This window comes from Saccopteryx bilineata, chromosome 3 (assembly GCF_036850765.1).
Source record: "Saccopteryx bilineata isolate mSacBil1 chromosome 3, mSacBil1_pri_phased_curated, whole genome shotgun sequence".
In the NCBI taxonomy this organism is placed as follows: Eukaryota; Metazoa; Chordata; class Mammalia; order Chiroptera; family Emballonuridae; genus Saccopteryx; species Saccopteryx bilineata.
The window spans coordinates 51481257-51553345 of NC_089492.1; the positions used below are offsets into that span (position 1 = coordinate 51481257).

Here is a 72089-nt window from a genome sequence, read left to right on the forward strand (position 1 = left end):
CAAAAGCTATAGCATAGCTAAGGACACCATTAAAATATTAAAAGGACAACCTACTCTTTGAAAGAACATATTCACCAATATGTCTGATAAGGGGTTAATAACCAAAATTTATAAAGAACTTGAAAAACTTAACACAAGGAAAATAAACAATTCAATTAAAAAATGAGGAAGGATCTTGTAAAGCCAGAAGCCACAGCCAGGGTTACCATCACAGCAGCCTGGCCCATGCAGGTTCGCATTGGATTCGGACAATCGGTAAAGAAACAACAGAGCCAAAAACTGATAGGCCATTTTCTTTAATTCTAGCTTGCACCTGGCGGGCAAGTAAAAGTACACACTGGGCTCCAAAACCCACTCACATTCAGTGCTCACAAAGCCACTGACTTATCCGAGTTTCCTAGAATCAAAGGTTTCTAGCTCACCAGCCTTATTCTCCTCAGTTCCCCATCTCCTTCCTTCTCTACACAAACTACACAAACTGGCATCTCACTCAGCACTCCGCCATCTTGGCTGCTTCTCCTGGCCACATGGCCCTTTCTGCTCTCTGCTCTGCTCTCTCATGCTAATCATCCCAGGAACCAAGAGAGCAAGCTCCTATTCTGCCCCTATTTTATAGTGTAGAAATCCAAACCTTTAATCCAATATACATAATAGGGAAGTCTCTAATACAAAGTTACTTCTCTGAGGCATGATTGGATTGTACCGCTCCACATCAAAAAGGGTGGGAAAGGCTTAATCCCAAAACCAAGCCCCAGGCTACAATGATCCTGCCTGCCCCCAACACACATTAATATCACCTAGGCAATAACCTCCATGTGGGCAGCGTCATCTTTAACAAAGTGAGCATAATATATTTTATCTGCCCAACAATCCACTCCTATGCTCACTTTACTATCCACAATTTACATCACCAGCATCCCTGTGCAAGGAAATTAGGCACATTACACAAATTACAACATGAGAAATCATACAGTTTCAACAATCACAAAGGTACCCTTCACTGGTCTCTGAGCACTTTGCCCAAAGCGCAAAATGTCCTCGGCCTTCTTTCTAGCCATGGGAAAAGCTTCCCGGGGCAGGGAGTGCTTCCAGCAAAGCCACCCCCCACCTCCATCAGGGTATTTCACATTGTCCAAAATCCATAATCCGTAAGTCCATCCAACAAAGGAGCCAATGCCCACTCTGGTCGTAGTCCAGGAAATCAGTCCACGCACATGGGGCGTCAGCCAACCCCCTCATCCCTGCCGTCCTCGCAGGTCTTACACTGTCCCAAAGAGGGGCACATGGCAATGGCAGTCAGCATTTCCATCTCTGCTCTGGAGAGCATGATAACGTCTATCCTATGTCCCCAAAATCACAGACCCACCAGGGCCGTAGTAGGTGCTCCTCCTTCCAGCTGGGCTTCCATCTTCTGGAGACTGCAGATCACAACTCCAGCCCAATTCTCCTCATCCTCCAAAGAGGAACTGAAAATATCAGCTCCTGCTGCCGGGCTTGAGTCCTGGGCCACTGCCGCCTTCTGCTCCGCAGACCTTGCAACTCCAGCTCTGGCCTCAGTTCCGGCCTCCTGCCGCTGCTGGCTTTCCACAACATCCAAGGCAATCTGCAACTCACGAACCTGTGAATCCTCCTCCAGCAGCTGCTCCATTTCCAGGCGAATCTCGCAAACCTGGTCGGCCTCCTCCTCCAGCGCTTCCTCCAGCTCCAGGGTCAGCATCTGTTTCTCCCACATTTGCTCCAGCTCCTTCCACTGCTCTGTTTGCAGGTCCCAGGCAGCCTCTTCCACAGAGCTCTCAGTTTCCTCACGCATGGCTGTAAAAGTCAGCCAGCCTATGGCCCCCAAAAGGACAGCCATGGGAAACTATAACAGCAGCCAGTCCTCTACTCCACCACTCAAAGGTTCCTTGCCGATCTGTACCGAATCCTGCCACAGACTACGCCAAATGTAAAGCCAGCAGCCAGGGCCAGGGCCACCATCACAGCAGCCGCCTGGCCCATGCAGGTTCCCATTGGATTTGGGCAGATGGTAAAGAAACGGCGGAGTCGGAGGATGGTGGGCCATCCTATTTATTGGTGTCTCACCAAGACAGGCAAACCACAAAAGAAGACAAGGAAAAAGCAGAAAACCAGCTTTTCCCATGAAGGGCAAGGTCAGGGAAGCCCCTGCAATCATGATAGCAGGAACTAAGTGAGCAAGCTCCTGGTCTGTCCCACTTTATAGTGTAGAAATCCAAACCTTTAATCCAATATACATAATAGGGAAGTCTCTAATACAAAGTTACTTCTCTGAGGCATGATTGGATTGTACCTCTCCACATCAAAAAGGGTGGGAAAGGCTTAATCCCAAAACCAAGCCCCAGGCTACAACGATCCTGCCTGCCCCCAACACACATTAATATCACCTGGGCAATGGCCTCCACCTGGGCAGCGTCATCTTTAACAAAGTGAGCATAATATATTTTATCTGCCCAACAGATCTGAATAGACACTTTTAAAAAAGGACATACAGATAGCCTACCGGTATATAAAAAAATGCTCAACATCACTAATCATTAAAGAAATGCAAATTAAAACCACAAAGAGATATTATATCACAACTGCCAGAATGGCTTTCATTAACAAATCAACAAACAAGTGCAGGCCAGTGTGTGGAGAAAAGGAAACTCTCCTGCACTGCTAGTGGGAATGCAGATTCATGTAGTCACTGTGAAAAATAGTATGCCATTTCCTCAAAAAATTAAAATAAAAACTGTCTATGACCCAGATATTTCACTTCTAGCAATATATCCAAAGAAACCTGAAACAATAATTCAAAAGAATATATCCACCCTCATGTTTATTGCAGCATTGTTGGCTGTAAAGCCAGGAGCCACAGCCAGGGCCACTATTGGAGCAGCCCAGCCCTTGCAGGTTCGCATTGGATTCGGACAGTCGGCAAAGAAACAGCGGAGCCAAAAACTGGTGGGCCATAGTCTTTAATTCTAGCTTTGCACCCGGTGGACAAGTAAAAATACACACTGGGCTCCAAAACCCAGTCACATTCAGTGCTCACAAAGCTACTGACTTATCCGAGTTTCCTAGAATCAAAGGTTTCTAGCTCACCAGACTTATTCACCTCTGTTCCCCATCTCCTTTCCTTATCCCAGATACAAACTCTGCCCAAATTGGCTTCTCACTCAGCATTCCACCATCTTGGCTGCTTCTCCTGGCCTCCTCCACGTGGCCTTTCTCTGCTCTCCTCTGCTCTCTCTTCTAATGATTATCTCAGGAACCAAGAGCCAAACTCCCGCTCCGTTCCTATTTTATAGTGTAGAAATCCAAACCCTTAATCCAATATACATAATAGGGAAGTCTCTAATACAAAGTCACTTCTCTGAGGCATGATAGGATTGTACCACCTTACACCAAAAAGGGTAGGAAAGGCTTAATCCCAAAACCAAGCCTCAGGCTACAACAATTCTCAACACACATTAATATCACCTGGGCAACGGCCTCTTTAACAAAGTGAGCATAATACATTTTATCTGCCCAACATTTGCAATAGCCAAGATCTGGAAATAGCCCAAATGTCCATTAGTAGAAGAGTGGATAAAAATGGTTGTAATACATTTATACAGTGGAATACTATGTGGTCATAAAAATAAAAAAGAAAGAAAGAAGGAAATCTTACCTTTCACAACAGCATGAATGAACCTGGAGATTATTTTTCTAAGTAAAATAAACCAGGCAGAGTGTTGGGCAGATAAAATGTATTATGCTCACTTTGTTAAAGAGGCTATTGCCCAGGTGATATTAATGTGAGTTGAGAATTGTTGTAGCCTGAGGCTTGGTTTTGGGATTAAGCCTGTCCCACCCTTTTTGGTGTGAGGTGGTACAATCCTCTCATGCCTCAGAGAAGAGACTTTGTATTAAGAGACTTCCCTAGTATGTATATTGGATTAAGGGCTTGGATTTCTACACTATAAAATGGGGGTAGAATGGGAACTTGCTCTCTTGGTTCCTGAGATTAGAAGAGAGAGCAGAGGAGAGCAGAGAAAGGCCACGTGGAGGAGGCCAGGAGAAGCAGCCAAGATGGCGGAGTGCTGAGTGAGATGCCAGTTTGTGTAGAGTTTGTATCTGGGATAAGGAAAGGAGATGGGGAACAGAGGCGAATAAGTCTGGTGAGCTAGACACCTTTGATTCTAGGAAACTCGGATAAGTCAGTAGCTTTGTGAGCACTGAATGTGACTGGGTTTTGGAGCCCAGTGTGTATTTTTACTTGCCCACCGGGTGCAAAGCTAGAATTAAAGACTATGGCCCACCAGTTTTTGGCTCCGCTGTTTCTTTGCCGACTGTCCGAATCCAATGCGAACCTGCATGAGCCAGGCAGCTCTGATGCTGGCTGTGGGTCCTGACTTTACACAGAGAAAAACAAATGCCAAGTAATCTTACTTACATGTGGAATCTAATTAACAAAATAAACTAAGAAACAAAATAAAAACAGAGGCAGGGTCACAGGCAACAGACAGCTGTCAAAAGAAAGGAGGCAGAGAGGATGGGATCAAAGAAGATAAAGGAATTAGCCAAAATTATTTATACATAACATGTATATATGAACAATAGGATAGCAACAGACAGAGGGAAAGGGGGTAAAGGTAGGAGAGGGGGGACAAAGGGGAGAAACTGGGAGTGGAAAGAGGCTTTGCATGGGACATGGAGGGCAAGATGTGGGATGTAGAGGGTGTTATATTGAGTGGGACACTTGAAACCATGTTAACACAATAAATATAAAATAAAAATTAAAAAAATAGTTATAGCTTCAACAACTTGTTAATGAACACACAATTTAAAAAGATGCCAATAGTGACACCAAGCATAAAAGGGAATGAGTAAAAACATAGCATTCTGAATTGCTAAAACTTAAATTATCAACATTAAAAGCTATTATATATATAATGTAAACTTTATTATAAACAGAAAACAAAAACTTACAGTAGATTCACAGAATATAAAGTGAATAGATCAAAGCACACTACTATGAAAAACCACCCATCCACATGAAATGCAGCTAGATATCAAAACAGAAGAAGGAAACTACAAAACAGCCAAAAAAAATTAATAAGATGATAGTGTGTACTAAGTTAATAATAATTACTTTAACGGTAAACAAATTGAATTTTCAAATCAAAAGGCATAGATTGGGTGGGTGAACAACAGATAAGACCCAACTATATGCTTCCTATGAAAGACTCTGTTTTAAAGACACACTTAGGCTACAAATAAAGGGATGGTAAAAGATTTTCTGTAAGTGAAAACCAAAGAGATCAGGGTTAGCTATACTTATATTATACAAAATACACATTCAGCCAAAAATGGTAATGAGACAAAGATCATTATATTTTTTTATAATAAAGTTGTCAGTTCACCAAGAAGATGTTACAATTATAAACATATACCAGTATATGCAACATTGGAGTACTTATATATATTAAACAAATGCTAACATATTAAAGGTAGAAAAATAGATGAAAATATAATAATTTGGGACTTCAACACTTTCAACAATAGATAAGTCATAGAATCATTAAGAAAACACTGGATATAAAGCTCCAGTTAAAATGGCATCATAGAGCCCTAGCTGGTTGGCTCATTGATAGCATATCAGCCTGGCATATGGACATCCCAGGTTTGATTTCTTGGTCAGGGCACACAAGAGAAGGGACCATCTGCTTCTCTCCTCCTTCTTCTCCTTCCTCTCCCATAGCCAGTGGCTTAACTGGTTTAAGCATTGGTCCAGGGTGCTAAGGATAGCTAGGTTGGTCTGATTTCATTAGCCTCAGGTGCTAAAAATAGTTTGATTGATTTGAGCATTGGTCCCAGTCCAGGGTTGTCAAATGAGTCCCAGTCAGGGTGCACGCAGGAGTCTATCTCACTATCTCTCCTCCTGTCACTTAAAAAAAAGAAAAGAAAAGAAATATGGCAATGTAGAAAAATGCAATACTTGCATCTTCCCACAACATCAAAATTACAACTAAACGACAGAACAATAATCATTCAGAACCTCCTGAAATCAAGCTGAACAAGGAGAGCTAAAAAAGCTAAAGGAATGGTCGCACACCAACATGTAGTGGTTAAAAATCAGGAGGAATATCTTGGTTGCACTGCAGAAGTCCCCCTGGAGGAGCCAGGTGTCCCAGCCCTACATCAGAACCACCAGTCCAGGGTTCCCATAGCAGGAAAAGAAGTCCTCATAACTTTTGGTTGTAAATACCAATGGACTGTGGCTGAATGAGACAGAGGCTCCTTAAGTCTTAGGAATTTCTCTGAAATGGCCCACCATAAGTATATACTTGGATTTGTTCTGAGCTCTTGCACTGGAACAGGAGCTCAAAATTCACCAGAGAGGAACTAAATTATCTGGCTTCAGATAAGAACTGGAGGAGCAGGTTTCTCCCCAACAGAAGTGCTGGCAGAGAGCATTGTTCTTCTGGACACTTCTTCCACAGAGCTAGCAGGCAGGCATCATATCTGAATTTTCTTCAACCTGGCTCACACTGTTGGCCCAGCCCTGGTGATTTCCTTAGACACCGCCCCACTCAATTTGCAGGTCACCCAAGCCATTTTCAGTGACTTTTCCATACAATGCTCTATCTTAGCTCATGATTTGGACTTTCCTAAAATCTCTCAAAAGTTCACAAACTCCAAACAAAGCAGTATCTACCCTTAGTGTACCCTGTACCTTATGCTAAGTGGCCCCGAATTTAGCACTTGCAACAGCCAGCTTCAGTTTACAGCTTAGGCTCTCCCAGTTACTGCCCAGAACAAGTATCAGCCATTTTCAGATCACTCTGTAGTTCATACCAATAGACTCAGGAAGGGCAAAGGTAGTAGCTGATGTTGATCTACTTCTTTTGAACCTTCCCAGATCTAGTACATCCATTAGTCCATTTAAGAACACATCAAAACACCACTCAACCACCTCCACAAGTGACACACCCAAGGGATAGACTCAGAAGGTACCAGAGTCCTACTGAAAAAAAGTTCTGCTCTGTGTGGTAAGCCCCTGCAGAGCAGCTTCTCGTCTATAGTCTCAGCCAGTCCTCAAAGTCTATTGGCTTGAGGGTAAATCTTTCCCATTGATATGCCATCAGTAGCCAATGTTTAACTACAATAGGAGGGTACACAGAGCCCACATTAGGCACACCGGAGCACCCAGTTAGGGTGCCTACGAAGCCAGTCCCATGGAGACCAATAGACCACTTGCTATATAAGGCCACTCTACCAAGACTGAGAGATGTAGTATCTCTACCTAAAACATAGGAACAGCCCTGGCCAGATAGCTCAGTTGGTTATAACATCATCCCAAAGTGCAGAGGTTGCCAGTGTGATCCGCAGTCAGGGCACATAAAAGAATAGGTTTATGTTCCTGTCTTTTTCTCTCCCTCTCTCACTAAAATCAATAAATAAAAATTAAAAATAATAAATAAACTGAAACATAGGAACAATCAAAGAGAGGCACCCCAAATGAGGAGACAAAGAAATATATCCCAAGTGAAAAAAAAAAGAACAAAATTCCAGAAAAAGAACTAAACAAAATGGAGACAAGCTATCAACTAGAGCAGAGTTCAAGACACCAGTTACTAGAATGCTCAATGAACTTAGGGAGAAAGAAGATGTACTTAGTGAGAACTTTAACAAAGAAATAGAAAACATAAAATAGAGAGAGAAAACATAAAAACTAACCAGTCATAAATGAAGAATACACTAACTAGTGCAGAACACATTATAGCAACAACACTAGTAGGATCAAATCAGTGATTGGGAAGATAAGAATTCAGAAAAAGAAATCAGCACAGCAAAAATTTGAGAAAAATATAGGAGTATACAGAGTTCCTCATGCCAATATTCACATAACGAGAGTGTCAGAAGGAGAAGACAGTGAGCAAATAATTGAAAACATATGTGAAAAAATAACGATAGAAAAGTTTTTTACCTAGTAAAGAAAATAGACATACAAGTCAAGAAACAAAATGAGTCCCAAACAAGATGAACCCAAAGAGGCTTATACCTAGACACATCATAATTAAAATGGCAAAGTTTGAAGACAGATAATTCTAAAAGAACAAAATAAAAGCAATTAGTTACCTACAAGGGAGCTTTCATAAGACTGACTTCTCAACAAAAGTTTTGCAGTCCAGAAGGAACTGACATGAAATATTCAAACTGATAAAAAGCAAGGACCTACAATTAAGATTACTTTGCCCAGCAATACTATTATTTAAAATCAAAGGACAGATGAAGAGCTTCCCAGAAAAAAAAAAAAGCTAAGAGAGTTTATCACTACCAAGCCAATATAGCAACAACAACAAAAAATGTTAAAGCATAAAAATGAATAATAGAATGGCAATAAGTACATGCCTATCAACAATTACTTTAAGTGTAAATGGAAAAAATGGAAAACAAGACATTTACATATGTTGTCTACAAGAGACTCACTTTAGATCAAAAGACACACAGAGACTGAAAATAAAGGGATAAAAAGATATTTTATGAAAATAGAAACAAACAAAAGAGTTGGAATAACAATACTTACATCAGACCTTTTATATTTATTTTGTGTGTTTGTATGTATGTGTGACAGAGACAGAGAGAGAGAGACAGAGAGGGACAGATAGAAACAAACAAAAAGAAAGGGAGAGATATGAGAAGCATCAATCCTTCATTGCAGCTCCTTAGTTGTTCAATAAATGCTTTCTCACATGTGCCTTGACTGGGGGGATACAGCAGAGCAAGTGACCCGTTGCTCAAGCCAGTGACCTTGGGCTCAAGTCAGCGACCATGGGTCATGTCTATGATCCCATGCTCAAGCCAGCAACAGCACGCTCAAGCCAGATGAGCCTGTGTTCAGGCTGGCAACCTGGGGGTTTTGTCCCTGAGTCCTCTGCATCCCATTGGATGCTTTATCCACTACACCACCACCTGGTCAGGCTGCATAAACTCACCTTTTATCTATAATAAACAAACAAGGAGGTCACCCTTCTATAAGTCATGAAAGAAATCAGAATATACTTCCCCAACATGTCAAGTGAAAAGATAAAAAAAAATAGTAGAGATGACGTCAGAGTAATGGCGGGGTAGGAAGCAATACCGATAAATCTCCCCCAAAACTCAACAAGATCTTCAACCAGAAACAGAAAAACCTGTACTTGGAGCCTCCAGATGCTTTGCAATACACCCGAAGGTACGGTCGAGTGAAAAATTGGCTAAATATATAACCAAACCCCGAAGGAAATAGGGAGTAAGAAATGCTCCGCCTTCCTCACTAACCTAAACAGGGCGGCTTTCTCTGGTAACTGTGAATACAGAAACTGAGGCGGGCAAAGGGGGTGAATAGATCCAGGCTGCGGCACAAATGGCCAAACCACGGCTGTGGCACGGAGATCCAAGCCGAGGAAAAACTGATCCTGTGGCAACCCGGGCAATACAAGCTAACACTCGCGCCAAACCCAAACAAAGAAAGACAAGCGGGGCAGCCATTTTACCCGATCTCCTGGTCGGCGCACAGTTAGTGGGCGAGAGATTTCTTCCTAAGCCCCGGGAGTGGGTGCCCGTGTTACCCCACAGAGAGGCAGAGTCAGAGGCCTTTCTGTGGGCCGAAAGCAGAATCTCTGGGCAGCCCCAGCGCCCTGGGAAAGCCACGCACAGGAGGGAACGAGAACTAATTCCAACAGTGGAAATTTTCCATGCTAGTGGGGGTTTCACTCAGAGGGAAACGCGGCCGGCCTCATATCCTGGTCTGCACGCGCAGATAGTGAGTGAGAGATTCCTCTGAGTGCCTCGGCAGTGCGCGCCCGTGTTATCGCACAGAGGGGCAGAGTCAGGCGCCTTTGTGTGGGCCAAAGTGGAATCTCAGGCCGCCCCAGCGCCTTGCAAAAGCCATGCACGGGGACAGAGCGAGAGCCAATTCCAACGCTGCAACTTTTCCATGCGGTTGGGGGTTTCACTCAGAGCGTGAGACTGCTGGCCGGATATCCTGGTCTGCGCAGAGATAGTGAGCGAGAGTTTCCTCCAAGTGCTCCGAAGTGGGCGCCCGCCTGTGTTACCGGACAGAGTGGCAGAGCCAGAGGTCTTTGAGTGGGCAGAAAGCCCACCTGATTATGCTAGCAGCTCTGACTGACTGAGCCTTACCCAGAGCCCTGTGCTGAGTGGAAATAGAGTGGGGAGTTTCCAGCTCTTTGAGCCTCTTACTATCCAGGCAGAGGCAGCAGCAACCCCATAGCTGGATTATCAGGCTACTAATTGAGGAAGGAAAGACTAGGAGAAAGGCTCCAGGAACACAGACTCTCTCACTGTCGGAGCCTATAAATGCTAATGAGCCTCGACTGCCAACGAGACTAAAGCACAATACATGACATTGCCATAGAGACTTATCAACTGCAAACCTCTACCTGAGCGTGCCAAAGGGGCAGAACCTGGGGTACAGAGTCACCGACCAGGAAGAGGGAGAGAAGAGAAAAAGCAAGAAGATAACCTCTCAAAATCAAGAATAATCTGCAGACTTTATAACCTATCCCATTTTATTATATTTGTTCGTTTGTTTCTCTTATCTTCATTCTTGATTTTTTTTTTCCTCCTCCAATTTGGCCGATTAACTCTCTGCCGGTCTTACTCTCTCCTCTCCTTGAACTACACTACCCATAAGTGTTACATCTCCCATTATCTTTTCTCTCCTCTTCCTTTCTCTCTATGAGGGTTGCACTCCAAAACCCTTAACTCTCTCTCTCTCCTTTCTTTTTTCTTCTTTTAGTAGTTCCCTCTTTTTTTTCTCTCTCTCTCTTTCTTTTCTCCCTCTATATTAGTTTCTTCCTTTCTCCTTTACATCTCCTCTCATTCAAACCTCAATACCGAACAAATTATCTTATCTGGAACTCAAACTTATGTTTGTGGCATTTTGGGGTTTCTCTACTTCACCTTTTTAACTCACTAGCAGTGCTCCCATCTCTGGCTCTCCATTTTATCTAGTTCTTGTTCCACTAAATACAATAGTAATTTTTTAATTTGTCCCCCCATTTTTCTGTTTCCCTCTTATTCCTCTCATCATAACTCTTAGAAAACCAACACCTAAAAGCAAATCATTTTATTCTTGACCCAATTTTTTCCTTATTTGTTTTTGTGGGTCCATACCCCCTTTTTTTTTCTTTTCTTTTTTATCTTTTTTTTGCCTCTTTATTACTTTTCCCCAATTCAGGCCCTCTATTGGCATTGTTTGTTATAATTCACAGTTCACCACAAGATTTTCTCAAGAAAGAGGGGAGAGGAGAGGAGAGGAAAAAAGGAGGGGGGGAATAATTTCCTTTTTTTAAAATTTTTATTTTATTTTATTTTTATTTATTTCATTACTATTTTTTTTAAAAAAACAACTCTTTTTTATTTTTTATTTTTTTATTTTTTTTAACTTTTTATTCTTTACTAAATCTTATTAATACTATCAATAAACCCACCCTCAGATGCCATTAAGGAAAAGAAAATCGAATATTCTGGATACAAAAGAAAGAGAGGTAACACAGCTAGATGAGGAAAAATATATGGAGAAAAAATTTAATATATTGGAAACCTTGGAGCTAAATTACAGAGAATTCAAGATAGAAATCCTAAAAATCCTCCGAGATATACAAGAAAACACTGAAAGGCAATTTAGGGAGCTCAGAAAACAACTCAATGAATACAAAGAATATATGTCCAAGGAAATTGAAACTATAAAAACAAATCAAACAGAGATGAAAAACTCAATTCACGAGCTGAAAAACAAAGTAACAAGCTTAGCTAATAGAACAGGTCAGATAGAAGAGAGGATTAGTGAAATAGAAGACAAGCAACTTGAGGCACAACAGAGAGAAGAAGAAAGAGACTCAAAAATAAAAAAAAAATGAGATAGCCCTACAAGAATCATCTGACTCCATCAAAAAGAATAACATAAGAATAATAGGTATATCAGAGGGAGAAGAGAGAGAAAATGGAATGAAGAACATATTCAAACAAATAATAGATGAGAACTTCCCAAGCCTGTGGAAAGAACTAAAGCCTCAAGTTCAAGAAGGAAACAGAACTCCGAGTTGTCTTAACCCCAACAAACCTACTCCAAGGCATATCATAATGAAATTGACACAAACCAACAGCAAAGAAAAAATTCTCAAGGCAGCCAGGGAAAAGAAGAATACAACATATAAAGCAAGGCCCATTAGATTATCATCAGATTTCTCAGCAGAAACTCTACAAGCTAGAAGAGAGTGGACCCCAATATTTAAAGTCCTGAAAGAGAGGAACTTTCAGCCACGAATACTATACCCATCAAAGCTATCCTTCAAATATGAAGGAGAAATAAAAACATTCACAGATACAGAAAAGATGAGGGAATTTATCATCAGAAAACCCCCACTCCAGGAATTACTAAAGGGGGTTCTCCAATCAGATACAAAGAACAACAACAAAAAAAAAACAGAGCCACAAGGAAAAGCTCCAAGAAGAACACAATAAAACCAAATTTAAACTGTGACAACAACAAAAAGAAAGAGGGGAGAAGATGGAGATTAACAGTAGCAAAGGACGATGGAGTGCAAAAGTACTCACAAAATAGTTTGCTACAATGAACAGGGTAGGGACCCTTTTCATTACTCAAAAGTAACCACCATTGAAAAAACCACCACAGAAGCACATGAGATAAAAAAGATAGCAACAGAGGAAAGATGTATGGAATACAACCAAATAAAAACAAAAGATAGAAAAATGAAAGAGAAGGATCAAACAAGACACAAAACTAACAGAAAGCAATCTATAAAATGGCAATAGGGAACTCACAAGTGCCAATAATTACACTAAATGTAAACAGATTAAACTCACCAATAAAAAGGCACAGAGTAGCAGAATGGATTAAAAAAGAAAATCCAACTGTATGCTGCCTACAGGAAACTCATCTAAGTATCAAGGACAAAAACAAATTCAAAGTGAAAGCTGAAAAACAATATTCCAAGCAAATAACATCCAAAAAAAAGCAGATGTAGCAATACTCATATCGGATAATGCTGACTAAAGGCAGGAAAAATACTCAGAGACAAAAACGGCCATTTCATAATGGCTAAGGGGACACTGAATCAAGAAGACATAACAATTCTTAATATATATGCACCAAACCAAGGAGCACCAAAATATATAAGACAGCTACTTATTGATCTTAAAACAAAAACTGACAAAAATACAATCATACTTGGAGACCTCAATACACCGCTGATGGCTCTAGATCGGTCATCCAAACAGAGAATCAACAAAGACATACTGGCCTTAAACAAAACACTAGAGCACCTGGATATGATAGACTTCTACAGGACATTTCATCCCAAAGTGACTGAGTATACATTTTCCTCCAGTGTACATGGATCATTCTCAAGAATTGATCATATGTTGGGTCACAAAAACAACATCAGCAAATTCAGAAAAATTGAAGTTGTACCAAGCATATTTTCTGATCATGAAACCTTGAAACTAGAATTCAACTGCAAAAAAGAGGAAAAAATTCCCACAAAAATGTGGAAACTAAACAACATACTTTTAAAAAATGAATGGGTCAAAGAAGAAATAAATGCAGAGATCAAAAGATATATACAGACTAATGAAAATGACAATACAACATATCAGAATCTATGGGATGCAGCAAAAGCAGTGATAAGAGGAAAGTTCATATCACTTCAGGCATATATGAAAAAAGAAGAGAGAGCCCTAGTGAACCACTTAACTTCCCACCTTAAGGAACTAGAAAGAGAAGAACAAAGACAACCCAAAACCAGCCGAAGAAAGGAGATAATAAAAATCAGAGCAGAAATAAATGAATTAGAGAACAGAAAAACTATAGAAAAAATTAATAGAACAAGGAGCTGGTTCTTTGAAATGATCAACAAAATTGACAAACCCTTGGCAAGACTTACCAAGGAAAAAAGAGAAAGAACTCATATAAACAAAATCCAAAATGAAAGAGGGGAAATCACCACGGACATCGTAGATATACTAAGAATTATTGTAGAATACTATGAAAAACTTTATGCCACTAAATTCAACAACCTAGAAGAAATGGATAAATTCCTAGAACAATACAACCTTCCTAGACTGAGTCAAGAAGAAGCAGACAGCCTAAACAGAGCTATTAGTAGAGAAGAAATAGAAAAAAACATTAAAAATCTCCCCAAAAATAAAAGTCCAGGCCCTGACGGCTCTACCAGCGAATTCTATCAAACATTCAAAGAAGACTTGGTTCCTATTCTACTCAAAGTCTTCCAAAAAATTGAAGAAGAAGCAATACTTCCAAACACATTTTATGAGGCCAACATAACCCTCAACAAAACCAGGCAAGGATGGCACAAAAAAAGAAAACTACAGACCAATATCTCTAATGAATACAGATGCTAAAATACTTAACAAAATACTAGCAAATCGAATACAACAACATGTTAAAAAAATAATACATCATGATCAAGTGGGATTCATCCCAGAATCTCAAGGATGGTTCAACATATGTAAAACGGTTAACGTAATACACCATATCAACAAAACAAAGAACAAAAACCCCATGATCTTATCAATAGATGCAGAAAAGGCTTTCGATAAAATACAACACAATTTTATGTTTAAGACTCTCAACAAAATGGGTATAGAAGGAAAATATCTCAACATGATAAAGGCCATATATGATAAACCATCAGCTAACATCATATTAAGTGGCACTAAACTGAAGGCTTTCCCCCTTAAATCAGGAACAAGACAGGGTTGTCCACTCTCTCCACTGTTATTTAATGTGGTACTAGAGGTTCTAGCCAAAGCAATCAGACAAGACAAAGAAATAAAAGGCATCCATATTGGAAAAGAAGAAGTAAAGGTATCACTTTTTGCAGATGATATGATCCTATACATCGAAAACCCCAAAGAATCCACAAAAAGACTACTAGAAACAATAAGCCAATACAGTAAGGTCGCAGGATACAAAATTAACATACAGAAGTCAATAGCCTTTCTATATGCCAACAATGAAACAACTGAGAAGGAACTCAAAAGAATAATCCCCTTCACAATTGCAACAAAAAAAAATACTTAGGAATAAACATAACAAAGAATGTAAAGGACTTATATAATGAAAACTATAAACCATTGTTAAGGGAAATCGAAAAAGATATAATGAGATGGAAGAATATACCTTGTTCTTGGCTAGGAAGAATAAATATAATCAAGATGGCTATATTACCCAAAGCAATATACAAATTTAATGCAATTCCCATCAAACTTCCAATGACGTTTTTTAAAGAAATAGAGCAAAAAATCATCAGATTTATATGGAACTATAAAAAACCCCGAATAGCCAAAGCAATCCTAAAGAAAAAGAATGAAGCTGGGGGCATTACAATACCTGACTTCAAACTCTATTATAGGGCCACGACAATCAAAACAGCATGGTATTGGCAGAAAAACAGACACTCAGACCAATGGAACAGAATAGAAAGTCCAGAAATAAAACCACATATATATAGTCAAATAATTTTTGATAAAGGGGCCAACAACACACAATGGAGAAAAGAAAGCCTCTTCAATAGATGGTGCTGGGAAAACTGGAAAGCCACATGCAAAAGAATGAAACTCGACTACAGTTTGTCCCCCTGTACTAAAATTAACTCAAAATGGATGAAAGATCTAAACATAAGACCTGAAACAATTAAGTACATAGAAGAAGAGATAGGTACTCAACTCATGGACCTGGGTTTTAAAGAGCATTTTATGAATTTGACTTCACAGGCAAGAGAAGTGAAGGCAAAAATTAATGAATGGGACTACATCAGACTAAGAAGTTTTGCTCAGCAAGAGAAACTGACAACAAAATAAACAGAAAGCCAACTAAATGGGAAATGATATTTTCAAACAACAGCTCAGATAAGGGCCTAATATCCAAAATATACAAAGAACTCATAAAATTCAACAACAAACAAACAAACAATCCAATAAAAAAATGGGAAGAGGATATGAACAGACACTTCTCCCAGGAAGAAATACACATGGCCAACAGATATATGAAAAGATGCTCATCTTCTTTAGCTATTAGAGAAATGCAAATCAAAACGGCAATGAGATACCACCTCACACCTGTTCGATTAGCTATTATTAGCAAGACAGGAAATAGCAAATGTTGGAGAGGCTGTGGAGAAAAAGGAACCCTCATCCACTGTTGGTGGGAATGTAAAGTAGTACAACCATTATGGAAGAAAGTATGGTGGTTCCTCAAAAAACTGCAAATAGAACTACCTTATGACCCAGCAATCCCTCTACTGGGTATATACCCCAAAAACTCAGAAACATTGATACATAAAGACACATGCAGCCCCATGTTTATTGCAGCATTGTTCACAGTGGCCAGGACATGGAAACAATCAAAAATCCCGTCAATAGATGACTGGATAAAGAAGATGTGGCACATATACACTTATGGAATACTACTCAGCCATAAGAAATGATGACATCGGAACATTTACAGCAAAATGGTGGGATCTTGATAACATGATACAAAGCGAAATAAGTAAATCAGAAAAAACCAGGAACTGCATTATTCCATACGTAGGTGGGACATAAAAGTGAAACTAAGAGACATTGATAAGAGTGTGGTGGTTACAGGGAGAGGGGGAATGGGAGAGGGAAAGGGGGAGGGGGAGGGACACAAAGAAAACAAGATAGAAGGTGACAGAGGACAATCTGACTTTGGGTGATGGGTATGCAACATAATTGGACGACAAGATAACCTGGACTTGTTATCTTTGAATATATGTATCCTGATTTATTGATGTCACCCCATTAAAAAAAATAAAATTATTAAAAAAAATAGTAATATTATTATTGTTGTCTAACTAAGGTGAAAAGATTTTAAAACATAGTGATATTATTATTGTTGTTTCATCAATACCATAACACATATAGTATTTGATATTTTAATGAGTGCAAAATTATATTTGTGTGTTATAATGAGAGATAATACAATAACATCTAGAAGTTACTTTTATTAAAACAATAAGATATCACTCCAGAATAAAAACTTATGATTTTATTTAAACAAATTTTAGTGGCTTTTTTGTAGTAAACTTATCATCTATAAAAAAATGGCCTAATAATATATGTAGCTGAAGGGGAAAAGAATTCTCTACCTTAAATGTGACACATTGGCATGTGGATTATTTTGAGTTGAAGACAATTAGGGCCCAGCAAACTCAGAAAGAGATTTTAATCTCCCTCTTATTTGCCTAAAAGAATTTAGGTAGGAGACCCCTAACAGGAAGATAGACTATTACTAAAGATAACTTTTTATATCAGAAAGACTTATCTGCATTACCTGAAAGACATTTGTTTACCAAACACTTGCTCATCTCATTTTTTGTGAATTATATTCCTCCACTTCCAAGCCCTAGACCCTTTTGTTTTAGCCTAGCAAGCCTCAATTACTTGACTGCCAGGGAATTTCATATTATGAGGGGCTCCCAATGTATGAAATTTGTTTTTCTCCCATTAATCTATTTTATTTCAAAGTATGGCCAGTAGCCGCGGCCAACAACACAACCGCCTGGCCCATGCAGGTTCACATAGACAGTAATGAAACAATGGAGGCAAGAACTGGTGGGCCAATATCTTTAATCCTAGCTCTCACCAGGCAGACGAGTAAATACACACAGTGGGAAAACACTTCCCTTTCCATTCAGGGCTCCCAAAGCCACTGACTCATTTGAGTATTCCTAGAATCAAAGACCCCACTAGCCTTATTCACCTCTGTTCCCCATCTCCTTCTTTTTGCACTAACACTGCATAGACTGGCTTCTCCTTCAGCACTTCTCCATCTTGGCTGCCTCTCCTCTGCAATGCTAATGGCAGGAACTGAGCAAGTGTAGAAAATTAAATTTTACAGTGTAGAAAATTAAAGCCTTTAAGCCAATATACAAATAAGGAAGTCTCTGATACAAAGCCACTTATCTGAGGCATAAATGGGATTCCTCATAAGTGCACCACCCCACATCATGCAACAGTCAAAAGGATGGAATCAAAGAAAGGAAAAAGATTAGCGAAATTATATATACATAACACAGTGTTATAGAGAGCAGGAAAGCAAATCCTGTAGGGAAGGGGGGAGGTTATAGAAAGAGGGGGACAAAGGGGAGGTTGAGGGGAACACGGGGGTGGGGGATGTACTCGATGGAACACTTGAATCTATGTAAACACAATAAATTAAAATAAAAAAAATAAAAAAAGTGTGGGGAAAAGCTTAGTTTTGAGAAGATCTTAGTACTACAAGGATGTTGAAAAGGTCTTAGTATTAAAAGAGTGGCAAAGGCTTAGTCTTAAAACTAAGCCTTAGGCTATAAGAACCTTACCAGTTTACAGCCTGTCTCCTACATCCAATGCAAACTATAAGTGAGCAAACATATATATCATATTTACAAACTTATTTGACTAACAGTCAATTTAATTGTTAGTCCAGCCAAGATACTTAAAAGAGCAGAGGAAAAAGTATTTTATTTCTACATAGCAAAAGACAGTTAGTAACTAAGCTAAAATTTGTGTTGTTTGGGATTAGCCATTTTAGAAGCTAAAATTTCAAAAAACTAGTTTAGAGATTGTATTGCATTCTAGATTATTCATTCACATTTGCTCAGTGGAAAAGTAATTAATTAGGCTTATTAAGTGTTACTTATAAGATCTAGTTAAATATTTAGATAATTTTATAGTGGACACAACTAATAGCATTGCTGATTGATTTGGGGAATGTAAAGCAAGTAGTCACGACCACCATCACAGTTGCCTGGCCCATGCAGGTTCGCATTAGACTTGGACAGATGGAAATGAAACAACAGAGCCAAGAACTGGTGGGCCATTACCTATAATTCTAGCTTGCACCTGGTGGGCAAGTTAAAACACACACTGGACTCCAAAACCCACTTATTCAATGCTCACAAAGCTACTGACTTATCTGAGTTGATTAGAATCAAAGGTTTCCAGCTCACTAGCTTTATTCACCTCTGTTCCCCATCTCCTTTTCTCTGTACAAACTCTGCACAAACTGGTTTCTCCTTTAGCATTCTGCCATCTTGGCTTCTGCTCTCCTCCACGTGGCCTTACCCTGCTCTCTCCCAGCATGGGCTCCTCCCAGAACTTAATCACTCTTCTCTTTAAAACCTTTTGGCACGAAAGCCCTCCCCCAACATGTATTAATACAATCACACCCACCTTAAGCAATCACCTGGGTGATGGGCTTCCACGTGGGCAGTGCCATCTTTAACAAAGTGAGCATAATATATTTTATCTGCCCAACAATCCACCCCACTGGCATCCCTGTACAAGGAAATTAGGCACATTTCACAAATTACAACAAGATGACAAATCATACAATTTCAACAATTACAAAGGTACATTTCACCAGTCTCTGAGCACTTTGCCAAAAGCGCAAAATGTCCTCGGCCTTCTTTCTAGTTGTTTGAAAGGCTTCTCGGGGCAGGAGAAGGGCTTCCAGCAAAGCAGCCCCCCACCCCAATCAGGATATTTGGACAATCACATTGTCCAAAATCCGTAAGTCCATCCAAAAAAGGAGCCAGTGCACATTGGGCCTCAGCCACCTCCCTCATCCCTGTCGTCCTGGCAGGTATTACACTGTCCCAAAGAGGAGCAGGTGGAAATGGCAGTCAGCATTTCCATCTCTTCTCTGGAGAGCATGATGACAACCACCCCTATGTCCCAAGATCACAGACCTACCAGGGGCGTAGGCACTCTTTGCTGCTGGGCTCTTACCTTCTGGAGACTGTGGATTGCAGCTCCAGCCCGATTTTCCTCATCCTCCAAAGAGGAACTGAAAACATCAGCTCCTACTGCCGGAATCTAGCCCTGGGCCGCTGCTACCTTCTGCTCCGCAGACCTTGCAGCCCCAGATCTGGCCACTGCTGGCTCTCTACAACGTCCAGGGCATGCTGCAACTCATGAACCTGTGATTCCTTCTCCAGCGTCTGCTTCATTTTCAGGTGAATCTTCCTCCTCCAGCGCTTCCTCCAGCTTCAGGGTCAGCATCTGTTTCTCCCATGTTTCCTCCAGCACCTTCCACTGCTTGCTTTGCAGGTCCAGGGCAGCCTCTTCCACAAAGCTCTTGGTTTCCTCTCTCATGGCTATAAAAATCAGCCAGCCTACAGTCCCCAAAAGTACAGCCATAGGGAACCATATCAGCAGCCAGTCCTCTGTCTCACTGCTCAAAGGTGGTGGTGGCTCCATGCTGATCTGTATCGAATCCTGCCACAGACTACACCAAATGTTAAGCCAGTATCCATGGCCACTATCACAGCAGCCTGGCCCATGCAGGTTCACATTAGATTTGGACAGACAGTAATGAAACAACGGAGCCAAGAACTGGTGGGCCATTACCTATAATCCTAGCTTGCACCTGGCGGGCAAGTTAAAACACACACTGGGCTCTAAAACCCACTCATTCAGTGCTCACAAAGCTACAGACTTATCCGAGTTGCCTAGAATCAAAGGTTTCTAGCTCACTAGCCTTATTCACCTCTGTTTCCCATCTCCTTTTCTCTGCACAAACTCTGCACAAACTGGTTTCTCCTTTAGTATTCTGCCATCTTGGCTGCTTCTGCTCTCCTCCACGTGGCCTTACTCTGCTCCCTCCCAGCATGGGTTTCTCCTAGAATGTAATCACTCTTCTCTTTAAAACCTATTGGAGTGAAAGCCCTCCCCCAACACACATTAATACAATCACCTGGGCTACAGGCTTCCACGTGGGCAGCACCATCTTTAACAAAGTGAGCATAGTATATTTTATCTGCCAACAGACAGTAATGAAACAACAGAGCCAAGAACTGGTGGGCCATTACATTTAATCCTAGCTTGCACCTGGTGAGCAAGAAATACACACAGTGGGAAAACACTTCCCTTTCCATTCAGGGCTCCCAAAGCCACTGACTTATCCAAGTTTCCTAGAATCAAAGGTTTCTACCTCACCAGCCTTGTTCACCTCTGTTCCCCATCTCCTTCTCTCTGCACAAACTCTGCACAAACTAGCTTCTCCTTCAGCACTCTGGCATCTTGGCTGCTTCTCCTTTCCTCCACATGGCCTTTCTCTGCTCTCTTCCAGCATGGGCTCCTCTGCCCCATTTTATAGTGTAGAAATTAAAACCTTTAATTCAATATACAAACAAGGAACTCTCTGATACAAAGTCACTTATCTGAGCCATAATGGGATTCTTCATGAGAGTGCACCACTCCACAACATGCAACAGTCAAGGGTGTGAGGAAAAGCTTAGTCTTAAAACTAAGCCTTAGGCTATAATGACCCTGCCTGCTTACAGGCTGCCCCTCACACCCAATGCAAACTATAAGTGAGCAAACATATATATCATATTTACAAACTTTTTTGACCAACAGGGAATGATAAACAGAATCAGTTAGAAGCTATCATTTGGAGATACTGTAAAATGCTGAAAAATTTCTTTCCCTTGATTTGGTTTCTATCCACAATGAAGGTCACACAACTTAAGAGAGAAAATGCCAGGGCACCCTTGACTTCTGATATGCTTCCAAAGAGACACAAAGCAATGGGGCAACCAGCTCCTCTGCATGATTAGGGAGCTTCCAATTACAAATGCATCTGAACTCCACTAATTAGGGGGAAAACAAGGTCTCCAGCTTTGCAGAGATTGTAATACAGTAAGCCCTAATTAGAGAGGTACCATTCTTTGTTTTGGTGAATCTCAATTGTTTTTACACAGAAAGAAATTTTGAGCAGTCTCCCATTACCTGCATTCCTTTGGCTAGGAGAGAGCCTGTTTTCTCTCAGAGGGCATATCGCATATACCCTATGAATGCCGGGGTGGAGTTGGGGTGAGGTGGGAAGCTCTGGAAACAAAGCACAGATACATGGAGCCATTAATAAATGTAGTAACTTCACTCTTCAAGTTTTGTTTTTTAACATTATGGTGTATGTAGCTTATAACAGTCCCCTGTAATTGTGTTAGGATGTTGGCTGTGTTCCAGTCTGTTTAGTCTGGTTTAATACACACTCTGTAAATTTTCCAGAATAATTGGAAATCTCTGTTGGTTCCTATGCTTCAGACCAGCAACCAAAACAAAGAAAGACATGATATTCTTGCCTAGGAGAGCAAAGGTACTCAGGCATCTCTTACTCTGCATGAAGACAAAACATGTTTAAAATATTTGTAGGTGGCTCTGGCTAGGTAGCTCAGTTGGTTAGCATCCTCCTGATTACTGAGGTTGTGGTTTCAGTCCTGGGTCAGGGCACATATGACCACATGATAACACATAGCTTGCAAAATTATTTCAAATAGATTATCTTACTAGAGCTGCAATTCATTCCTGTGAATTACATGAAGCAGATACTTCTATCTCTGCTTTACGAATGAGGAAATTCAGGGTTAGAGCAATTATGAGATCAGCCCAAAAGGAATTTGCCTTTAGTGGAACAAAGACTATCTCAAGTATCATTAAACCAAATATAAAATATTTTTGTCTCATCTGATTTTAGACTAACATTTTTTAATTGTAATACATTTCAGGTTCTTTTTAATCTTAAAATCTGGTATAGAAAATAAATATAATAACAGTCAAATAATGTAAATAAGTATTTTAAAACATTTTAAATATATAAACATTTAAACCATTTTATTTAAGACATAATTATTTTATTTACAGACTTTTCATAATAAAAATTATCCCAACCTATATCAGTTAAAAACATTTTTAAACAAGTAATTCATACCAAGCCAAATTCAACTCTTTGTTAGCACAAAATAAATAGACCATTGCTGTTCTGGTTATTTATGTAAAATAGCCAAATTAGGGCAACTGCTTGACCATATAATTAATTGTTTGGGCTCAGCTGTTTCATAGTAGAAAAGAGCCAATTAACATTACAATTGTTCTTGGATGAACACAGTACATCAACAATAAAAATTAAGTTTAAATAATTTTAACTATGATAGTTTAGGGAAATTTATCAGAAGCAAAAGGGGATTTTGTTGATGATATTAGGGTATTCCCTATGGAGGAAATCTGCTACATCAAGTAGTCCCAACTATGTCTATATTTATCCAGTAGAATCTCTACTAGAGTGGTCATTTTTCTTTAATGTATAGATATGATAGGGGAAGTGCAAAGAAATAATATCTAATCAGATGAGAACAACTAAATCTAGTTATTTAAAACTTGTGCACTGGCTGGTGGCTTAGTGGATAGAGTGTCAGCCCAGTGTAATGACCTCCCAGGTTCAATTTCCAGGAAAGAGACACAGAAGTGATCATCTACTTCTCCCCCTTCCTTCTTCTCTTTCTCTTCTCCTCCCACAATTAGTGGGTCAATTGGTTCAAGCATGGCCCTGGGCACTGAGTATGGCTTCTGGAATGTATCAGCCTTACATGTTAAAAATAGCTCATACTAGAGCACTGGACCCAAATGGGGTTGCTTGATGGATCCTAGTCAGTGTGCATGTGGGAATCTGCCTCACTATATTTCCCTCTCTCATCTAAAAAAAATAAAATAAGAAAACTTGCTATAATGAAACCACCATCACCAGTATTTAGCAGAGATTTAAAATTAGGGGAGGAGGAAAGAGGAGTAGGGAGGAGGGAAGCTTTATAGTAGGAAAATGAGAAGCTTTCATTTGTGCCTTGACTGGAGGTTCTTGGCATGGGGAAGTTTTCAGTGAGCTAACTAAAAACAGGGATCCTGCCTGACTAGGTGGTGGCACGGTGGATAGAGCATTGGACTGGGATGCGGAGGACCCAGGTTCAAGACCCCGAGGTTGCCAGCTTGAGCGTGGGCTCATCTGGTTTGAGCAAAGCTCACCAGCTTGGACTCAAGGTCGCTGGCTTGAGCAAGGGGTTACTTGGTCTGCTGTACCCCACGGTCAAGGCACATATGAGAAAGCAATCAATGAACAACTAAGGTGTCACAATAAAAAACTAATGATTGATGCTTCTCATCCCTTTTGTTCCTGTCTGTCTGTCCCTATCTATCCCTCTCTCTGACTCTCTCTCTGTCTCTGTAAAATAAAATAAAAAAAAATAAAATAAAAACAGAGATCCTATGTGATCAGTTAGGGGATATATGTTAGACTTTCTCTGGTTGGTCTTCAATTGGAAGTAGAAACAAAAATTAGAAAAACCACTAGTTATAAATCAAGTCCAGATCATTTAGTGGATTATTGTTGAGCTTTCTGTATTGTTACTAGAGATAGTGATCTAATGTCCTACAAGTCTGTCTTATATATAGCATGATTACTTCCTAAGCAGGTTGCTGAAGATTGTGGGTCTGAATTCTGGTTTTAAATATGGTCTGGCCATTGTTCACTTGTTTGTTTAGTCTCTCAAAAGCTTGTAAAACCTTTTTATAATCAATCAATAAAACCACTTTGTCATAAAAATAAAATTTAAAAAAGAATAGAAGAAAACACAAAATAAAACTGTATCTGATTGCAAAGATGGGCCCTCCTTCCAAAGAACTAGTAGGTGGACACCATTTCTGAGACTCCATCAATCTAGTTCACACAGTTTTCCCTAGCCTTGTGATTCTCTGGGACCCTGCCCCTTCTAAATGTTGGGCCTAAGTTGTTTCCAGATGCTGATCCATATAATGATCTGTCTTTGTTCATGCCTCATATTTTCCTAAAAATCTTTTAAACAATTAGCACCTGGCCTGAGTGTGCCCTGTACTTTTTGGTGAGTGGCCCCAAGCTCGACACCAATTCACAACTTGGCTTTATCTGGTCACTTATCCAGTCTACTGACACAATGGTCTTGTTACTGGTCCTTTGTTTCCAGTCTCTCTTCTACTCCAACTTTCCTTGATCAAAAACCTTTGTAGGAATTTCCTTTTCTGTTCTTCTTGGCATTAAAAGCCCAACAAAGTCAAGATATAATTTATCTTTCCACCCTTATTTTAAACTACACACCCACATGGCTATCCAGCTAGAACTGTTTATTAAATTCCATTGTCAAGCTGGAAATTTCTATGCCCGCTTCACTTTCTTTAGTTCCTCTGTCTGCTCTCACCTCCCTCCAGCTTCCACCCCACCCACCAAGGCTTTTACTGAAACATTTCTAAAAATTCTTTATCAGAATTAACATTTGGCTCAATTATAGTACATCACACCTTTGTAGGGTGGGTCATTATATCTTCCAGTGGATGTTGTCAACGTAAAAAAATTCCAACTTGTAAAAATTGTTTTAGTTTATTTGAGCCAAACTGCCTGTGGTGGTGCAGTGGATAAAGCATCAACCTGGAAAACTGAGGTCGCCAGTTTAAAACCCTGGGTTGTTTTGGTCAAGGCACATATGGGAGTTGATGCTTCCTGCTCCTCCACCCTTTTCTTTCTCTCCATTTCTCTCTCTTCATCTTTCTCCTTTCTAAAATAAATAAATAAAATCTTCAATATTTGAACCAAACTGGCAACAATTGCCAGGGAGTAGAGTCTTGACAAATTGAGAAAATGCTCTGAAAAATGGTGGTTTTACCACTTAGTTTATACATTAGAATCAAAGGGGAAGACATAAGGAGTTTACATGAAATTGGTTTGTGATAGATTAGGGAGGTGATAGAAAGCAAAATGAGGGAATCTCTGGAATTAGATAAAAATTGAAAATGTGAATGTTGTTGAAACTTTTTATATATACAGAAACAAGACAGTTAACAGTGAGGAGGAAGGAAGCCTCCCTTCTCTTGTGAAAAGGAAGAAACTATAAGAATACAAGGGAAAGGAGTCAGCAGGGATAACTGAGTCAGCTAGTTGTAAATTAACTACATCCCATAGTTCTCTAAATGGTTGCTTGAAGCCTCTTGCAACATAAAGCAAGAAAAGCAGAATCTGTATGTAGCTATGACCAGTGATCTGGAAACCTCTTCCTCCTTGCAGACCCCACCAAAACACCCGCTCCCTTCTCCATGAGTCTTGGGAACCTTAAACAAAGGAATCATGTGTCCATTGCTTGGATACTGTAAAGGTATATAACCTGTAAGAAAATCTAATTTGGGGAGCTCTTGTTTTGGTGCTACTAACTTCCTGTGCTCCACCAGCTACTAATAAATTCTCCTTTGTCTATTTAAGTTGTCTGAGCATCTTCTGACAGCCTCCAACAGGTGTTGCTTCCTATAACAACAATTTGTTATTTACATAACAATAACAATGAGGGGGTCTATTGGCTCCTGCTCTGGTGGAATGTTTGGCCTAACTGAAAAAAAAAGATGACCCTTACATTCCAAAGGCATGTTATCAGGTACATTACCATAGATGCAAAAGACAACATGCAAGCTTGAGTAAAAGTAAGCATTGACCTTTGTTGAGAGAAAGAGTGCCTTTCTAAGACATGACTACCCATCATAAACTGCTTTTAGCTAGAAAGGTTTAATTTAGACCAAGGGTAGTCAACCTTTTTATACCTACTGCCCACTTTTCTATCTCTGTTAGTAGTAAAATTTTCTAACCGCCCACCGGTTCCACAGTAATGGTGATTTATAAAGTAGGGAAGTAACTTTATTTTATAAAATTTATAAAGCAGAGTTACAGCAAGTTAAAGCATATAATAATAATTACTTACCAAGTACTTTATGTCAGATTTTTGCTAATTTTGGCAGAATAAATCTTTATAAAACAACTTACTATAGTTAAATCTATCTTTTTATTTATACTTTGGTTGCTCTGCTACCGCCCACCGTGAAAGCTGGATCGCCTACTAGTGGGCGGTAGGGACCAGGTTGACTACCACTGATTTAGACCATCCTGAGTGTTTACTTTAGATCTCTGAGTTTGCAAGCCCATTGTGCAGGTTTTCCCTGAGCTTGACAGATTTAGTTTATGGCTCCATCTTTATTAAGAAAAAGAAATTTTTTCTCTCTCTTTTTTTTCCTCTACAATGTCTATGTTCTTGAGCATAGAGATCATCTCTCACTCCTCTCTTTCTCATATGTCATACCACATTAAACAGAAAACATGCACAGTAAACATACATTTAATGAAAATAAATAATGTTCTATAATAGGAAAAGTAGATTCACTAATTTTGTTATCAGTAGACATAAAGAACACCGGCAAACCAAAGAAAGTGAGTTTGAAAGACCTATAATTAGCCTGGAATTCTCCTCTGAGCTCATGTTTTATGTATTTCTTTTTTTATTTAAAACAAGAACAACTTACATCCACACCAGTCTGCTTGTTGTTGGCCTGTGAAGATGGCAGGTTTAAAGGTGAGGTGAGATTTTCAAGCAAAAAAAAAGCATTAATTATACCCCAGAGGGGGTTGTTATTTCTGAGGTTTGTCATTAACAGCACTTCTCCTCTGCCTGAGATGGCAAAGGGCAGGTCCAGCACAGTGCCTGCCCAAAAGGAAGTCCCTAGTGTATTGCAAGTCCCTTCCTTTTCCCTACTTGTTCTTACTATTTCCCATATTTTTTTATCCTTTGAGATTATTTTTCCCTTACTTCTATGTTATAACTCAACTTAATTAGCCAGATTTATACTAAAGAAAAAATGCTGACATTATTTTTTACACTTATAAAAACTAAGGTCTTACTATACTAATTATGAACAATAATAATCTCTTGTGTATGCAAGATATATATATATAAATTCATTTTGGTATTTTACTGATGTATTTTTATGCCAAGCAAATCCAAATTTTGACAAATTATGAAATGTTTTTCTTACAAGCTGACTTATATTTGTACTTTCTTATAACAAACCATGAGAAACTATTTTCTTATAAAGTGGAATATTCAAATTTTATCTAATATTGTTACTCAAATATGTGTTTTTTTGAGTACTGACTGCTCTGTCAGTCTGGTTAAGGACTAATTTTCTAGGTCCAGAGATAGAACTACATACAAGTTATTTTTACTCTAAATATAAGTTTTGTACTAAGACACAAATTCATAAAGTATAATTAAGTATAATAAGCCTTTATACCACCTCTTGTTACAAATCCTCATTCCACCACTGGAGGCAGGAAGATAAAGTGATTGTTCTGAATGTCTGTTGGTCTCCAAAAAAACCCAGCTTCCATTAACTTGTCAAAAGGAAGATACTGCCAAAGAGCAACAGGACCAGCACTAGCCTGAGTGTGCTTTGCTCTGTTAAGTCTGGCCACAGGAACCCTTTCTATCTCAAAGGAGTCTATATCTGACTCATCTCTAAAGTTGAGAGTGGACTGTTTAGACCCAAATACTCATCCAACCCTTTATGAATGTATAGCTAAAATCAATTACATTCAGATGTTCAAATATTTCAAATAGAGGTACATAAATTTAAACTATGTGTTATCATCCAGTTGCATCAGCTATCTTTATATTTAAGGACTTTGAACTTGAAATAATTTTAGAAATGCTTTGATGATGAAAGAGCAAGTCTTATTACCAGATAGAGACAACACATCAACACATTCTGAGAGCCCAACAGTTGTCCTGTGACTCTCATCAACACTGAGGTTTCTGAGTAGTCAAAATACAATGGAATGGAACTTCATGAAGTCAGTGGTTGTTGGTCAAATAAGTTTATAAATATGATGTATATGTTTGCTCACTTATACAGTGTGTCTGTAAAGTCATGGTGCACTTTTGACCGGTCACAGGAAATCAACAAAAGACGATAGAAATGTGAAATCTGCGCCAAATAAAAGGAAAACTCTCCCCGTTTCATACCTATTTAGTGCAGTTTGATGTGGGCTCATGCACAGATTTTTTATGGCTCCTTATGTAGCTATCCTATATAGCCTCTACAGATTCATCACTGACCGATGACCTACCAGAACTAGGTTTCTTCACCAAACTGCCGGTTTCCTTCAACTGCTTATCCCACCAAATAATGTTATTCCTATGTGGTGGCGCTTTGTTATAAACGTGCCAATATTCACATTGCACTTTGGTCACAGATTCGAATTTAGCGAGCCACAGAACACACTGAACTTTCCTCTATACCATCCACATCTCGACTGGCATGGCCGTGGGCTGCTCCGCTATATACACGGTGTTACATCATCATTTGAGCATGCGCACATGCTGCCACATATCCTACAGAAACTGGGAGGATTTTCCTTTTATTTGGTGCAGATTTCACATTTCTATCATCTTTTGTTGCTTTCCTGTGACTGGTCAAAAGTGCACCATGACTTTACGGACACACTGTATATATGCAATAGAATACTCCTCAGCCTTAAGAAATGGTTATATATTGCCATTTATGACAACATGGATGGGTCTTGAAACATTATGTTAAGTGAAATAAATAAATTAGAAAAAGCTAACAACTATATGATTTCACACATAGGCAAGGTGTAAAACTGAGACTGATGACTTGGCATAAGCTTCTAGAAAGCAATCTGGTTCCAGAAATCCAGAAGCTGATAGTGGATCCACCTCCAGAAATGAACCTGAAATAAAGAGAAGGGCACCTAACTCACTCCCAAGCATGCAGAGAGCACATGACATCACCTGGGACACTTTGAAGCATCTAACCACGCATGCTGAAAAAGTTTTACAAAATACAGGCATGCTTGTGACCTGTAAAAACCTGTTTCTTTTTATGCTTGCCCTTTAGCTTCTACTGCAACCACTGCCACCCATTAACAAGCCAGTCATCACTGAACCACCTGACCATCTTACTCTCTGTTAATCTTTACTACAACAAAAAATGAGGATATGTGGGAACATGCTGTTAAAGCATACAGAGTTAGGATCCCAATTAGAGACAGCGAGGCACCCTACACTGAAAGCCTTGAACAGACTAGAGTTCAAGGGCATCTCTGACCCCATACTGAAAACAGTGCATGCTGGAAACAGCAGAACAGCAGGATAAGATTTAGCAACAAAAAATGTTTAGGCTCTGAGAACAGAAATTAGGAGTCAGCATGTTTCTTGTCCTTCACTTCAGCCCTGAGAACTTTTTTGTTTCCTTGAGTTATTTTTACTTGCTAATAAATATCTTAGTAAGGCACTGGGGACGGGGCTTTAGTCCTTCAATCTACTGACCAGGAATGTTGCCTCTCCTCAGCTTCTAGGTGCATTTCATCTGGTCTCCACATAATTTTGGTCACCATGACAGTGGTGGCCCATGTGAGAAACGGGAACCAAATGACAGGTTTGCTACTTTGAGTAGTCATTGTCACCATGACAAAGTTAATTTGTGATATTTTTTTATTTTATTAATGTCGGCATTTCTCAATATAAACCTTCCTCTTAGAACAGCTTCTTCTGCATCTCATAAGCTTTGGTATGTTGTTTCTATTTTTACTTGTTTGGAGAGTTCTTTTGGTTTGTTTGTTTGCTTTAAATTTCTTCTTTTACCTATTGGTTGTTCAGGAGTGTGCTATTAATTTCCACATATTTATGAATTCTCCAGTTTTCTCCTGTTATTGATTTGTAGTTTCATATGATTATCAAAAAATATATACTTGGTATGACTTCAATCTTCTTACATGTGCTAATGTTTGTGTTGTGACTTAATGTATTATCTATTTGTTTTGGAGAATATTTCTTGTGCATTTGAAAAAAATGTGTATTCTGTTGCTGTTGGGTGCAGTGTTTCTTACATGTCTGATAAGTCCATCTGACCTAAAGTATTATTCAAGTCCAGTGTTTTCTTATTGGTTTCTGCCTAGATAATCTATGCAAGGTTGACAGGAGGGTGCTGAAGTCTCATATTATTATTGCATTGTTGTCTATTTCTTCTTTCAGCTCTGCTAGTGTTTGCTTAATACATTTGATTGCTTTAATGATGGATGTATCTTTATTTACAATTGTTATATTGTCTTGATAAATTGACTCCTTGATCATTTTATAATGACCTTCTTTGTCTCTTTATACACTTTTTACTTAAAGTCTATTTAGTCTGATATAATTATAGCTAATCTGTCTCTTTTCTATTTGCATAGAACATCTTTTTCTATTGCTTCAGTTAGAACCATGTTTTGTTTTGTTTTTATAAATAAATTTTTATTAATTTTAACGGGGTGACATCAATAAACCAGGGTACATATATTCAAAGAAAACATGTCCAGGTTATCTTGTCATTCAATTATGTTGCTTACCTGTCACCCAAATCAGATTGTCCTCCGTCACCTTTTATCTAGTTTTCTTTGTGCCCCTCCCACTCCCCCACCCCCTCTCCCTCCTTCCCCCACCTCCATATCCACCACACTCCCATCCATGTCTCTTAATCTTGTCCTTATGTCCCACCAATGTATGGAATCCTGCAGTTCCCATTTTTTTCCGACCCACCCACCTCACTCCGTACAATGTTATCAAGATCCCACCATTTTGTTGTAAATGATCCGATGTCATCATTTCTTATGGCTGAACAGTACACCACGGTGTACATGTGCCACATCCTCTCCATCCAGTCTTCTATTTTTTTTTACAGTGATTAAAGCCTTTAAGCAAACTCTTGGCCAATACAGCAAGAATCCATAAAAGAGTAGTGTCCTTAACATGTTCACCAAGTTCAAGTTGGCCCCAACACCATTCCAGATCCCTGCAAATGCAACCCAACCCCAGTTCAGTCCGTTAGGAGCTGTCACAAGGAGCAGGAGTCCAGGAAAAGTCTGCATGGCACTGGAATTGTCACAATTCTATACTTTGCAGCTCATATCCAAGTCCCAATGACCGCTGCTTCTAGCTGGTAATGATTTAGGTAGACTGGAAAAGCCATCTGCAGCATGTGTGGAGATGGAGCTTCTGTACTCCTCTGCCTGGAGAGATGAGACCAGATTGCTTTTCCCTGGATCCAGTTTGCTAATATTTTTTTGAGAATTTTAGCATCTAAATTCATCAGGGATATTGGCCTATAGTTTTTTTTCTTTGTGTTGTCTTTGCCTGGCTTTGGGATCAGAATTATGCTCACCTCATAAAAGGAGTTTGGAAGTCTTCCTTCCTCTTGAATTTTTTGAAATAGCTTGGAAAGGATAGGAGTTAGTTCTTCTTTGAGTATTTGGTAGAATTCACTTGTGAAGCTATCAGGCCCAGGACTTTTATTTGGGGGGGGGAGTTTTTTGATGACTGTTTCGATCTCATTTGTTGTAATTGGTCTGTTTAGATTTTCTGATTCTTCCAGATTAATTTTTGGAAGATTATATGTTTCAAGGAATTTGTCCATTTCATCTAGGTTGTCTAGTTTTTTGGCATACAGTTTTTCATAGTATTTTCTTACAATATTTAGTATTTCTGTTGTGTCAGTTGTTTTTTTTCCACTCTCTTTTCTGATTTTATTTATTTGAGTCCTTTCTCTTTTTTTCTTGGTGAGTCTGGTTAAAAGTTCATTGATCTTGTTTACCTTTTCAAAGAACCAGCTCCTGGTTTCATTGATCCTCTGTATTGTTTTTTTAGCCTCTATGTCATTTATTTCTGCTCTATTTTTTATTATTTCCTTCCTTCTACTAGCTCTGGGGTTTACTTGCTGTTTTTTTTTCTAGTTCTTTTAGATGTAGGGTTAAGTTGTTTATTTGAGCTTTATCTAGCTTCTTGAGGTATGCCTGTAAGGCTATAAACTTCCCTCTCAGGACTGCTTTTGCTGTGTCTCATAAATTTTGAGTTGATGTATGCTCATTATCGTTTGTTTCTAGAAATTTTTTAATTTCTTTGTTGATCTCATTTTTTACCGATTCGTTATTTAATAACATGCTATTTAGTTTCCAAATATTATGTTTTGTTTTGTTTTTCTTTTTTTCAGAGACATAGAGAGAGTCAGAGAGATGGATAGATAGGGACAGCCAGACAGAAATGGAAAGAGATGAGAAGCATCAATCATTAGTTTTTCATTTTGACACCTTAATTGTTCATTGATTGCGTTCTCATATGTGCCTTGACCATGGGACCTCAGCAGACTGAGTAACCCCTTGCTCAAGCCAGTGACCTTGGGTCCAAGCTGGTGAGCCTTGCTTAAACCAGATGAGCCTGCACTCAAGCTGGCAACCTTGGGGTCTCAAATCTGGGTCCTTCTCATCCCAGTCCGATGCTCTATCCACTGCGCCACAGCCTGGTTAGGCTGGAATCATGTATTTTTTTTAAAGCTGAAGTTAATTAAACTATATGCTTGTAGGAAGCATATAGTTAAATCTTGTTTTTTTCAATTCACTCAGTCACTGTATGACTTTTTTTTTTTCATTTTTCCGAAGCTGGAAATGGGGAGGCAGTCAGACAGACTCCCGCATGTGCCCGACCGGGATCCACCTGGCATGCCTACCAGGGGGCGATGCTTTGCCCCTCTGGGGCGTCGCTCTGTTGCATCCAGAGCCATTCTAGCGCCTGAGGCAGAGGCCACAGAGCCATCCCCAGCGCCCGGGCCATCTTTGCTCCAGTGGAGCCTCGCTGCGGGAGGGGAAGAGAGAGACAGAGAGGAAGGAGGGGGGAAGGGTGGAGAAGCAGATGGGCGCTTCTCCTGTGTGCCCTGGCTGGGAATCGAACCCGGGACTCCTGCAGGGCTGACACTCTATCGCTTAGCCAACCGGCCAGGGCCCACTGTATGACTTTTGATTAGAGTTTATACATTTACATTTAAAGTAATTATTGATAGGTGAGAACTTATTAATGATATCTGGTTTTCTTTGTAGCTGTTTTGTGGTTTTTTTTTTTTTGTTTCTATCTTCAACTTTCATTGTCCTTCATTATAAATTTATGATTTTTTATGATGGTATGCTTTGCTTCTCTTCCCTTTGAGTTTATCTACTGTAAGTTTTTGCCATGCATTTACTTTGCAGATTATGGAGATAACAGTCTATTTTAAACTGATAATGACTTAATTTCAATCATGTATAAAATACTACACTTTCACCCTTCCTCTCAGCTATTTATGTTTCATTTTTTTTTTTTAGAATTTTTAAGATTTTATTTCTTTATTCATTGATTTTAAAGAGGAGAGAGAGCGAAAGTGAGGGTGAGAGAGAGAGAGAGAGAGAGAGAGAGAGAAGGGGGAGGAGCAGGAAGCATCAACTCCCATATGTGCCTTGACCAGGGAAGCCAGGATTTTGAACCAGCGACCCCAGCGTTCCAGGTCAACCATTTACCTGTTGCGCCACCACAGGTCAGGCAAGCTATTTATGTTTTTGATATCATAATTTACCTCTGTTTATACCAGGGTTAGTCAACCTTTTTTATACCTAACGTCCACTTTTGTATCTCTGTTAATAGTAAAATTTTCTAACTGCCCACTGGTTCCACAGTAATGGTGATTTATAAAGTAGGGAAGTAACTTTACTTTATAAAATTTATAAAGTAGAGTTATAGCAAGTTAAAGCATATAATAATAATTACTTACTATTTTATGTCAAATTTTTACTAAATTTGGCAGAATAAATCTTTATAAAACAACTTAGTATAGTTAAATCTATCTTTTTATTTATACTTTGGTTGCTCTGCTACCACCCACCATGAAAGCTGGATTGCCTACTAGTGGGCGGTACCCAGGTTGACTACTATTGTTATACTGTGTGTACATTAGTAAATTATTGTACTTTAAATGTTTATACTAAAGTTAAGTAATTAAAGCACCATTATATTACATTATTAGAATATTCTGAATTTACCTTTCATCTATCTATCTATCTATCTATCTATCATCTATCTATCTATCTGCCTATCACCGATCTATCTATCATCTACCACCTTTATCATTATGTTTTAAATTATCATATAATTTTATATTCCTTTTAGCATCCTTTTATTTCATTTAAAAAATTCCTTTGGCATTTTACACAAGGCAAGTCTAGAGGTAATGAACTCTTTCAGAAGCTCTTTAAGTTTAAGAACATTTTTAGCAGTTATTTTTTTCCAGTTATTTGAATATACAGTGTGTCCGTAAAGTCATGGTGCACTTTTGACTGGTCACAGGAAAGCAACAAAAGACGATAGAAATGTGAAATCTACACCAAATAAAAGGAAAACTTTCCCAGTTTCATACCTATTCAGTGCAGTGCGTTGTGGGCTTATGCACAGATTTTTTAGGTCTCCTGAGGTAGCTGTCCCGTATAGCCTCTACAGACTTGTCACTGACTGATGGCTTACCAAAACAGAGTTTCTCCACCAAACTGCCGGTTCCTTCAATTGCTTATCCCACCGAGTAATGTTATTCCTATGTGGTGGTGCTTCATTATAAACACGTCGATACTCATGCACTATGATCAACGGATTCAAATTTAGTGATCCACAGAACACACTGAACTTTCCTCTCTACCATCCACATCTCGACTGGCATGGCCGTGGGCTGCTCTGCTGTATACGTGGTGTTATGTCACCATCTGCGCATGCGCACATGCTGCCACATCATCCTACAAAAACTGGGAGGGTTTTCCTTTTATTTGGTGCAGATTTCACATTTCTATTATCTTTTGTTTCTTTCCTGTGGCCGGTCAAATGTGCACCATGACTTTACGGACACATTGTATTGTCTCACTCTCTGGATCTTCAAATTTTCTGCTAAGAAATATGCTGATAACTTTTTGGGGGTTTTCCTTATATGTCACATTTTTTTCTCTTACTGCTTTTAAATTTTTCTCTTTTTCTTTGATTTTAGAGAATTTTAATATAATGTGTCTTGAAAAAGATTATTTTGGTTTGGATGTTCAGGTGACCTATTACCTTCATAAATATGAATGTCCAGATGGCTCCCTAAATTTGAGAGGTTCTGAGTCATTATTTTTTTAAATAAACTCTCTATTCTTTTCTCTCTCTTCTCCTTCTAAGACTCTAAAAATGTTAGATTATTTCTGTTAAAAATATCTCATAATTCATATAATACTTCTTTATTCTTTTGCATTCTTTTTTTTCTTTTTCTCCTCTGACCTGATGATATCAACTAAGTTGTCTTCTAGTTCATTAATTGTTTCTTCACTCAGTCAAATCTGCTGTTAAAGTTTTCTATTCAATTCTTCATTTCAGTCACTGTGTTCTTTAACTTTAAGGTTTCTGAGTTCTGTTTATTTTTAATGGTTTCTATTTCTTTGTTGAACTTCTAATTTTGTTCATGAATTGTTTTCCTATCTTTATTTAGTTATCTGTCTGTGTCTTCTTCTAGTTCATTGAATTCTTTTTTTTTCTTTTTCTCTTTTTAGCAGAGAGTGTGAACACAGTCTCCCACTACCACAAATTATGCAGTAGAGTTTACCACATTTGGGGAAATCACAGGGGTCATTAAACCCTGAGTGCAATGCATAAGCCTCACCCTGGGAAAACCACCTTTGTGACCATGGTTTCTTCCCTGCCAGGTTAATATTGCTGAGCTTTATTATATTTTTTCTGAGTTCTTTGTCAAACAGTCCATGGATCTCCACCTCTTTAGGGTCAGTCCCTGGAGCTTTACTAGTTTCCTTTGGTTTGAAAAAAATAATAGGATCATGTTTCCTTGATTACTCATGATTCGTTCAACCTTAGGTTGATGTCTGCACATAAGTAAGAACCTCTTCCATTTTTTATAGACTAGCTCTGGCAGATTAAGTACTTTATTAGTTGGCCTGTTTAGAATTCTGTATGCTGGTGTCTGGGGGTAGATTTACTGCTGGAGTCATTGGGGAGAAGGTCTGGTGCCTGGGTCAATAAGTGGGCAGGCTTGATATTTGAATATATGAGACTCACTCTGCTGCTTAAATTCATTGGAGCAGGCCTGATGCTTGTGTCTAAAGAGTGAGCCTAGAACCTAGGTCTTTATTAGTGGACTTGTATACTAGGTCCACAGAATCCAATTAAGCTCTAGAAACTATTAAGTTAGGACAGGCATCTGGTTCCATAAGACCATATTGGGGATGCTTTGAAAGGCTGGTTTTATGGGTGTCAGCCTACAGATTGGGACCTTGGGAACCAGGTTGGACTTGGGAAAGCTTAAAGTCTGAGGCTTCAGGAGTCAGCCTATAACCTGAGGCTCTAGGGGTCAGCCTGAAAGTTTGGTCCATGAGAGTTGTCTTTAATGCTTGGCCATGGAAGATAGCTTGGTAATGGGTTGGGTTGAGTGTTTGAGTTTGTGGAGGCTGTCTGAACTTTAAGTTCATAGTGGCTGGCTTGGTTTAAGAATGGAGTATGGGCCTTCTGCTGGGGTTGTTTGAAAGCCTTGGCCTGAGTTAGTTGGCTTGATTGGATCCAACCAAGATTATCAATCATGGATGATCACCTAGATCAGGGGTCCCCAAACTATGGCCCGCGGGCCGCATGTGGCCCCCTGAGGCCATTTATCCGGCCCCCGCTGCACTTCTGGAAGGGGCACCTCTTTCATTGGTGGTCAGTGAGAGGAACATAGTTCCCATTGAAATACTGATCAGTTTGTTGATTTAAATTTACTTGTTCTTTATTTTAAATATTGTATTTGTTCCCGTTTTGTTTTTTTTTACTTTAAAATAAGATATGTGCAGTGTGCATAGGGATTTGTTCATAGTTTTTTTTTTTTTATAGTACGGCCCTCCAACAGTCTGAGGGACAGTGAACTGGCCCCCTGTGTAAAAAGTTTGGGGACCCTTGACCTAGATCCTGGTGCCATGTGAGCTGGCTTGTACTAGGGTGGTCCAGAAGTCTGGGTTTACAGTAGTCTGTCAGTAATCTGGTGCCACAAGAGCTGCCTGGGGAAATGGGAGCTATCTGGGGCTGTTGGAGCCTACTGGATCTCAGGTTAGACTCGGAGCCTGGGTTTAGAAGGGTCTTCTAGGAAGCTATATATATATTTGCAGTGCCTTAGTTGTTCATTGATTGCATTGTCATATGTGCCTTGAATGGGGGGCTCCAGCTGAGCCAGTGACCCCTTGCTTAAGCCAGTGACCTTGGGTTTCAAACCAGTGACCTTTGGGCTCAAACCAGCAACCATGGGGCCATGCCTATGATCCCATGCTGAAGCCAGCAGCCCTGTTCTCAAGCTTGTGAGCCTGTGCTCAAACCAGATGAGCCCACACTCAAGCCAGTAACCTCAGTGTTTCAAACCTGTGTCCTCAGTGTCCCAGAACAATGCTCTATCCATTGCGCCATTGCTTGGTCAGAAGGATCTTTTCTTATTTTTCTGCTTCATTTAGGTGTTATAATCCTTTACTTGAAATCCTTGGATTTTGTGAATATATTTTATGTGCAGATAGGTATTTAAGTTGATGTTTTTGAGAAGGAAATATGTTCTAGAACTTTCTATAGAAGCTACCACTTTTCTGATGGAACAGCCCTGATATTTCAAATGCATTATTGAAGGTAGCGATTTGGTCATAAAATATGCCAATTTACCATAAGGATTATTTTGAACTGAAAGCAATTGAAAAGAAGAAAATACAAGAAAGGTTTTCTAAATATTTTTGTTTTCCTAAAAAGAGGACATAAATTTACAAAGATTTTTTTTCTCTTCCCCCACACCATCAGAAAGAACCAAGGTTAATCTAAAAACACTAGACCCTATCAATCTGGAGAATCACCAGAGGAATCTACATAAAAAACTTTACAACTAGTCTTCATCTTTGCTCTTAGAAAAATAAAACTGCTTTTCTTTGTCAATTCATTTTTTTTTTATTCAGTGAGAGGAAGGGAGCAGAGACAGACTCCCACATGCACCCCAACTGGTATCCACTTGGCAAGCCCACTAGTGGGCAAAGCTCTGCTCATTTAGAGCACTGCTCCATTGCTCAGAAGCCAAGCTCTTCTTAGTGCCTGAGGCAGAGGCCATGGAACCATCCTCAGCACCTGGAGCCAACTTGCTCCGATTTAGCCATTGCTGCAGGAGGAGAAGAGAGGGAGTAAAAGAAAGGAGAGAGGGAGGGGTGGAGAAGCAGATAGGCATTTTCCCTGTGGGCCCTGACCAGAAATCAAACCCCGGACATCCATATGCTGGGCTGACACTCTACAACTGAGCTAACTGGCCAGGACCGTGCTGTCAATTCTTTACAAACTCTGATGGTTAAAGGGAAGATTAATTTTCTTCATCTATATTACACTCCTATTATGGGTTAACTTGGTGATATAATGTTATTTTTGTTTGTTTGTTTCCTATAATGTCTCTGTTACTTTCCTAATACTACAGCTCCTATAATAGTGTTAATACTTTTGATCAATTTGCAGCAAATATTTGTTTATTGATTTGTTAGTTTATTGGTTGATTAATATAACCATTTATTCCCTATACAAAGATTGTTTTGATTTTTTAAAGGAGAATATAAAAATAAATTTTATTAAACTTCCATTTTCCATAATGGCTGGGAAATTAGAAATTATATATTCTAATTTAGTAAATGTCTGAAAAAATAATTTTTGAAGCATTGGATTTTACTACGTGTTTTACATTGTAAGTTTCTTGAAGATAATTTAATTTTTCTTTTTAAATTACTGTGAATTGGCATTCTGAATATCTTTTATCAATAGGTAGTATTACAGATATATACTATGTAAATAAATACTATGGTTGTGTTAACTTTCAAGTTTTGTGAATAAGTGAAAGTTTACTGTTAGAAAACAATATTTTCTTAGTTTCATTGTATAGATTTCTTGCATGTTTAGCAGATGAAAATGAGAGAAGTTAAAAATACTTGGTTGTATTTGACAAAGCTTTTTAGAAAAACTTAAAATGTTAATTTAATTCCAGTTTTTATCACCCCCTTTTCATTTCATTATATCTCACTTTATTCCTGACAATTGAGATCATTTATATTTTCAAGGACTGAAAAATCAAATTAAAACCTTATATGAACATTATTTTCTTGATAGTGCCAAAGTGTTTAAAGCCTTTTTCTCTCTACTTTTTGTCTCTTCTAAAAACAGACACAGAAACCATATATATATTTATATTCTCCTTCTTCCTGGTTCAAATAAACTAAATAATTGTTTGCAAATGGCATTTGCTTTGCTAACTGACCATATAATCTTTATGTGCAAATGATTATAAACCAAAACTGCATCTTTTTGAGGGTTGATTTTACACTTCTTTTAATATTCTTTTTTCTGAAGTTTGATAAACTAGAGGCAGCTAGCACACAAAGAGAAAACTCTAACAAAGTTCTTGATGGGGGATGTTTCATCACTTCTGGTTATAGAAGGGACCTTCTCTTGCTTGGAAGTGGCTATGTCAAAGATAAACAAAGCTAGACATTAGTTAGAATGGTATTAACATGTTATTCAGTAACTACTGATACCAGGGGAAAGAACTGAGCTCCATTCAGATTTGTGCAAAGGTGATTATGCTGGGTCTTTTAAAGGGAGAAGGAGGTAACAGGAGAAGCAAACAGGGTCTCAGCAGAGTGAGGGAAGTAAAAAGTTACAAAGGATTAGTGAGTGTAAATATGATTAGTCCAACTGTGTCTGCTATCTGGCAGTTATAGATGCTAGGATTTTATTTTCCCATAGGGACTGATAGCTAGAGGCCCTATTCTTCCTGATGATTACATTTAAAAGGAGTGGCTGTCAGGCTAAGAAAGATACTCCAAGTTTTAGGAGATACACACACAAACACCCAAGTCAAAAAGACAGAGGAAGGATTCACAATTGTAAGCCCTTTTTAGGAAATGTTCTAAGAAAAGGAGGCCAAGGGCTTATCCTTAGGTGTTAGCTAAAACAAACAATACATTCTTTGAAATACAGCCCTGAACTTTCCCAGACAGGAACTACAAAGGAGTCTGAGTAATTGCTGGGGCAGGTCTTTAACTGCTAGAAGCAATGTTAAAGTTTGGTTAGGTGTCTCAGCAGAAGGGTTTTCCTGAGTGGCTATGTTTTGAGAATTCTGCTGTTCTCAGTTTCTGCAAAAGGGACTCATTCCTTGGTTTAGATTCATGTAAGACAAAGCTTTCTATGGTATTAGAAATCGGAGCTTTGTATTTTTGAATGGCATGCATGTCTTTTAGTTACCTCAATATTGTAAGCAATATCAAAATAAGCACAATTTGTAACTTCATAGTATCTGTTATTTGTTTATTAGTATTGTTATTTGAATGATTTTACAAACTGCTCCTGAGAAAAGTAGTTAATTAAAACCTATGAGCTCTGAGAAAAATAAAGAATAAAAGAGAAAATACTTTCCCCAACAGGTTTCATCCACTTCAGTTACATTTGCATTCTATGAATAGTGAAAGGATTGGTTTAAAATGTAAGGTTTTTATCTTTTTTTTTCATAATTTTTACAATTTCCTCAAAATTTAACTTTTTTATCTCATTATGCTCTTTTAACTTATCCTTTGAAGTAATTTTTTTTGTTTCAGTCATGTTAACCCAGAATTGAATTTAAAACTATTTAAAACTAAATAGACTAGTTTTACAGAAAATCTTTCACCTCTGAAGTCAATTCAGCCCTTAGCCCAATACCTCAAAATTATTATTGAATGAAAAGATTCTGAATCAAATATAAATGGCTTCAGAATTTTAAAATATATTAATGATGATAATGACTTCCCATAAAACAAGCTGTCAAAGGAATGATGGCCACCTAAAATAAATGTTTCCCCACAGGCATTTCAAATCACCAGCCTGAGTCACTGCATTTCAGACTCTGACTGTTCCAAAGTGCAATGTTTTGGAAAAGTAAGTTTAGACAGCCAGAATTTTCTCATAATTTTCAAAAGAACCATGTTGAGGGCACTGTTAATGATCCTTAAAAGCCCATTTGCAATCACAGAAGGCAACAAATGACATTTATCTTATAAATTAACAAGATAATTCTTACTGCTCAGTCATGCATGGATGAGCATTTGTGTGTTGTGTGTGTGTGTGTGTGAGTGAGAGAGAGAGACACATGCACACTGAAACAGAGACAGAGAAGAAGGAGGGTAGGAGGAGGAGAGGAAGCAGAAAGAAAAATATGTGAAAATATAAATCCTTCCTTCTGGGTATTCTTCATTTGTTCCTGTGGATCCACTCTCCATCTTTCTGTATATTGTTCTGTAACCTTGGCATTAACCTGATTTGGTTCCCTTGGCTGTCAGTTTAGTCAGCCAATGTGAAGCACTGACAAATTGAAGCGTGCTAGAAGAGAGATATGGGTTTTTAGGCCCGGCTTCCTCCCTCCTGGGATATGATTGGCTGCATTCTTTTTTTGTGTGTGTATTTTTCTGAAGCTGGAAACGGGAGAGACAGTCAGACAGACTCCCGCATGCGCCCGACTGGGATCCACCCGGCACGCCCACCAGGGGCGACGCTCTGCCCACCAGGAGGCGATGCTCTGTCCCTCCCGGGCGTAGCTCTGCCACGACCAGAGCCACTCTAGCGCCTGGGACAGAGGCCAAGGAGCCATCCCCAGCGCCCGGGCCATCTTTGCTCCAATGGAGCCTCGGCTGCGGGAGGGGAAGAGAGAGACAGAGAGGAAGGAGGTGGGGGGGGGGGTGGAGAAGCAAATGGGCGCTTCTCCTATGTGCCCTGGCCGGGAATGGAACCCGGGTCCCCCGCACGCCAGGCCGACACTCTACCGCTGAGCCAACCGGCCAGGGCCTGATTGGCTGCATTCTTAATAAAGGTCACAGCATCCACTGGATGGCCCTCTTACTGCTTCACAATTTCTCCCTTAACCCACACCTAGAATCTCAATTAACAGAAAAAAATAGAGGCCTATTAATGAATAAATCTAAGAAATAGCCTAACCTCAAACAGAATAGGATGTCTGCCCTCTACAGCAGTGGTCCCCAACCTTTTTTGGGCCATGGACCGATTTAATGTCAGAAAATATTTTCACGGATCGGCCTTTAGGGGGGGAAGGATAAATGCACAAAATAAAATTATGCGACCGGCGTAAAAACTGTGGTATTTATTGTCAAACTTACGAGACAAGCATCAAGAATGAGTCTTAGACGGATGTAACAGAGGGAATCTGGTCATTTTTGAAAAATAAAACATCGTTCAGACTTAAATATAAATAAAATGAAAATAATGTAAGTTATTTATTCTTTCTCTGCGGACCGGTACTAGTCCGTGGCCCAGGGGTTGGGGACCACTGCTCTACAGCATTGTTCTAAGTGTCTCTCAAAGGAAGTCATGAAAGGGAATTGTCCCAGTGGGCAGGACTTTGGCCAGTACATGTAGTTGTTCACTCTACATAAGAGAAATGGTCTATGGATCTTAGTGATATATATATGGTGGCTACTGAGTTGTCTGGTTAAACAAGGGATATGAGAGAAAAAAACACATTTGGAAAGAATGTGTGTGATTAGTTCTCTTGAAATTGTTGTGAGAATAGTTGAGCAAGGCCACCCAGCAAGCATGCACTGTGGAGGTAGCCTCAATAATCAGATGAATAGAATGATCATCTTATGTATGTCAGGCAGCACTTTTCTGTTATCCTTGGGCTTTATTCTTTTTTTAAAATTGATTTTAAATTGTTTGTTTACATAGTTACAAGTGTACCCCCAAATATAACTCCCTCCCTCCCCCCCATGTTCTTCTTGATACCCTCTTGGCCCTCTCCCCTCACTGCCTACCTCCCTTCCCTCCATGATTTACTATCTTGCCCTCTGCCTCTCTGTGTTATGTGTGTATACTTCCACTAATGTCTTTTCTTTCTTTGATCCCCTCCTCTCATCCCCTTTCCCTCTGCCTGCTTTCCCTCTGGACTCTTTGACGCCTTCTCTGCCTGTCTTCCATTCCTCAGTTCACATTGTTCACTGGATTCTTCATATGAGTGAGGTCATATGATATTTTTCTTTCTCTGCCTGGCTTATTTTGCTTAGCATAATAGACTCCAGTCCATCCATGTTGTCGCAAAGGGTAAGATTTCCTTCTTTTTCACAGCTGTGTAGTATTCCATTGTGTATATGTACCACTGCTTTTTAATCCTCTCATCTACTGATGGACACTTGGGCTGTTTCCAGATCTTGGTTAATGTAAACAATGCTGCAATAAACATGGGGGTGCATTTCTTCTTTTGAAACAGTGATTTGTTATTCTTAGGATATATTCCTAGAAGTAGGATAGCAGGCAGTTTGGCAGTAGGTCAAAAGGCAGTTTGATTTTTAATTTTTTGAGGAATCTCCATATTGTTTTCCACAGTGGCTGTACCAGTCTGCATTCCCACCAGCAGTGCAGGAGGGTTCCCTTTTCTCCACATCCTCGCCAGCACTTGTTATGTGTTGTTTTGTTAATGAGCTCCATTCTGACAGGTGTGAGGTGGTAATCTCATTGTGGTTTTAATTTGCATTTCTCTAATGATTAGTGATATTGAACATTTTTTCATATGACCATTGGCCATCTGTATGTCCTCTTTGGAGAAGTGTCTATTTAGTTCTTTTGCCCGATTTTTGATTGGATTGTTTACCTTCCTGGTGTTGAGTTTTCAAGTTCTTTGTAGATTTTGGTTATTAACCCCTTATTGGATATGTTGGCGAATATGTTCTCCATTGTGTAGGTTGTCTTTTTATTTTGCTCATGTTGTCTTTTGCTGTGCAAAAGCTTTTTAGTTTGATATAGTCCCATTTGTTCATCTTGTCTTTAATTTCACTTGCCCATGGAGATAAATCAGCAAATATATTGCTGCAAGAGATGTCAGAGAGTTTACTGCCTATGTTTTCTTCTAAGATGCTTATGATTTCACGACTTACATTTAAGTCTTTTATCCGCATCCCAGTCTGACGCTCTATCCATTGCTCCAACGCCTGGTCAGGCTTAAGTCTTTTATCCATTTTGAGTTTATTTTTGTGAATGGTGTAAGTTGGTCGTCTAGTTTCATTTTTTGGCATGTATTTGTCCAATTTTCTCAGCACCATTTGTTAAAGAGACTGTCTTTACTCCACTGTATGCTCTTTCCTCCTTGTCAAATATCAATTGACCATTAAGGTGTGGGTTTATTTCTGGGTTCTCTGTTCTGTTTCTTTGATCTATATGCCTGTTCTTATGTCAGTACCAAGCTGTTTTGAATACAATGGCCTTGTGATATAATTTGATATCAGGAAGTGTGATACCCCCTGCTTTATTGTTTGTTTGTTTTTTCAAGATTGCTGAGGCTATTCGTGTTCTTTTTTGGTTCCATATAAATTTTTGGAATATTTGTTCTATATGTGAAGTATGCATTGAATTTGTGGATTGTTTGGGTATTATAGCTATTTAATAATATTTATTCTTCCTATTTATGAACACAGAATATGCTTCCAATTGTTTATATCTTCCTTGATTTATCAGTGTTTTGTAATTTTCTAAGTACAGGTCTTTAACCTCCTTGGTTAAATTTGCTCCTAACTACTTAAATTTTTTGTTGCAATAGTGAAGGGGATTGTTTCTTTAATTTCTCTTTCTGTTCATTGTTGGTGTATATAAATGCTACTGATTTCTGAATATTGATTTTATATCCTGCCACCTTGCTGAATTCATTTATCAAGTCTAGTAGTTTTTTGACTGAGACTTTAGGGTTTTCTATATACAGTATCATATCATCTGCAAATAATAATAGTTTTACTTCTTCTTTTCCAATTTGGATGCCTTTTATTTCTTCTTGTCTGATTTCTGTGGCTAGGACTTCCAGAACTATGTTGAATAAGAGTGGTGAAAGGGGGCACCCCTGCCTTATTCCTGATCTTAAGGGGATTGCTTTTAATTTTTTCCCATTGATTATGATATTGGCTGTGGGTTTGTCATAGATGGCCTTTATCATGTTGAGGTATGTTCCCTGTATTCTCAGTTTACTAAGAGTTTGATCATAAATAGGTGCTGGATTTTATCAAATGCTTTTTCTGCATCTGTTGATATAGTCATGTGGTTTTGCTTCTTCCTTTTGTTTATGTGATGAATCCCATTGATTGATTTGCGAATATTGTACCAGCTTTGCCTCCCCAGAATAAATCCCACTTGATCATGGTGTATGATTTTTTCCATGTATTGCTAGATCTATTTTGCTAATATTTTGTTGAAAATTTTAGCATCTAAGTTCATCAGGGATATTGGCCTATAGTTTTCTTTTTTTGTAGTGTCTTTGCCTGGTTTTGGATGAAGATTATGTTCGCCTCATAAATGCAGTTTGGAAGTTTTTCCTCCTCTTGAATTTTTTGAAATAGCTTGAGAAGGACAGAAGTTAGTACTTTTTTGAATATTTGGTAAAATTTGCCTGTGAAACCATCAGGCCCATGATTTTGTTTGTTGGGAGTTTTTTGATAACTATTTTAATCTCCTTTGATGTAATCGTTCGGTTTAGGTTTTCTGATTTTTCCAGATTGATTTTTGAATGGTTATATTTTTCAAGAAATTTATCCATTTTATCTAGGTTGTCCCATTTTTTGGCATACATTCCTTTATAGTATTTTCTTACAATCCTTTGAATTTCTGCTGTGCAGATTGTTACTTCTCTACTCTTATTTCTACTTTTATTTATTTAAGTTCTCTCTTTTTTTCTTGATGAATATGGTTAAAGGTTCATCAATTTTGTTTACCTTTTTAATAAACCAGTTCTTGGTTTCATTGATCTTGTGTATTGTGGGGTTTTTTTTTTTGCCTTTATGTCATTTATTTACATTCTGATCTTTATTATTTCCTTCCTTATATTTTGGGCTTTACGTATTGTTCTAGTTCTTTTAGGTGCAGGATTAAGTTGTTAATTTGACCTTTTTCTTGCTTCTTAAGGTATGCATGTCATGCTATGAACTTCCCTCTCAGAACTGCTTTTGCTGTGTCCCATAAATTTTTAATTGTTGTATGTTCATTTTCATTTGTTTCAAGGAAGTTTTTTATTTCTTTCTTGATCTCATTGTTAACCCATCATTATTTAATAGCATGCAATTTAGTATCCAAGTGTTGAAGGTTTTTCAGTTTTTTATTATAGTTGATTTCTAGTTTCAACCCGTTGTGATCAAGAGGGTGCTTGATATGATTTCAATTTTCTTAAATTTATTAAGACTTGTTTTGTGTTCTAACATGTGGTCTATGCTAGAGAATGTACTGTGAGCACTTAAAAAGAATGTATATTCTGCTGCTTTGGCATGAAAGGTTCTATAGATATCTGTTTAATCCAGTAGATCTAGTATGTCATTTAAGGCTGCTGTTTCTTTCTTAATTTTATGTCTGGAGGTTCTCTCCATTGATGTTAGTAGGGTATTAAAATTTCCCACTATTATGGTATTGCTTTTGATCTTGCCCTTTTTGTCCATCAAAATTTGTTTTAGATATTTAGGTGCTCTTCTACTAAGTGCATATATATTTATAATAGTAATATCTTCCTGTTAGAATGCTCCATTTATCATTATGTAGTGACCTTCTTTATCTCTTACTATAGCTTTTGTTTTAAAGTTTATTTTGTCAGATATTAGTATTGCTACCCCAGGTTTTTTTTCCTTTCTTTTGTGTGAAATATTTTTTTTATCCCTTTACTCTTACTTTAGTGTATCTTTTGTTTTGAGGTGGGTCTCTTGTAGACAGCATATGTGCGGGTCCTGTTTTCTTATCTATGCAGCTATCCTATGTCTTTTGATTAGAGCATTTAATCCATTTACATTTAAGGTTATTATTGATATGTAGTTGTTTATTGCCATTTTATTCTTTAAATTTATACAACACAAAGAGTGAACATTAATATAAGTGATGGACTTTTGTTGATAATGTGTTCATACAGGACTATCAACTGTAACAAGTGCCAGTTGTTGATAGAGGGAGAGACTGTGAGTGTGTGGAGGCAGGGAGTGTATAAGTACCCTGTACTTTCTATTCAACGTTTTTGTAAACCTAAAATTGTTCTAAAAATAGTCTTTTAAAAAGTAAAAGAGGCCCTGGCCGGTTGGCTCAGTGGTAGAGCGTCGGCCTGGCATGCAGAAGTCCCGGGTTCGATTCCCGGCCAGGGCACATAGGGGAAGCGCCCATCTGCTTCTCCACCCCTCCCTCTTTCCTTCCTCTCTGTCTCTCTCTTCCCCTCCCGCAGCCAAGGCTCCACTGGAGCAAAGATGGCCCGGGCGCTGGGGATGGCTCCTCGGCCTCTGCCCCAGGCGCTAGAGTGCTCTGGTCGCAACAGAGCGACGCCCTGGAGGAGCAGAGCACCGCCCCCTGGTGGGCAGAGCGTCGCCCCTGGTGGGCGTGCCGGGTGGATCCCAGTCGGGGGCATTCGGGAGTCTGTCTGTCTCTCCCCGTTTCCAGCTTCAGAAAAATATAGAAAAAAAAAAAAAGTAAAAGAGATATTGTCAGAATTAAGTCTCTTTTCTGATAAGATGCCACCCTGAGGGCATGACAATTTGCTTAGCCTACGGTTTCTATTAAGAGAAACAATAACATACTAGTAATAATCAGAAAAAATCCTGGATTTTCAAAATTTTCCAATTAAGTTTATATCTCCCTGCATACCTTTCTTAATCATTGTAACCTGGTAAGCAACATAGAGGGACAATTTCTTTCTAGGAAGGAAATTGTATTTGATGATCAAACTATTCCACTAAGATATATACACCAAGAGAAGGTGGGGTAAGTAGTCAGACCACCAGCTCATTATTGAGTAACTTTTGCCATAAAGGTTCATTGTTATCAAACTGTATCTGATTAGAAAAGCTGAACATATTATACAGATGTGAAATGAAAACAAACCCAATATGTGTAAGGGGGACTTCATTCAACTAGATAGAGAAAGGAGACTATTACAATAGGGAGAATCTCCAACATAGAATCTGCAAGTGTCTCAAAAATCATACAGAAGAGAGTTATTTTTTTAAAATTAATTATTTATATAATCATTTTAGAGAGGCAGGGTTGGGAGAAGAAACAAAGAGAAAGAGAGAGAGAGAGAAGAGTGGGGGGAGGAGCAGAAAACACCAACTTTCATATGTGCTTTGACCAGGTAAGCTCAGGGTTTCAAATCAGGAACCTCAGTTGACACTTTATCCACTGCACTACCACAGGTCAAACAGGAAAGAGTTATTTTTAAGAGAAGAATAAGCAAGGCTAGAAAGGATTAGGGTAGAGGGTGAGATACGTGGGTAGCCTATGAGGAGTTGGTGAGAGAATGTTTACCCTCTGAGGTCATCCATTAAGGAAGAATTGTTCTGTGTCAGAGCTTGGGATCCTGGGTGACTAAAAACTGATCAAGTTAAGTTTGTGGGAATTTTGTCCATCCAGATTGTTCAAGGAGGACAAAAGTTTACCTCACTATTTATAAGGCAATAAATAGGTATTTGGAGAAGTTGTGTCCATCCTTGTATTGGAAAAAGGAAAAGAGGGTCTTTGGCTGATGGTTGTTTCTTCCAATATAAAAGGGTGAATGATCCCTGATCATTGCTGCTTTCTAGAAGCACAAGGTTCAGGTAAAGTTAAACATAACTGCAGATTAGTTTTAAGAACCTATGTTCATTGCACCATTATTTACAATAGCCCAATAGCCAAGATTTGGAGGCAGTCCAAGTGCCCATCAGTAGTACATTTACACAATAGAATACTATGCAGCCATAAAAAAAAGGAAATCTTACCTTTTGTGACTTCATGGATAGACCTTGAAATTATTATGCTAAGTTAAATAAGCCAGTCAGAGAAGGGCAAGTAACATATGATTTCTTTGATATGGAGAATCTAATGAACAAAATAAACTAACAAACAAGATAGAAACAGACTCATAAATACAGAGAAGAGATTGGCAGCTGTCAGAAATGTGGTTAGGGGCTGGCTGAAAAAGTTAAAGGATTAAACAAAGAAAAAAACACACAACCTCATAGACATAGATAACAGTACAGTGATTACAAGAGGGAAAGAAGAATGGGGGAGTTGGAGGAGGGTAGGGGAGATAAATGGTGATGGAAGGAGACTTTGCCTGGGGTAGTGAACACACAATACATTATATAATGTATTATAGAATTGTACACCTGAAATGTATAATTATATTAACCAATGTCACCCCAGTAAATTCAATTAAAAACAGCAACAAATAAGGTAGATAATTATCTAAATATATTGATAATCAATTTTCACATCAATAGTCTAATTGCAAAAAATTAAAGACAGAGGCTACTACAGTGTTTCAAAGAATACCCCCCCCCCCCAAAAAAAAACAAAAAAGAATCAGCTCAGTATCATGAATCATTTAGTCCTCAACCAGTGTCAAGGGTTGTGAGAAAGCACAGAAACTCTGTGAAGGGAGCACATAGGCTAAGGAACACTTTCCATTCCATGCACCTTCTTCCAGTGAGAAGTAAATGAGCAGCCATTGTTAGTATCTGACACGCAGAAGAGACCTCTGCGTCAGAAACTCTGAGTCCTTCTCTTTGTTGCTTAGTCCGTGGCAGGGTGTAGGGAGTGTATTTTGCCCTATCTGGTTACAGGATGAATATAGAATACAGACAGCAATGTGTAAACTCTTTCCAGGGCTCAGTCCAGCCTGTCTCCTCAGTATGAGCTCTCCTTGTGGGCACCTGCATGAATGATCCAAACAGTTTAATCGGTAACCACAGTCTGCTTTCACAGTTCACAGCCCAGGAAGCTGCATCTATTTGACAGCGATAAAAAACCACAGCATTCACCATGGGGATTCAGCTTAGCTAAACATCAGTATATCAGGTGCAGGTATTTAGAAGGACCTCTGTAAATTGATCACAGTCAGCGGTTTTGCTTTAGGCACTGAAGTGGAAGATGAAGCCTCCCCAACAGGTTCCATTTATGCTGCAAAAAGCTGCCATTTATGCAAAGCTGAGATGCTGCTGGGGCAGTTATCCTTAATTGTATCAACTCCAATTGGCAAACCAGGCTTTTACCAGAGACTCTGATCAGCGAAGGTCCTCATCAGTAATAGAAACTCGTTCTGCCTCCAATACCTATAATGGTTCCTCTATTTCTTCTTAGGCAAAATTAGCTATGAGATTTGGGTAAAATCCTAATTACTTACTGTTTATTAAAACTCTCAAGATATCTTTCAGTCTTCTGAACGACAACAAAAATTTACAGTCTGTAGCTTTAAAAAAACTCAGTTTGTACCTTAGATTTTAATGTACAGTGTTGTTCCATGTGGTTTTGTTTTGTCTTTCCTGAGAACAAATACATATAATTGTATATGTATTCTTATTATTGAGCTTTTTCAAATAATTGAATTGTTCTCTATATTTCACTAACCACTAACATATTACCACACAATTTAAACATTAGTTGAGAAATCAAAACCCAGGGAAGGCAGCCCTAGTTTTCTTGGTCTTTTTGTCACTTTATGACTTTTGGTGGTTTCCACTAATAACAATGGCTGTCCTCCTTAATTCTAAAATTGAAGTTCCTGTCTTGACAAAAGGCATATATGCCACTTTTGAGACTGAGAGGCAATTTGAGAGATAAATCAGTGGAAATTCTAATATATCTTTATGTTTTATGGGGACAATGTAGTAATGCAATAGAATCTGAGACTGTTTTCAACAGGGAATGTGCACTTGGTAATTGTTAAATAATATGTTTGAATGGAATTGAATAAAATAAGAAAAGATGAAGTAAAAAACTTGGTTATGGCCTATGTTTTTATTTTTGTTTATCTTTATTACTAGGTTTTTTTTTTTACTATTACCATAATTCTAACACCTCCAGTACCAGTACCCAGAGTAGACTGAGGACCCTGAGACTGGGTGGTAAAGAAAACCCAATTCCAAAACTAGATTTTCCTACCACAATTTTGCATTTTCAGCATTCCTTGATGTTTTGTCTTTATATTCTTATCTCAATACTTTATTTCAGAAACAGGTTTCTGCTAACACGATAAGTACAGAAACTTGAGGCATCAAAAATGGACAGAACTTGACTGGTACCAAGGGCTCCAACATGCACAGAGAGCTAAGTGGGTAAAGTAGATTTTTAAGAAAATCTCTTATGAGGCATCTGGGAACATGTGCCAGCTTCTGGGCATGTGCATAGTTGTCAATGACCAGGGCTAACTGCCTCCCAGCAAGAACTGAAGCATCACAAATGAGCACGTACTGTGTGATTGAGCGCTATGATTCTGTCAAGGAAAATGAATCCACTTAATCTCAGTGGAGAGAAGGTTTGTGATTATGAACAACTTCCCCTGACATTTAGCCACAAAATGATGTTCAAAGTTTTAAGAAGTCTTAAAGTTTTAGATAGTCCTTATCATGAAAATGTACTGGAACAATCTGACCAAGAATAATCAATACATCTGTAGAAAAAAATGTAATAATGTTTTCAATTTATACGGCAATCAAAAAAGGGAAAGCTTAAGGTCAACAATCTGATTTCACTTAGTTGAAATTCTTTGTGTGACAAATGTTAAAATTTTCTTTTTTATTAATTATATTTTTAAATTTGTAAGAAAATTATGATATGAATATGATGACTTAATTTTATGCATTTTTGAGTACTATTCAACAAAATTAATTTGAAATGTGATGATATACTTGGAAGAAAACATTGTTAGATTTTTCTATGAATAAATTGATAAGTATCAATAACTTTTATTTTAATTTGTTTAATCTTGTCTCATATGACAAGAGTATTCAGGCCAACAGTTTAAACTATAACAAAGAAAATTAAAAATTCAAGGGTCTCTATATAGTAATTAACTAAATGAACTTTCTAAATTATTTTTTCTCTTTTAAAGAATTTACCAATTTGGTCAGACATGAAGCATTAGTGAGCATAATTATGAGGATGATAAATCAAATCACTAGTGTAACGGAGACTTACTAATTTTTGGCAGCAGCTAACCCATCAGTGTGTGAATTTCAGACTCCAGTCTATTTCATAGTAGTAGCTGAATATACTGGAAATATAGTCATTAGAAAGCATCTTTTCTTGAGCTACCAAAATTAATTTGATTACAAAAATATTACAGGTTTTGCCTGGGTATCTCACTTGGTAAGAGCAGCCTCCCAAACTTCCAATTTCTAATTTGGATGCCTTTTATTTCTTCTTCTTGTCTGATTGCTGTGGCTAGGACTTCCAGAACTATGTTGAATAAGAGTAGTGAAAGGGGGCACCCCTGCCTTGTTCCTGATTTTAAGCAGATTGCTTTTAATTTTTGCCCATTGAGTATGATGTTGGCTGTGGGTTCGTCATAGATGGCCTTTATCATGTTGAGGTATATTCCCTGTATTCCCATTTTGCTGAGCATTTTGATCATGAATGGGTACTGGATTTTATCAAATGCTTTTTCTGCATCTATTGAAATTATCATGTGGTTTTTCTCCTTCCTTTTGTTTATATGATGAATCTCATTGATTTATTTGCGAATATTGTACCAGCTTTGCCTCCACAGAATAAATGCCACTTGATCATGGTGTATGATTTTTTTTCATATATTGCTGGGTCCAGTTTGCTAATATTTTGTTGAGGATTTTAGCATCTATATTCATCAGGGATATTGGCCTATAATTTTTTTTCTTTGTGTTGTCTTTGCCTGGTTTTGAAATCAGAATTATGCTCACCTCATAAAAGGAGCTTGGAAGTCTGCCTTTCTCTTGAATATTTTGAAATAGCTTGAGAGAGAGAGGAGTTAGTTCTTCTTTGAATATTTGGTAGAATTAACTTGTGAAGCCATCAGGCCCAGGACTTTTCTTTGTTGGGAGTTTTTTCATAACTGTTTCAATCTCATTTGTTTTCATTGGTCTGTTTAGGTTTTCTAATTCTTTCAGATTGATTTTTGGAAGATTGTATGTTTCAAGGAATTTGTCCATTTCATCTAGGTTGTCTAGTTTTTTGGCATACAGTTCTTCATAGTATTTTCTTACAATATTTTGTATTTTTGTTCTGTTAGTTTTTATTTCTCCACTCTCATTTCTAATTTTACTTATTTGAGTCCTCTCTCTTTATTTCTTGGTGAGTCTAGTTAAAGGTTCATTAATCTTGTTTACCTTTTCAAAGAACCAGCTTCTGGTTTCATTGGTCTTTGGGTTATTTCTTTAGCCTCTATGTCATTTATTTCTGCTCTGATATTTATTATTTCCTTCCTTCTACTAGCCCTGGGCTTTACTTGCTGTTCTTTTTCTAGTTTTTTAGATGCAGGATCAAGTTGTTTATCTGAGCTCTTTCTAGCTTCTTAAGGTATGCCTGTAATGCTATGAACTACTCTCTTAGTACTGCTTTTTCTGTGTCCATAAATTTTGAGTTGATGTATGCTTATTATCATTTGTTTCTAGGAATTTTTTTATTTCTTCTTTGATCTCATTGTTAACCCATTTGTTATTTAATAACATGCTATTTAGTTTCCAATTGTTTGAGTATTTTTCAGTTTTTCTGTTGTTGATTTCTAGTTTAATTCTATTGTGATCAGAGAAAATTCTTGATATGATTTCAATCTTTTTAAAATTTTTGAGACCGCTTTTGTGCTCTAACATATGGTCTATCCTAGAGAATGTACCATTAGCACTTGAAAAAAATGTATATTCTGCTGCTTTGGGATGAAAGGTTCTGAAGATATCAACTAAATTGAATCTATATTGTGTGCCTTAAGTCTGCTAATTCTTTGTTAATTTTCTTTCTTGAGGATCTATCTAGTGATGTTAGTGGGGTATTGAAATCTTCTACTATTTCAGTATTGCTGTTGATCTCTCCCTTTATATCCATCAACATTTGCTTTATATATTTAGGTGCTCCTGTATTAGGTGTGTAGATATTTATAATGGTTATATCTTCCTTTTGGATTGCTCCCTTTATCATTATGTAGTGTTCTTTATCTCTTACTATAGCCTTTGTTTTAAAGTCCATTTTGTCTGATATAAGTATTGCTACCTCAGCTTTTTTTTTTTTTTTTTTGTATTTTTCTGAAGCTGGAAACGGGGAGAGACAGTAAGACAGACTCCCACATGCACCCAACTGGGATCCACCCAGCACTCCCACCAGGGGCGACGCTCTGCCCACCAGGGTGCGATGCTCTGCCCCTCCAGGGCGTCGCTCTGCCGCAACCAGAGCCACTCTAGCGCCTGGGGCAGAGGCCAAAGAGCCATCCCCAGCACCTGGGCCATCTTTGCTCCAATGGAGCCTTGGCTGTGGGAGGGGAAGAAAGAGACAGAGAGGAAGGAGGGGGTGGGGGTGGAGAAGCAGATGGGCGCTTCTCCTATGTGCCCTGGCCGGGAACTGAACCCGGGTCCCCCGCACACCAGGCTGACACTCTACCACTGAGCCAACTGGCCAGGGCCCCAGCTTTTTTTTTTTATTTCCATTTGCATGAAATATTTTTTCCATCCTTTTACCTTTAGTCTATGTGCATCTTTTATTTTAAGGTGTGTCTACTGTGGACAGCATATGTAAGCGTACTGTTTTCTTATCCACACAGCTACCCTATGTTTTTTGATGGGATCATTTAATCCATTTACGTTTAAGGTTATTATTAATATGTAGTTGTTTATTGCCATTTTATTCTTTAAAGGTGTATTCCTCTTTTGCTATATTCTTTTTCCCCTTTGATCTGTTTACAACAGGTCCCTTAGCATTTCTTGCAGCATTGGTTTGGTTGTAATGAATTCCTTGAGTTTTTTTTATCTGGGAAGCTTTTTATTTCTCCTTCAATTTTAAATGATAGCCTTGCTGGATAAAGTTCTCTTGGTTTTAGGTTCTTGTTCTGCATTACTTTGATTATTTCTTGCCATTCCCTTCTAGCCTCAGTGTTTCTGTTGAGAAGTTGGATGCCATCCTTATGGAGGCTCCTTTGTAGGTGATAGCCTTTTTTTCTCTAGCAGCTTTTAATATTTTCTCTTTATCACTTAGCTTTGGTATTTTAATTATGATGTGTCTTGGTGTAGGTTTCTTTGGGTTTCTCTTTAATGGAGTTCTCTGTGCTTCTTGAACATGTGAGACTTTTTCCTGCCTCAATTTAGGGAAGTTTTCAGATATGATTTGATTGAACAAAGTTTTTATCCCCTGTTCTTTCTCTTCTTCTTCAGGAACTCCTATGATGTGGATGTTATTTCTCTTCATGTTGTCAAAAAGTTCTGTTAGAGTTTCCTCAGTCTTTTTGAGTCTCTTTTCTTTTTTCTGCTCTGCTTTTGTGCCTTCATTTATGTTGTCCTCTAACTCACTGATTCAATCTTCAGCTTCATCCATCCTGCTTTTAATTCCTTCCATTGTGGTCTTCAATTCTGATATTGTATTTGTCATTTCTGACTGATTCTTTTTTATTATTTCAATTTTCTTTTTTATATTTGCTATCTCTTTATTTAGCTGTTTGTAATGACCATCTATTGTTGTTCTAAGCTCTTTGAACATCCTAACAATTATTATTTTAAACTCTGCATTCGATTTGGTTATATCTGACTCATTCAGGTCCTTCTCTGGGGACTTCTCTTGCTTCATTTGGGTTGCATTTCTCTCCCTGCCCATTTTGTCTATGTATAAGAAGGGTTTGGCCACTGGAGTCCAATGGATGTTACCTCTGTGTTCCCTAGGTGTGGTCTGTCTGCAGGCCCACTACCCTTTCTGCCACTGCCTAGGGCTTTCAGGTATGGTTGTTGCTGGCACCAGTCTGCTGCGGCTGTCACTGCGCCCCTGTTGTCAGAGCTGGCTTGCATGTTGGCTGCAAGCCTCGACTCCACAGGCCGGGCAAGGCTGCAGGTGCGCGATCAGCTGTGGATCTCTGCCTTTTCCCGGGTTTTCCCTTGCCCCTGCGGGCAGAGCCGGCTCGTATGTTGGGCTGTAAGCCTTGGCTCCGCAGGTTGGGTGAGGCTGCATACCCATGCGCCCTTGCTCAATGGTGGATTTCCACCTGTTCTCGGGCTCCCGCCCTTTTTCCGCAGGCGGGGTTGCAGGCAGGCCCGCAGCCAGGCCAGACCACTTTCATGTATCCTATCCACCCCTGTCAGGCTAGACTGAGCTCACGTCTGTCCTCAGGTGTGGCCAGTCCAGCTTCTGCCCCCACCGACAGAACTTCACTTCTGTGTCCTGCCTCCCGGCCTCCAGCAAGTCCTCCATGTTGTGGGTGTGGGCACTGCAGGTAAGACCCTAACACTCCACACTGTAGTCCTGAAAGCTCCCTTTTTCTAAGTGGCTCTGCTCTCAGTGCCATGGGAGAGCTTGTTTGGCTGGTGTCCTGCTTTCCTTTGCTTGTATTGCTGGTTCCAGGGGAAATAGACACTTCAGATTTGGGGAGTGACTCAGCCCAGGGTTTATGGTGGCTGTCCCTCAATGTGTTTCTCCCTGTGCCTCCTAGATTACACTCTCTTTCTGCCACTCCGGTCCTCTCCTCTCTTACTGTTCCCCAGAGCCCCAGATGGGTGGTTGTGAAAGAGCTTTTATTTCACACGGTCCTTTTAAGAAGAATCCTGGGTTTGAGAAAACTGTCTCTTTCTCACAAACAGTATCCTGACTTGTTTTGCAGCTAAATACTGTCCATATGCCTCTTCTAGGCTCTTGGGGTGCAGGCTGGGGCTTTGTTCTTGGGATCCAGGTCCCTCCCCTCTCTGCTAAACTCTCTTCACACCATACAAGTCTCTCTGGGCTGCTGTTCACTCTGGGGAGCTGGGAAGCCCTCTCCGCATTTCTGCTTTTCCTACCAGTCTCAACATGTCTTCTTCAGTGTTCCTTGGTTGAAGAGTCCTCTTAGTTTAGTTCAAAGTTGGTTTTTCCAGATGATGGTTCTTAAAATTAAGTTGTAGTCCACTTTGGTTCTTGGAGTTGGGAGTTGTTATGCCTGCCTACTCCATTGCCCTCTTGCTGCCCCTTGTAAATATTGTTATATGTCCTGATATTTCATAAGTTTGTAATGATTACAAAGCATTTGACTCTGTGGCTTATGCTGTTATAATGTTTTTGAGCATGTCAATGGGTTTATAATTTAAAGTTCCATGTAATGATGCATTTTGGAATGAGGATAAAAAGAATATGGTCCCCTGAGCCCAGTTTATTCAATACCACAAATATTATTCAGATGCTGAGGAACCTTAAATAACTAGAAAAAACTATTACCTTACTGCCAAAGAAACATCAAGATGTCATATAAACTGCTCACAAAAATTAGGGAATATTTCAAAATAAATATGAAGCAATTAAAAAAAGCAGTTGATTTTTTAAAATTAAACAATAACATCAGAAAAGCAAACGACAAGTCAAAGAAACTGGTTCAATTGTGCAATTGAGATGTAAAACCAACTTTTATTTCATTGGTGAAAATGTACTGTACAAACAGCTGAAAGTACTGGAGTATCTGCATGTTTTCTGATTCCCTAATTTTTGTGAGCGGTATATTTAAAATGATAATTATTGGATGGCGAGTTACTTAATTCTTATCTTTTTATTGATTTTATCTTAGATTTGTGTAAGTAGGTAGTATATAATAAGTGACTAAATGTCATGAGGAAAGATAAGAAGCATGAGGATAAAACTACAGCTCTTTTTTTATTCTTATTTAATGTTATATTTTATTTAATTTTATTCGAGAAGCTTTCTCTTCTGTGCAATTCCCACTGTTAGCACATAATATAGAACCTGATCCATGTGTTGTTTCCTTCATGAGATAACAGCTCTTTGAAATCAGGAGCCAGAGATATTTGTGATAGGCCCTGGCTGGTTGACTCAGTGAATAAAGCCTGGCATATTGATGTCCCAGGTTTGATTCCTGGTCAGGGCACATAGGAGGAGTGACTATATGCTTCTCTCTACATCTCTTTCCCCTTCTCTCCTTCCTTCCCTCCTGCAGCCAGTGGCTCAATTGCTTTCAGCATTGGCCCCAGGCAATGAAGATAGCTTGTTGGACCTCCCCACTAAAATTTTAGTTTGCAATTATTGTTCTACATTTTATGCAAAGAGGTGGCCCTTCCTGGTGGTATAGTATTTCAAAACTAGAGAGAAATAAAGAATTGCTGAGAATGAGATGGGAGAGCTAAATGAAGAAAGACTGCTGAGCTGGTATGGGTGAGCTGGTTACCTAAGAAGTATTGTAGTAGCAAAGGGGCAAAAATGGAGATGAAAAAGACTGCTTATGGTGACCGGCACAACATGTAGTGTGCAGATGTTGTTTTATTGAGTTGTACACATGGAATCTGTACTCCAATAAACTCAGTTAATAATAAATAAATAATAAATAATACATTTAAGACAAAATATAAAGTAGTGGCCAGAGAAAATGTGTATTCTGCATATTTGCTATTCTGTTACTACTTTCAGATTACAAGTAATTCTTTTAAAACAAAAATGTTGCATGTGAGTAAAGTGTAGGTTTTAAGAAATGATGCTTTATACTGTAGTGAATCTTTATTGGTAAAGAGTTCTAAAAATGTAGAGTAATAACAATAACTCAGAAAAGTAAAGTAAAGTAAATGGAATCCTTGGGAGCCCAAAATGAAGAAGCACCCTTCAGGAGGAAACCCAAGTTTTGGATTTGGTCATTAGCAGACCCATGACACCTGGGTTATGTTTTTGTTTATATAGCTTGCTTGGGCATAATAGATGTGATATATGTCCAAAAGAAGCTGAAGTTGTAGAACTCAGATTTCAACCCTGACACTAAGTTGTTAACTATTGATTTGAACCTAAGTCCTCTCATTTTAAATAAGCACAATATGGTACTTATTTGACAGTTTTTTTTAATGAATTACAAAAGATAAAATGAAAAAAATCATTTTATAACCATAATACCTCTGCACATGTTAAATAGTTTACACTCTTAAATGATTTTGAGGAGGGGCTGAGGATTCAGAGAAAGGAGAGTTGACAACACACACCTACCCATATCTCCCAACAAGGCTTTATTTCCAAAGGAGCATCACTAGACTATTAGTCCATCAACCTTAATTTGTTCTCCCTGAGAGCTTATAATGCTTTCTAGTCTATACAGGGTCATCAGGTTACAACACAGTTCTATTCCTATGACAGTGATGTAACCTGAATTTTGGTGTAAGTTAAAACACACCCTAGCTTAAGTCACTTACCTATCCTAACACAGTTGTAAAATCATAATCTTGAACACAAAAACACAAATAAGCCACAGAAAAAGGAAAAGGACATAAATATACTGTACTATAATAACAAAAAATGACAAAAAATGAGTATAAGAAAAAGTACAATGCTAATGGCATAAGTAAAAACATTCACGTCTCAATTGTTTTAAGTTTTCATGGGAGTGAGCATCGTAAACTGGAAACATCATCTGTCAAGACTGTGGGAATCCAAGGACCCCCTGTACTCACAACATTTCCTTAATTTAAGCTAGTAAAAAATGTTGGCCGTGGCCGGTTGGCTCAGTGGTAGAGCATCCGCCTGGCGTGCAGGAGTCCCGGATTCGATTCCCGGCCAGGGCACACAGGAGAAGCGCCCATCTGCTTCTCCACCCCTCCCCCTCTCCTTCCTCTCTGTCTCTCTCTTCCCCTCCCGCAGCCAAGGCTCCACTGGAGCAAAGTTTGCCTGGGCACTGAGGATGGCTCTGTGGCCTCTGCCTCAGGTGCTAGAATGGCTCTGATTGCAACAGAGTGACGCCCCAGATGGGCAGAGCATCGCCCCCTGGTGGGCATGCCGGGTGGATCCCATTTGGGCACATGTGGGAGTCTGTCTGACTGCCTCCCGTTTCCAGTTTCGGAAAAAAAAAAAGTTAAATATTTTTGTTTGTTTTCTATTCATAGGTTATGTTTTTATAAATTTTAATGTAACCATTCTGTTGTCTTTCAGTTTATTTAAAAACAATTATACTGTTAAACAATGGCATCCTCTTTCCCCCAACATTTTTTCCTGTTGTTGCAGGCACTTCCCATATGGGTCAGCCAATTGAGAAATATGCCACAAGATGAAAACTGTTGCAAACTTCTTAATTTATAAATTTTTTTATTTCTCTATCTCTATACATCGGAGAGGATGTGAAGAGCAAGTTTTGGCATCAGATTGTATATTTTCACTCAGAAATGTTGAGAACTAAAACACAAATAGTTTTACAATCTGTCAGGCATGTGATCATTTATTATAATATCAGGGCAGAAGTAAAATAAAATGAAAGTGGAATAAAAATACAGAATTTCAAGCACAGCAGCAAGGTGTTCATGTTTTCTAAATACTCACTTCAAGACCCAGGGAGCCTTGTTGATCACTCGCAAACAAGAAAACATCTTTATAGCTGATTATCTGACAAAAATATTGGTGTTGAATGTGTCATGGCTTAAATGCCTGTTACTAATGGGAAAGTGGCAACAGAGGCAGATTGGATTAATACAACATAAATAATAACTCAGAATTGGGTGAGACTAGTGTCATTTAAGATTATCTTTAGGAACCTTATACACATTAAGTATTCTAACCATTCTTCAGAAAACAGACAAAAATTTATGTTATGATTTCATAGATATATATTACAGATTCACTACGTTTTATTTAGAAAGATTAATCTTTGGCATCATCTATACTGCATAAGTGTTGCTTCCATAATAAGAACATAAGAAGAAAAAGGTATTTGGTGAATAAACTTTGATTAAAAGAACTGAATTTAGTCTGACCTATGGTGGCACAGTGGTTTAAGCATCAACCTGGAATGCTGAAGTCGCCAGTTTGAAATCCTGGGCTTGCCTGGTCAAGGTACATATGGGAGTTGATGCTTCCTGCTTCTCCCCCCTTCTCTCTCTGTCTCTTTCCTCTTTTTTTTTTTTTTTAAAAAAAATGAATAAATAAAATCTAAAAATATAAAGAACTGAGTTTAAACATATTACATACTACAACCAGTTCTACCAAAAATATCATTTATTAGTAAATCCATCTAACTTTAAGTGTCTAGTACTAGTACACTAGTCTAAGCACTAGTACAACAGAAATGATTAATACACAGTCCTTGCATGTCCCAGAGATGAAAGAAAATATCTAAACCTGAATGATGAAAAACATCTAGGGTAAAGATGCATGTGAAGTGCAGAAAGGTTAACATTCTGGTAACAGACAGACCTAGTGGTGAACCATATCTGCTTCTAACTTGAAAATACTCATTCCTTCCATTGTTCCCATGCAGCAAGCTCACATGATTGACGAGCTCAATCTGTTCGAGCAGAGTTTAGGAGATATGTGTTTTCAAGCACAAAATGAATAAATAATTAAAGAGGCTACCTAAACCCAATTTCTAATTCTGGTTATTAACTGTTTAATGATTAGTAGATGTAATAAGAGAAGGTTGCCACAAGGCTTTCTCTTTATGGAAAAATAATGTAATACTCAGTCACAGGGAAGGTTCTCTCTAAAAGAACCTGAGTCTTAGCGTCAAAGAAGTGGGTTGAGTTTAATGATGGAGAAACTGTAAGTACACTTGAGACACTATTTGAGTCTAATTTGTCGGCCCATTATAAATACCACTCTATGCTATCTGTATTGAAATTAAGACCCTGATAGAGAATATCAAATCTGAGAGCCAGTTCTTCTTGATGGGACCTTTTCACAGTGCAAACCTTAACGAATTTATAAGAAAAGTAAACTCAATGGGAGAATTCATATACAGCCAACATGATATAATTTAGTGACACCAAGGAGCCCTGATTTAGCAGAACATGTTCTCTAAAAGCAAAACTTTTTTATAATAAAAAATTTTAATCATAGCAAAACTAGAAAAAATAACATAATATACTTCCATGAACTTCTATAGTCTTTAACCAGTATTGTTTTGTATATAACTATCACCAACATATTCTTTTATTTGAAAATATTTCAGTACAGATCTTTAAAGATAAAGATACTTTTAAAAACACAAACTTCTGAACTCTCTATTGCCTGATCCTGGGATTTCATGCCCTGCTGAGGAATCAGCTGCATTGGCCAGAATGTAGAGGTCTGGGAGAACCCAGGGGTGTCAATGACTGAGTTGTGTGGCTTTCGTACAGGAGCCATTTTCCTTAATTTTTTTTTAATTTTTTAAATTTTTTTTTAGTTTATTCATTTTAGAAAGGAGAGAGAGAGGGGGGAAGAGAGAGAGAGAGGAGAGAGAGAATGGGGGAGGAGCAGGAAGCATCAACTCCCATATGTACCTCGACCAGGCAAGCCCAGGGCTTCAAACCGGCGACCTCAGCATTTCCAGGTCGACGCTTTATCCACTGCGCCACCACAGGTCAGGCCTCCCCTTAATTTTCATGAACTAACTGGTGTTTCTCCCTTATGGGAGATCCATCTTCCAGCCCCACCATTTGGTCTCTTGTCAAATCCACCCTCTGGGATCTGGTGGCCCACCCACTTATTCCTAATGGCTCTCTCCTGCAAAGGTTATATCAAAATCCAAGACAGGCTGAGTAATGTGTCTCTGAAGTGTGGGCCATGTATCATATGTTTTCTGAAGATGGAACAGCACCTCTTGGATGGGTTGCCTCTTGGATGGCAGCACTAGTGCCATTGGTTGGAATCCTAGTAGTTCCATACTGATGAGCTGTATTTTCTACTGGCAGAATCTGGGACACACTAAGTTGGCTGCAGAACAAGAGCCATTTTCCCCTCACATGGCTAAGCAGCACACAGCCTTTCCTTCTTTGTTTGTGTGGGCCTGATAAAATCTTCTAGTTTAATCACAATGATTTCCTGAAACTCTGGTGAATCCCCAAGACCCACACAAAGACACATCATTAAAAAAGACAAAGGTTAAACACAAAGAGAGGATCTTAAAAGCTTCAAGAAAAAGATAGTTACCCACAAAGGAGCTCAAATAAGACTGTCATTTGATTTCTCAACAGACACTTTTTGGGCCAGAGAGGATTAGCGTTGTTCAAAGTGATGAAAAGCAAAGACCTACAACCAAGACTACTTTTACCAGCAAAGCTGTAACTTAAAATTGAAGAAGAAATAAAGAGCTTCTCAGACAAGAAAAAGTTAAAGAAATTTGTTGCACCAAAAGACTCTTTAAATAAATGTTTAAGGGACTAATTGAGGAAGAAGGAAGAGAAAGAGGAAAAGAGGGAGAAAGAGGAGAAGGAGGAGAAAACAAAATAATATAGTCATAAGAATGTAATGGCAATAAATATGTACCTGTCAATAATCACTCTATGTGCAAATGACTTAAATGCTCCAATCAAAAGACATAGAGTAAATAAATGAATAGGAAAGCAAAGACCATATATATTCTGTCTACCAAAGACACATCCCAAAATAAAAGATAAACTAAAGGTAAAAGTAGAGGGACAGAAAGAGATATTTTATGCAAATAGAAAATAAATTTGGGTAGCAATACTTATATCTTACAAAATAGATTTTAAAACAAAGGTTATAGTAAGAGACAAAGAAGGACACTACATAATGATAAAGAAAGCAATTCAACAAGAGGATATAACCCTTCTAAACATTTATATACCCAATGTAGGAACACCTAAATATGTAAAGCAGATATTGTTGGACATAAAGAGAGACAAATTTTTACACCATACACAAGAATAAAATAAAAATAAAGTCTTAAATATTAGACTAGAAACCATAAAAATCTTAGAATAAAACAAGCAATAAATCATGGACATTTCTCATAGGAAAATTTTGTTCTAATATGTCTCTTTTGGCAAGAGAAACAAACAAAAAACTAAACAAATGGGACTTCCTCAAATTAAATATTTTTCACAGTAAAGAAAATTATCAACAAAATGAAAAAAGTACCTACTGAATGGTAGAGCATATTTGCCAGTGATAACTGTTGATAAGAGATTAATATTCAAAAATTATAAAAAAACCTATGTAGCTCAATACCAAAAAAACCAACAATCAAGTAAAAAATGGGCAAAAAAACATGAATAGATACTTATCCAAATAGGACACACAGATGTCAATAAACATGAAAAGATGCTCAATGTCACTAATCATCAAAGAAGTGCACATTGAAACTAGAATGAGAAACCACCCCACTCCTATCAGAATGGCTAATAACAATAAATCAACAAACAACAAATGTTGGCAAAAATATAAAGAAAAAAACCTCTCACGCATTTTCAGTGGGAATACAGATTGGTGCAGACACTGTGCAAAGCAGTATGGAGTTACATCCCAAAATTAAAAATGCAACTGCCTTAGGATCCAGTGATACATATTTGGGAATATAGTCAAAGTAGTCTGAAACATTCATTCAAAAGAATATATGCACCCCTACATTCACTGCAGAGTTTATTACAATGGCCAAGACTTGGAAGCAGCCCAAGTGTTTATCAGTTGATGAGTGTACAAAAAAACCCAACCTGTGGTACATTTATGCAATGGAATACTACTCAGCCAGTAAAAGAAAGAAAGAAAAGGAGGAGGAGGAGGAGGAGGAGGAGAAAATCTTACCTTTTGTGAAAGCATAGATAGTCCAGCTAAGTAAAATATGCCAGTCACAGAAAGACAAGTACCACATTATTTCACTGATATGTGGAATCTAATTAACAAAATAAACTCACAAGCAAAACAGAAACAGACTTGTGGGTACAGAAAATAGACTGATAGCTGTCAAAGGGATTAGGGTTGTGGAGCTAAGTGAAAAGGATGAAGTGATTAAGCAAAAAACAAACAAAATAACACACAAACAAAAATAAAAAAACCTTAGACATAGACAACAATATGGTGATTACCAGAGGGAAAGGGATGGGGGAGATAGAAGAAGGTATAGAAGGGATAAATGGTGACAGAAGACTTGAGTTTGCATGGTGAATACACAATACAATATGTAGCTGATGTATTAAATAATTGTATACTAAAAACTTATGTAATTTTAATAATAAATGTTACCCCAATAAATTCAATAAAACTAAACAATAAAAACATCATCATAATAACATTACCATATATAAAATTCTAAATTAAAGTTAATTTTTTAATATCATCCAATTAACAACTGATATTTAAAATTTTCAATTATTTGATAATTGTTTTCATAGTATGTTTTATAGTATGTTTAAATAGGATCTCAATAAGTTATACACTGTAATATACATTGTAATATTTATGTTATATGTAATATGTATTTACATATTGGTTAATATGTCCCTTGAATTCTTTTAATTTAAAGGTACCTCTCCATCTTTATTTTTCTAAAATTTATTTTTGCCAAAATGAATTCACGTTTTCTGATTGAATTTTGATGATTTACTTCCTGTAGCATTACTTGAGACATTCTTTTACTCACTTTATTTATTGTAAATCAACAATTAGATTTAGTTAGATATTGATCAGATTTTTACCAAGAATAGTTTATGAATGTTTGTGTCTAGTTTCTTTGGAAGGCACATATCCCTAGTTATTTCTCCTTTTGTACTGTTAGTGGCCTTTGATAAACATTTTTAGGTTTATTAATTAACTACAAGTAGACTATTCACTAGAAGAAAAACTATGCCTTTTTAAAACTAGAAAAGGTGTAACTTTGAGACAGAGCTAGGGGAAATTTGGTTGCCTCTTAACAAGAGCATTTCATATCTTTCCTGAAATATCCATTTCCTCTGTTGGCCACTGGGATGTCTGCCTCATGCCCTTCAGGGCCTTTTCTTTATCTGACTGATAACAAAGGTCTCATCTGTATTTTTATGATGTAATATTTGCATCCAAGGAAAGAGTAATAAAATATCAACAATTATGTATAATAATATGCTTTATAAATATTTATGTACATGTTATATAGTTTTTAATTTTAGTTATAACCCTTTCAAGTAAGTTTTATTTTGTCATTAATAAAAATATTTCTCTTTATTTAATAAAAAATTAATTTTGAATTTTTTAAAATTTTATTTAGAAAATTAACTTTAAAAGGGTTAAGTTGATCAATAAGAATACATAGGTTTCAGGTAAACATTTCTATAGTATTTAAACTGTTGATTATGTTGTATGACTATCACCTAAAGTCAAACTATTTTCTGTCGCCTTGTATTTGTCCCACATTATACCTTTCCACCCACCCCTGCCACATTCCCCTCTCTCTGGTAACCACTTCACTTTTATCTATGTCTATGAGTCTCAGTTTTATATACCACCTATGTGAGAAATCACATAGTTCTTAACTTTTTCTGATTTACTTACTTCACTCAGTATAATGTTCTCAAGGTCCATCCATGTTGTTGTAAATGTCACTATGTCATCAGTTTATATGGCTGAGAAGTATTCCATTGTATATATGCACCACATCTTCTTTACTCCAATCCTATATTGAGGAACACTTTGGTTGTTTTTATGTCTTGGTCTCTGTGTATAATGCTGCGATGAACATGAGGTACATTGACATTGCATACCAATGGTTTCAAGTTTTTGTGGTAAATACTCAGTAGAGAGATTGCTGGGTCATATCAGAGTTCTAGGCTTAATTTTTTGAGGAACCACTATACTTTCTTTTATAATAATTGTACTAATTTGCTTTCTTACTAGCAGTGAATGAGGGTTATTTTTCTACACAGCCTCTCCAACACTTTTTATTATCGGTGTCTCTCATAATAGCTAATCTAAGAAGTGTGAGGTGGTATCTCATTGTAGTTTTGATTTGCACTTCTTAAATTGCTGTTGAAGATGAGCATCTTTTCATATATCTGTTGACTGTTTGTATGTCTTCTTGGGAGAAGTGTCTGTTCGAGTCCTCTCTCTACTTTTTTAATTGGATTGTTTGCTTGTTTGTTGCTGAGCTGTGTGAGTTCTTTATATATTTTGAATATTAACCCCTTATCAGAGCTATTGTTTGTGCATATCTCCATTTAGTTGGGTGACTGTTTTTTAATCAGTTTCTTTTGCTATGCAGAAGCTTTTTAGTTTGACATAGTCTCATTTATTTAGGTTTATTTTTATTTCCCTTGCTTTTGGGGTCAAATTCATAAATTGTTCTCTATGGTAAACATCCATGAGTTTAATACCTATGTTTTCTTCTATGTAATTTATTGTTTCAGATATTATATTTAGGTCTTTGATCCAGTTGAAATTAATTTTTGTACAAGGAAACAAACTGCAGGCAAGTTTTATTCTTTTGCATGTGGCTTTCCAATTTGCCCAGCACCATTTATTGAAGAGGTTTTTTTTCCATTGTGTATTTTTGGCTCCTTTATCAAAGATGATTTTTCCATATATATGTGGTTTTATTTCTGGGTTCTTGATTTTGTTTCATTAGTCTGTTTTTCTGCCCATACCATGCTGTTTTGATTATTGTGGCTCTATAGTATAACTTGAAGTCAGAAAGTATGATATATCCAGTCTCATTCTTTTTCCTCACTACTGCATTGGCTATTCGGGGTTTCTTATGGTTCCACACAAGCCTGGTAAATTTTTCTTCTATTTCTTTAAAAAATGACATTGGGATTTAGATGGGAATTGCATTAAATTTGTATATTGCTTTGAGTAATAAGACCATTTTAAGTATGTTGATTCTCTCAATCCATAAATATAAAATATTTTTAAATTTTCTTTTCTTTTCAATTTCCTTCAATGAAGGTTTGTAGTTTTTAGTCATAGTTCCTTCACATTCTTTGTTAAGTTTATTTCTAGGTATTTTATTTATTTATTATTTTTTCTTTCAGTAAAAGGAATTGTTTTTTCAAGTTCATTTTCTGAAGTTTTATCATTGGCATATAGAAAAGCAATAGACTTTTGTATATTGATTTTGTATCCTGTGACTTTATTGTATTGGTTTATTGTTTCTAGTAGTTTTTAATAAAGTGTTTGGGGTTTTCTATATACAGGATCATGTCATCTTGAAAATGTGACACCTTTACCTCTTCTTTTTGATATGGATGCCTTTTATTTCTTTCTCTTGCCTGATTGCTCAGGCTAAAACTTCCAGAACTGGGTTGAATAGTGGGAGCCTTGTCTTCTTTCTAATTTTAGAGAAAAATCCTTCATTCTTTTCACCATCTAGTATGATATTAGCTGATGACTTACCATATATGGCCTATATTGTGTTCAGGTACTTTTCTTATATTCCAATTTTATTGAGTGTTTTAAACGTAAGGGGTGTTGTATCTTATCAAATGCCTTTTCTACATTTATTGATAGGATTGTATAATTTTTGTTCTTTGTTTTGTTGATGTGGTATATTATGTTGATGGATTTCTCTATGTTGAACCATCCTTGTGCTCCTTTGAATAAATCATACTTCATCATGATATATTATTTTTTTAATGTTTTGTATTTGATTTGCTAGTACTTTGTCTAGGATTTTTGCATCTGTATTCATTAGACACATTGGTCTGTAGTTTCTTTTTTGTGTGTGTTGTCCTAGTCAGGTTTTGGTATCTGGGTTGTACTGGCTTACTAAAATGTGTTAGGGAGTATTACTTCTTCTATTTTTTAAAAGACTTTGAGAAGGATACATACCAAATCTTTGAATGTTTGGTAAAATTCACTAGTGTAGCTATCTGATCCTGGTCTTTTGTTTTTGGGGGGATTTTTGATAGTTGTTTTTATTTTCTCCTTGTTTATAAGTCTATTTAAGGTTTCCACTTCTTTATGATTGAGTTTAGGAAGACTATATAATTCTAAGAATTTATCTATTTTCTCTAGGCTATTGAATTTGGTGGCGTATCTTTCATTATATTCTACTATGATCCTTTCCATATCTATGATATCTGTGGTCATTTCTCCTCTTTCATTTTGAATTTTGTTTATATGTGTCCTTCCTCTTTTTTTCTTAGTGAGCCCAGCCAGTGGTTTGTTAATTTTATTAATCTTTTCAAAGAACTAGTTCTTTTTTGTATTATCTTTTTCTCTCATTTTTGTGTTTTCTATTTCATCTAGTTCTGCTCTAATTTTTAGCATTATTTTTTCATCTGCTGTCTTTGGGTGCCTTTATCCTTCTTTTTCTAGTTCTTTAGGGTGTGATGTTAGGTGTTTACTTATGATTTCTTTTGTTTCTTGCTATAAGCCTGTAATGCTTTAAACTTCCTTCTTATTACTGCTTTTGCTGCATCCGAGAAATTTTGATATGTTGTGTTAACATTTTCATTTTTCTATATATCTTTTGATCTCTGCTTTTATTTCTTCTTTGACCTAGTCAATTTTTAAAAGTATGTTTTAATCCCCACATTTTAGTAGGTATTTTTTCTTCCTTTTTACAATTCAAATGAAATGTTAAAGCCAGAAAATATGCTTGTTTTAATTTCAATCTTCTTAAAATTTTTTGATATTAGTTTTGTGGCCCAATAGATGGTCTTTCCTTGAGAATGTTCCATGCACACTGGAGAAGAATGTATAATCTGATGTTTTGAATTGAAATGTTCTGTAAATGTCTATTACTACATTCAGTCCAGTGTGTCATTTAAGGCTGGTAAACATTGTATTATCGATTATCTGTTTGAATGATCTATCTAAAGCCATCAATAGTGTATTGAAATATCCAAGAGTAACTGTGTTTGTCTGCTTCTATTTCTAATCAGTTAATAGATGTCTTATATATTTTGGTGTTCCCTGTTTCAGTGCACATATATTAAAAAAGGTAATGTCTTCTTGATTCAATGTCCTTTTATCATTATGAAATGTCCATCTTTGTCTCTGGTTAGCTTTGTTGCTTTGATGTCAGCATTGTCAGATATGAGTATGGGGACACCTGCTTTTTCTTGAACATTATTTGCTTGATGAATCAGTTTTTCAGCCTTTCACTTTGATTCTACATTTGTCCTTGCCATTTAGATATGTTCTTAAAGGCAGCATATGGTTGGGTTTTTCTTTTTGATCAAATCTGCCTCTTTATTGGTGATTTCAGTCATTTATACTTAGAGTATTTATTGACATTTGAGGATTTCCTATGGCCATTTTATGTTTTGTTTTCTGGTAGCTTTCTTTGTCTTGTTTAGTTTTTTACTTTTGTATTTCTGTCCATTGCTCTTGTTTTGGTGGTATTCCATACTTATTTTCCCTGCTTCTTCTTTTAAACTGTGTAGTTTAGTAGTGGCTTTTTTGTGAGTGATTACCATTAGGCTATTAAGAGAAAAATGTTCATATGTACAAGAGTCCTTTGTCTTATGAGTGTTTCTACACTCTATTCTCCTTTGCTACTGCAGATCTTTACCCTTTCTCCTTTTATGTTATTATTGTCACAGATCATCCTTGTTTTTATTGTGACCTTGTTGGAGCTTTTACTTGTAGTTTTGATTTGTTTTGGGGGTTTTTTGTGTCCTGTCAAATAACCCTCTTGAGTATTTCTTGCAGTGCAGGTTTTCTGGTGATAAATTTTCTCATCTTCTATATGTCTGCAAAATTTTATTTCTTCTTCATATCTGGAGGATAACTTTGATGGATATAGTATTCTTGGCTGTTAACTTATCTCCTTCAGTACTTTGAATGTTTGGATCCATTCTCTTCTGGCTTGTAGAGTTTCTGCTGAGAAGTCTGGTGATAATCTAATAGGCTTTTCCTTATATGTTATGTTCTTCTTTTCCCTAGGTGCCTTGAGGATTCTTTCTTTGTCAATGATTTTTGTCAATTTTATTAAGATGTACCTTGGAGTAGGTCTGTTTGGGTTTGGCCACTCACTCGGCATTCTGTCTGTTTCTTGGTTTTGGGCTCTCTTTCCATAGGCTTTGAAAATCCATTTTTTTTGTTTGAATAGGGTCTCCATTTCCTTCTTTTTCTGATATACTGATTATTTTTATATTGCTCTTACTGATAAAGTCAGATAATTCTTGTAGAGCTCTCTCAGTTTTTAAATTTGTGAATCTCTCCTCTTCTCTCTGTAACATCTTTAGTTGCTTGTCTTTGATGTCACTGATTCTTTTCTCTATCTGGCTTGTTGTATTAGCTAAACTTGCTACCTCAGTTTTCAATTCTTGTATTAAGTTTTTCATCTGTTTTAAAATTTTAATATCCTTGGTGAGGTATTAATTTTGTCCATTACTTTGTTTTCTGAGCTTATTATGTTGCCTACTGGTGTTTTCTCACATCTCATTGAGTATTTTCAGAGCTTAAATTTTAATTCTCTATCATTTAACTCCAAGGTTTTCATGTGATTGAGATATTTTCTGGAAATATTTTATTTTCTTTCTGAACTGTGTCTGTCTTATGTAGCCATGGTATTTGATTTCTTCTTCCTTGATGACATTTGAGCATGGTATTGTTAAGAACCATAACAAAATAAAAAACTACAAAAACAAAAAATAAAAACAAAATGTACAATAAAAATATAATAATTTAAAAAATTATGACAGGTAAAGAAAGAAAACTTCAGAAAAGAGGACCAAAATAAACAAAAAAAGTTAAAAACAAAACACCCACAAAAAATTAGATTAAAAAATATAAAAATGAAAGAAAATGAAATTTAAAAGCAAAAAAATATAAAGAAAAACTGAAAAAAGAAAAGGAAAATTAAATTTCAGTTTTGAGAATTTTCTGACAGTAGTTGTCACTGTATTTTAACTTTATCTCTGTGAA

The 72089-nt window shown here is 37.7% G+C and overlaps 1 non-coding gene across 1 annotated transcript; it reads right to left on the minus strand.

The window, feature by feature from the left end:
- Positions 1 to 36130: 36130 nt before the first annotated feature.
- On the minus strand, positions 36131 to 36294 carry LOC136332483 (U1 spliceosomal RNA). Its single transcript, XR_010730739.1, has one exon. It is a non-coding gene; the product is annotated as a U1 spliceosomal RNA (small nuclear RNA).
- Between the last annotated feature and the right edge of the window lie 35795 nt (positions 36295 to 72089).